General features: G+C 38.7%; 1 protein-coding gene and 1 long non-coding RNA gene across 5 annotated transcripts; both read left to right on the forward strand.

Annotated features, from left to right (window-relative positions):
- The first annotated feature begins 21921 nt into the window (after nucleotides 1–21921).
- Nucleotides 21922–41616, forward strand: AADAT (aminoadipate aminotransferase). 4 transcript variants are annotated; one of them, XM_018070867.2, is made up of 15 exons: nucleotides 21923–21960; nucleotides 23055–23123; nucleotides 23674–23756; nucleotides 24783–24951; nucleotides 25898–26030; nucleotides 26701–26775; nucleotides 28091–28300; nucleotides 28839–28904; nucleotides 30057–30139; nucleotides 32624–32720; nucleotides 33547–33608; nucleotides 36024–36088; nucleotides 37484–37590; nucleotides 38690–38791; nucleotides 39587–41616. In XM_018070867.2, exons 3-15 carry the CDS (start codon nucleotides 23714–23716, stop codon nucleotides 39626–39628), a joined length of 1254 nt encoding a protein of 417 aa, XP_017926356.1. In that variant the 5' UTR covers nucleotides 21923–21960; nucleotides 23055–23123; nucleotides 23674–23713; the 3' UTR covers nucleotides 39629–41616. The 4 variants fall into 4 exon arrangements, with proteins under 4 accessions (XP_017926345.1, XP_017926364.1, XP_017926356.1 ...); XM_018070856.2 differs by lacking the exon at nucleotides 23674–23756 and having other exon boundaries at nucleotides 21922–21960; XM_018070860.2 differs by lacking the exons at nucleotides 21923–21960; nucleotides 23674–23756 and adding an exon at nucleotides 22083–22105.
- A 7366-nt stretch (nucleotides 41617–48982) lies between these two features.
- On the forward strand, nucleotides 48983–49801 carry LOC108641425. Its single transcript, XR_001922004.1, has 2 exons — nucleotides 48983–49053; nucleotides 49467–49801. It is a non-coding gene; the product is annotated as an uncharacterized LOC108641425 (long non-coding RNA).
- The last annotated feature ends 19787 nt before the right edge of the window (nucleotides 49802–69588 follow it).

Raw genomic sequence — 69588 nt, forward strand, 5'->3', positions numbered from 1 at the left:
TCACTCTCAAAGGTCAATTTTAAGCCCTTCAGTTTAAACTACTGAAAACAGAGCAGCAAACCACATCATTCAGAGTCGCCAGTGTGGATCTCCAAAAAGAGACTGCATAATGGATAAGAAATGAAGTTCCCAAAGGCACCATGCCTATTTGATATGGTCTAGATACCAAAACTGGCATATTTCTAAACAGAGTTCTTGTAGTTATGAAGGGGTTTACTCTAGAAAATACTTTCTTTTTAAATTTTTCACTATATGGTACCCATAAGGCTTGAATACCAAGCAAAACCCTAGTCTTCTCACTCCATTAAATAATTCCCTCAAAGAGTTCTTCCCAATACTAAGCAATTGTACTGTGACAGTTCCAACAATTTCTAGAGCACTGTTTATAATGTAGCAGCACTCTGCATTCTACATCACTATGGCTTTTCTTTGAGTATTTTATCTTTTCTTAGTGGCATGCTATCTTTGCTAATACACACATGATTTATGACATTTCTGAAAAGGAATAGCTTTCCTTCCTGAAAACAAGGTCTGCAGAAAGACATGCATTTTATTTCAACAGTAATTCATCTTATATACCTCCTCCTTAACCAAATAACCATTCTCTTGCACCCTACTTTTCAGTAGAGATTTTTTTTACCTGTTCATGCCAGAGAAAAGATTCACTCTTTGTCCTAATGTTTTACTTCTTATTCTTATTAAAATCTGGGCATTACCGATAAACATACCAAAATACCTACAGAAAGGTAAAAATTACTACCAACACAAGTTTTTGTGCACTGCACAAAGAAAACAAAGAAATGACAAGAAACTTGTTGAGCATTACAAATGAAAGGAAGTATGTAAAGAGGTGGATGTATCTTAGCTGACTTATTTCATGCCAGAGAGGGCCTGTGAATATGGTCTGGAATTCTATCCATTGCAATGTCAAGGTTAAAAGCACAATGAGCTGCAAAATGCATACTAAGCAAATTGACAATTCATTTTGAATGGATTCATTCTTTACTTGCTCTGAAATGCTACTCAGGCAGAAATTGCTATTTTTAAGATTTATATCTGCAAATACCAGTATTTGTTCAAACCAAAAATGGGAATGATAGAAGGATGGTTCCATGAGCATAATGCCATATAAAATTATCACAGTCACAACATGACTGTGGACCACATGACACCTGGATCACATCAAAATTATCAGTGAAGTGGCTGTCATCTTTGGTATACAAATAACAGAAAAAAGAAATAGACTGCTTATTTCTCCATATTTTCAGATACAGATTTATAAAAATAGGGCCATTATGGAGTCCAAGATTAAAAACATTTTAATGGTAAGCTTTAAAGGAGGAAAATAACCAATTTGAAACAAAGAGAAGAAACAAAGTTAAAGGCAGCACACTAAAAGCCTAAGTGAGTTTCTTCTAACCATAAATCACACCAATTCATGATTATAATAAAATGGACAAGCAATAATAAAGCATTTTTCATTCATAAGGTGCAAATTCTACAGGAAAGCTTTATCAGTTAATAAAAATAGCATTGTCTCGAAAATATATATGAAATACTTTGATTTGAGGGTATTTAATGCCATTTTTAACATTAAAAGTGATAGCTCTTTGTTGCTCTAAGGAACACATTGGGATCTTGCAGTCATTGTGTCACCTCAGAGCCGTAAGCTGGGGATCACTACCAGCTAAATCACTTACGCATCTCGCTACGATGCAAGGGGTTAAACTTAGGTGAAATAGAAACAAACCTGAATAATCCAACTTGACAAAGAAGGAAGAAACACCCGAGGATGTACTACTAGTGGTTTATATAGCCTTCCTGGTGACTACAGCACATGAAAACACACTGCAGAAAAGCAGTAATTATTATTTCTATTAGCTGTGATCCCCTTTGAAAGGCTGTGTGCAGCTCTGGTAATATTCACTACTAGTAACATGAATGATAACACTGAGAAACTGATTTATGGGGAAAGATTAGGAGTTAAACACATGGATTTTTGCTAACAGTGAAGAGCAAGTATGAATATCCATGAATATTTGATAGATGCAACTTCTAAGGAGAAGATCTATCCAGATCTTCAAGATCTTCTAATTCTTCGAGAATTAGAAGTAGAATGATGAAGATCAGCAAAGAGAAATTTTTGTAAGAGTTTCCTTATTGAGGTCTTCCCTCAGTTAAATAATTATATTGTGAAACCATTTCAGGCTATCATAGATAAGTTTCAAAAGTGTGCTGCAGTGAACATTTTCACTTTGTCAGGGATACAGGCTGGCTAATATGGCCATTTCTCCTAGGCCCCCAGATAACTCTGCTTAAGTTTGAAGGGATAAGAAATAGCTGATGGTTCAAGGGTAATTGTGCCATGACCTATTCTGCTGTCTTCTTGCCTTTCCCTTCACATATGTCCAACAACCTCAGTTCCTGTTCTTGCCTAGTCCCTTTACATGCACATAACACAGCTGCTTCTACCCCTGATCTACAAACAATGGACAGAGACACTGGTACTAATATGTAGAACAACAGCACGTGTGTGTCCACCCGCAAACAAATAAATGCACACTTGTTAAATCACTTAGTAGCAGTGATAAAGGCTTGTAAATTGAGAAGGAGCAGAAAAAAAAATCTACATACAATGACTGTGAGCCATAAGCACATCAACAGGACTAGCAGTGCCACATTAATGCACCTTTACTAGGCTTTTGATGCTTCCATGTGCATTTCTGCATGTTTGAATTCCAAATGCGGAACAGAACTTGCATGGCTCTTGATACTTGTATCCCTAATGGGGGATGTCATTGGTAGTACTGGGTATGTCACAAGGCAAGTACAGGTAAGTAGCAGATACTACAGCTGGTGTTCATAGATATACCCATATAGCATCATAGACTTTTTATCCCAGTTGTGACCATCAGAACCCTCATAATTACACTGAAATCTTTCTTGGGAAAACAAAGCTCTTGAGAAAGATAGAAGTTCACTGTCAAATAAGATTATTTGTTCAAACAACATTGCTGGACTTGTCACTCCGGATTTGTACAATGTCAGGATAATGATATATAGTAAGGCTTCTAAAAACATCCTGGTTGCACAGAGACTCTTAAGAAAAACGTCTTTCAATTTCTGTTCCACATCAGTCCAAGTGATTGCTATTAATGAACAGAAAAATAAGGGATAATCTATAATCAATATTGAAGTATGCCTGCTTTTTCCCAAAAAAACCCATATGACTTATCCAAAATTGCCCTCTTAAATGCCTGTCTTCCCTAATCTATGTACAAAATATTCGTTTGTTTTTTTCCCCACTCCCAACAAATGTTACCTAAGTGAGTGGTCAGACAGCTAAAAAATGAACCATTTAAAAGGCAATTAGAGCAACTAGAGATATGACACAGCTGTTGAACTCAACTCTGGTTGGTGACTATTTCCTCAAAACCAACATTTTAAACCCAATGTGTGTTTTCCCTCACGTAGCTATCTTCATATACACTGATACGTAAACCTTGATAAAACTACAGAAATACTGGAATACACTAATTTTATTATATTGAGATTTATATTATATTTATTATATATTTATTATATTTATTGTATTGAGATGTAAGTCTCTGAAATCAAGACAATTCCCTAAGTGTGTTGTGGGGTTTTCTAGTTTAATCTTATCACTCCTCATGCACATATCAAGTAGATATCATGGTGTTTCCAGCTCTGTAAACTTACAAAATAGACAAAAAAATTGTGTTAGGATTTTTTTTACTGTGTGATTAATGTGTATTATCTTAGTATATATTTCAGTAACATGCACAGATTACCTATGAAGATTTATGGAATACAGGTATTTTAGAAAATAGCTCTAAGAAAACAAACCAACAAAAACACACACACAAAAGAAACCATGTTACAATATAAAATTTTGGCCTACCAAAGGGGAAAAAACCCAAACTTAATTCTGAAGAGATGTGTCTACTTCAAAATTTTTAAGCTCCATAGTGATGCCAAAAAACGACTCTACAACTACAACAGACAGAAAATACTTGTAAACTTACTGCCCCCACTGTATAAAGGGTGTTGTACAAACTCAACTAGTGAAACAAATTACGATATATATTAGATTTATAAAAGGGACTGTATTTTTATGTAAATAAATTCATGAGACTTACTGTCACAGTAGTTCAGTGAAGTAAATAATTCCATAAACATCAAGAAAAATGGATATGAATATGATTCAATGTGTACAGAAAGCCCCTATAAAACTTCTGAAAGGATAACATTTTTGGCCCAAGAATAACAATCTCTAATCATGCTTTATAGAAATTACAAGAAATATTAGATAAGATGCTTTAAGTTTCAGATCAAAAACTTCTTAGGAAATCCATACCTTTTTCCTTATGAACTGTATTATAAGAACCACACAACTAAATTAATTACTACTGGTAAAGACGCTTTCCTCAAAACTTCCTATAATAAGCAACTATAAAGAACAGTCCATGAAAAATGTGTGTTACTTTCTTTCCTGATGGGCTTTTTCTTCATGGTTGCTTTACATTGAAAGAACACTGAAAGGCAAAACACAGACACTGTCTTCCCCAGTGTTAATGTGGTATGGGAAGAAGGAGACCATAATCCTTTCATTATTTAACTTCTTCAGAAATGAAAATGGGAGAGAAAACAGGTGTCACTGGAAGAGAACTGTTTGGTTTTCAGTGGTTTATAATGCTTGAATTGTTCTCCTAATAGAATTTCTTCATACATTTTTCCCTAGGGGTATATAAAAATTATAGGGAGCATCTCAGTATCTGATTTGCCCCAGGGAAGAAAGTGAAGAGCAAAGCAGGTCTCTATTTTTATTTCTGCATGGCTGGGGTTATTCATACATTGTGCCAATCTGTTCATGCAGGAGACAAAGAAGAATAGCAGTAGAAGCATGCCCTTGGGTAAATCTAATGGTTAGAGAGCAGCAGGTCAGAAGGTTTATTGAAACATAGCAGACAAGCTTTAAAATCTACCTTGAATGTCAAGTATCTGACAACTAAATAACATTCACATGTAATTCAACATTAAGCATAAACAGTTATGCTATGTCACAACAGCCGAAACAGAGTTTTCCAAGATTATACTGAGGATCTTCCACACTCCTTGCCAAACAGACTTTTCCTTCCAGGGCCATAGTTACCAATACATGGGAGATAAGCAATAAATCAAATAATGGATATACACACTTTCCCCATATAAGGTACAGCGCTTTTCACATCATAGTCAAAAGTTCAGTGAACATTTGTGTTAAGAGCACTACTCAAAAATACCTAGGCAATCACTAGTGTCACAGTGTCATCACTGAACTCATAGTCATAACAGGAACAGCATTTTTAATGTCATCTAATAAACTTTTTTAAAAGCACAGCTCTTCTACCCAGTTTCACTACAAGTAAGATTCATCTGCTAAGTGAGACCTACTTACATGAGTAATTAATGTTATTGAACAGAACCACTTACCCAAGGGTCTTTCACTGATGGCTTCTTTTTTGGTTAAAACTTCTTCGCAACTAGATGAGTCAATTATACCAATGCAATAGAACATAATTTTTTTTTTCCCAGCATCTCTTTTACTCATTCACCTAAAGTCAGGAAAGTGTTAATAAGTCCAAGGTGAAGAACCAAATACATCTCCCACTGGTATTTCAGCCAATTGCAATTCTTGTTTCAAGAATTTTGCTTAATCTGTTCAACTACTTTCCCTTGAGATTATCGCTATTATTTCTTGTAACTGGAAATAAACTGCAGATTTCACTAACACTTAACTGCTGAAACTCCTTAATGTTAAGAAATAAAATTAAATGACAAACCATTTTTGCTGCAAGTCTTTGACTGCAAGTCACATGATAGATTTCTGGTTTAAAGCACAAAATACAGAATTTCCTGAGTAGTCACTCTGAGGGATAACAAATGTCAGCTGCTCATTAAGCTGCTCAAAACCACAAAACTTTCATGTGGTCACCTAAAATAGGTAAGTCCTTCTTGGAGCATCAGTATTTCAAAGAACATAGTCACTGCATATAAACATGTCTTTCAGTCCTGTCTTCACACAGTGATGTGAATTTTGTCACAAATTTTATAACCATTTACCTAATTTTATCTTTTAAAGTGTGTGTATATATATGTAGAATATTTTAATATATATAAAATACACCTGAGAAACATCTGGCATCAAAATAATATCCTTAAACTTCATGTTAATTAAACACTGAAGTCAACTTCACACAGTAATTTGTTTCCATTCTGACTTACTCAAACTGTGGGGTAAAATTTCCAACTTTATCAGAACCCTAAAACCCAATTATTCACCTAGTTATACTGTATTGGTGTTATTCCCCTGTTCTCAGCACTAAGCTAATGAGCCTTAAGGGTCCAAAATCCACTTATGGAACATTTACAAATGCTCACATGCTTCTGTATATGGAGAGACAGTGTCCTTCCATAGGAGTCAATTCAAAACAAAATTTGCATTTAAGCACATTAACTCATCATCAGAAGGAGCTTGCTGCTTTTATAGCAATTGAGACTTAACCAAGTCAGGCCACCTCAGATTCAATCTGACCAAAGTAAACCTCTCTTTTGCAGCATCTAAAAATCAACTGGAAGTGTTATGTTATTGTCCTTTAAAACAAAAAAAGAAGACAATTGCTAAATCATTATCCTCACAAACCACAACACAACTGTAGTTCTGAGCAGGCCAGGTGTCATTTTTGTGAAACTATTACGCTCGTGATTCTCATAATAATTTATTGACTTGTCCCTGACTTCTCTTTAATTCCATTATCTGTGGGAAAATGTTTTCTTACAATTTAATGGTAAAATGAGTTTTTGAATAATGAAGGCTAGTGAAGACATAAGGGAGGAAGTCACAGGGATTAATTGAAGAGTCTCAGTATAGGCAGGTTTTTCCCCTGAAATACTACTTGCTGAATATACTGCCGCCTTCTGTGCTGGTAAAAATAAATAAAGCCCCTCTGCATAGTATTGTAATATTGTGACTCCTGTAAGTAGCTGAGCAGCTGCTACCCTCATTAAATTAAAGACAGTAGCAAAAAGTAATCGATCTTAATTTGTACAGTGATGAGCTCTGAATAGATTGTTAATTGTCCTACTGGATGTTGATTTTATGTTTCTCCCGTGATTCTTCATTCCTTCCTTAATCTTTTGACAGACGTGAAGCACAGGAGACCAGGAAACTGATCCTAAGATACGGTGAGACAAGTCTGACTAAATTCAGACTGGTTTATTTTATGTTATAGAAAGCAATCCCTGAAGGAGGAGAAGCATTTCCGTTGTTTTCTTGACAATACCATATTTACACCTCTACAGTGCAAATTCCTTTAACCCGTACTATGCCTCAAAGTATTGCTTACATTAAGTTTTTTTGTTTTGTTATTTCACATTACAACTTAGTCTAACTTATCACAGGTGACCAATTTAGACATTTAATATAATGAGACTGAGCATCTTGGCTTCAAATGAGGTGAAAAAATGTGGAAAATGTGACTGGCATGTAAACAGGTCTTCCTACATGAGATGCATATTCTTCTAAAGGTAACAGATATTATTCAGGACATATCCAGGATTAAATGGGACGTCTGAAGCCAATTCCTATCAGTTTCATTGGGGTAGGTATTTTATCATCATGATGCCTGACTCAAAAATGGGCAAGCTACATGTACATCATGTATTTATCAATAAGCAGAAGATGGAGAAGTAAAAGACAGTGACCATTTATCAGTGTTTGTAGCAATGAACTTCCATCCACGTGCAACATGAAAATGGTAGAGTCACTGGGATTCAAAGAGAAGCAAGAGCACTCAACTGTTCAATGTCCTCATGTAAAACTCACATCAATGTCATAAAACCTTTGCCACACTGACTTGCAGCCATCTCCAAGGAATACAATGACAATCACACTGAGCACGTCTGTGCACAGAACAGATAATGGGAGAGGGATGAATGGTTTAGCCCTTTAGAAGTAGAAAAAAATCTTCAGGCTTAAGAGGCACAGGTGCATCAGATCAAATATTAATTGAATTTAGGTACTTTGGTCTTTTCAAAGGACCTAGACATAGCAATGCTTACAACTGTGGTACTCAATTTTTAAGCATCTTGAAACTGCAATAAATCACACAAGCCCCGAGGGCTTTTTATGTTCCTCCCTTAATAGCACAGGTGGCAATTACAAATATATAGGAAGGATTAACAAATCTCCTCACACAGACCAGATTGTCGAAAAAGCAAAATAGATGCCTGTACCCTAAACCCACTTAGTAATGCAATTCAGGCATCTTGTTTTCACATTGCTAAAAAAAAAAAAAAGTGGCCTCCCTCACTTGAAATCCACAATCATTAATTGTGAATTATGCTTTGAGAAAGTTCAAACAAAAAAACCATGCAACTCTCTTAATTTGAAGCACAGTTGGCAGGTGGTCTAGCCACTCAACTGCTACAACAACACAGCTTGCAGGGATCTTTCTTACCCACCAATTGCTACAAAATGCAAAACTCTTCAGTTGAAGCTGTCTCAGTTCAGAAGGAAATAACAGCTTCTGCAAGACTGAACCTAGAAGTACACACCTGAGTACCAGTGATCAAGACAGCAAGCTGCATTCCAGTCCCTGCTTCAGTGCATGCTTGTGTTTCACTAACAAGGATCTATATAACCCTCCATCCACAAACAAAAACAAATATCCAGTCTGTGCACAACAAACTATATTATTTAGAGAGGAACAGCTTCAAACTGGGAAATAAACACAAACAAACACCGTCAAGTCACAAAACATCTGTAACATTGCAGTCAGGAACTTTCACCGAGAAAGGGAATGGTCTTCTGTCCTCCAGTATTCCAGAAAGTGGTCTAACCACTGCTTGCTAGGAAGCTTTACAGTGAGAAGGGTGAGTTCTGAACAACAGCCAAAAAACCCTGTAGGCAGCCCTACAATAGGTAATAATACAAGAAGTACTATTTTTTTTCAATATTTTAGAAATGCCCAAACATTACTAAGTAATCAAGAACAAGCCTCATGGTGTTGCTTTCCTCAAATGACTCAGTAATAGCAGAAAAAAATAAAACTTCATCAATAATCAAATGTCTGGAGTTTAGAAAGTTTGGACTGCATATCCCACAGTACCTATAACAAGTAAAGTAATGCATTTGGTGGAAAAAACACAGTTTTGACAGAAATTACAATGTTGAATGAGATCAGTATAAAGTAGTTGTAAATAAGTTGTATAACCCACGAATCCCGAATACAGTGCAGCTTACCATCTCTGGCTCCAAATTAGGAAGATCTAGTTTTAAACTGACCATCAGGATACAAGAAAATGTATGACTTCACCAGAAATCAGATAAAACCAGATTTTTCTAGTCAATTCATTGCAACAGTCTTCTATAAAGCATCAAGAGCTTTTCTATCACTGTGAATGAGCCATTGTTTTGACAACCTTTTTAGACATGCTGAGAAGCATTTTTTTAAATAGCAAGGACATTTTAATTGTGGATGACATGAATCAACTCTGTGAAAGAACAGCTGCATCTTCAGATGACATGAAGAAAAGCGTGATCTGGATGCAAACTACAATAAAAGAGTGTTTGATCCTCCATTTATTATTTTTCTTCAAGCTCTACCTCCAAAACTAAAAAAAAAACAAAAAAAAAAACCAACTAACCAACCAAAAAAACCCAAACAAACAAAAAAAACCACCTCACAAAAGATAGAAGGTAAAATAAAGTGCTAGGGAGGATGCTTTTCTGTGCATCTAAAGCCTATGTTAACCTGTTTCAAAGATTACCTAAAAAATGAGTTGTTTTCCATTCACCAAACCACACTGCTTCACTGAAGTCAAGGATGAGAGAACTCAATGTTAAATTACTATGATTTCATGAGTTTAAAAACTGAGCCTTCTCATTTTATTCTTTATATTTGGAAGCAAACATTGAAGTTCAAACAGCTATGAAATTCAGCCTTTGCAACTTAGGCATATTCTAATTATTCTCATACAATTATTACTCGTGTCTTATACAAAAGATCTCAAATGCAGGAGGAGACCTCAAGAATTTAGACAGAAAATGAACTACAAAGCATACCTTGAATGCAAGAACTGATATCTAGCCTCTGGCATGCTGCCATCGATATTAATTAGTGCTTGGTACTTCACATACCATGACAAATGCAAACCAAGAAGTTAATGTATGCAGTCCAACTACAGTTTTGTACTGTGTACACTGTTGTCCCAGCCACTGCAGACACTGTTCTCTCCTAGGCAGAGAAGTGACATAGGGCCACCATCTTCCATCTTTGACAAGTCATGAAGATACAGGAAAGGGTACAATTTCTGAAGCTTACAGGATCTTTAAAAGCTATTCCTTCATGTACTACAGTACAATTATAAAACAGTGAGAGCATTTCAAACCTGAAAACTCAGCATTTCCAGTTCAGTCTAGTCTGGGAGCTGACAAATATGTCTATGATCACAGTACAGCCAACAACTGTCTGGTGAGTGAAAGAAACAAACAAGTTCAGAGATATGAAATGTTACATAAGCTGTGTTAAAGTTTGTATAAGCTTAAAAAAAGGAGGAAAAACTGTTCAGAAAATTAAAAAATGTCACCACAATAGAAGCTTCTTAGGTGACTTTTCCTAAACCAAGACATTGCTAGGAAAGTCAATACACAAAATTGACAAATGCAATAGAGATAAATGGCAAAATTTTGAAAGCATCTTGGTCAGGAGAGGCAGTTATATCAAAGCCAAAGATTCAAGAAGAAACATCAGTTTTGTGAATGGTGCATTTTTGAGTGGAGAAGTATGAAATAGCTCCAGAGCAGCAGGAGAAGAGTCTGCAAAACAGCACTTCAATTAGGATGAGGGAGTTTATCCTCTTTTCATTTGGAAGTTTTCAAAATAATCTTATACTTCACTAAAATCTCAAATTCTTTGATATAATATTGGATTCTCCACATAGAAACAGACATTAAGTAAGCCAGCATTTTAACAATTATATTTATTGAAATCTTACTGCCATTTTTCCAGGAACTTGTAAAACCAAGATTATACCTGGATAGAGAAAAGTCAATTGACAATCAGGCAAAGGGGAATTTCTCTGTGGAAAGCAGAGAGGCTAACATGGCTGATAATATATATGACTATAGTTGGCCCATCTTCTAGGGACGCTGAAAACTAGAGAATTATCAACAGATAGGGTAAGAGTGGAAAAACACTTTCTGTACTGTTGTACAAGTCTCGTCTAAAATGCTCAATATACAGTCAGCTTCTAAATTCATTCAGCCTGACGCAAGTGCCTTCACAGATCTGTAAAGAGTTTACAAGTGATTCTCAAACCCAGAAAAACATATTATTACCAGGCTGTACGCATACTACTTAACAACCAAAAATCTTCATGAGCTATCAGACCAAATTTTCAAAGCAGCTTCTTCCAGTAACATTTGATTTTTTTACTTGAAATTTGGTTTCCAATGCAAATCTCAGCACCCTTTTCAATCTATGCACTCATATGAAAAAATACGGTTAGGTAAGGGGCTTGAATTTGCATTTTCTGCAATTTTTTCTCATGGATGAAACACAAAAATTACAGGGAGAAAATTAGTAGATTAGGCCTCAGGTCTCTGAATGTTTAGCACTATGATGTTCTCTGCCTTGAAACTATTATTTGCAGGTTGGAGAAAGAAGCTCTTCTGCCTTAAGAAGATTCCCTTAAGTAAGGGCAGCTGTGTCTAAAAAAACTGCTTCCCTATCAGTTCCTTAGAGCAGGAATGAAAATCCTATTAGTTGGCTTATGACTTTCAGATCTTCAAAAGGTATCCTTTGAAGCTGAAGAAAAACTTTTTAAGTGACCAGTTATGCGAAAAAGCTTTTAAAAGAAGAAATTATTACGTAATACTGCATTCATCCAGATATTTCGTAAATTGGGAAATAACCAAAGATGCAAGGGGATTGAGGAATACGCCAGTGAAGTTAAGACTTGTCCCACTTCTGCTTCAATATAATAGCTTTTGCTAAGTAAGCAGGTGCACTCAGCTGGACTGCTTCCCTTTGAACCGTCCAGCACTCCACAGAACACTTTCAGGCTTTAAAATCTCTCATTAAGCCCATACCGGCTTTGATACCCCATGAATTTCAAGGCCTTTCTGCTACTTTCTGCAAGATTCATTTAATATTCAGTCCCAGAATTACACAGTATGCTCACTGCTCCTGGAAGAGACAAAGAATAATTAGGAGAACTAGTCAGGCTTTCAGGTTGCCTCAATGATACCCAAGCATATCTATAAATGTCATGGTGAATCATGCTGAAATATTATGTGACAAAATCCCTCCCTTTCATTTATCTATTAAGAACAAGTAAACCCAAAATATATCAAAATCTGTAGCCATTTAATACTAGACAAAATAAAAACCAGATAACCACCAAACCACAAGGTGGGATTTGGTAGCTGAAGTGGAGGATGTTAAAATTGTAAGTTTCATATGAAGCTAAGTTCAAAATCTTCATGCAGCTTTATCCAAATCAAAGACTTCATTTGACGTGGTACTGCCAGACTACAGAGAGGGTTTGGTAAAAATTATGTTTCATGTACGTAATTTAAAAAACCTTTAGAAGACTAAATAAAGGGTATAGGATGTATTATCATAAACAGATCAACATATAGAGGATCACTGGATGGTGGAATAGGCTCCCCAAGGAAGTGGTCACAGCACCAAGCCTGACAGAGCTCAAAAAGCATTTGCTCTCAGGTACATGGTGTGACTCTAGGGGATGGTCCTGTGGAGAGACAGGAGTTGGACTCAATGATCCTTGTTGGTCTCTTCCAATTTGGCATATTCTGTGATTCTGTGATATTTCTCTTTTGAAACTGTTGTTAATTTTCATTTTGAGTGTGACAAACGTTTCAAAGCATTTAACAGCGGAACTCATTTAAGAAACAAATGTAAAAATATCTCACATATATTCCTCTCACCTCCAGCACTCACATTTATTTCCACTCACTGTTGCCCACAACCCAGATGTCTAAAAGGAGATGTTTACAGCTCCTCACCTACAACTGTCTCAGTCTGCCATTTTAGCCTCAATCTTTCCACTCTTAACAGGCCCACAGCCTGGCATACACAGTATTCATCTTTGCCCTCAAAGTGAAGCTCAGGTACAGAATTTTGTCAAGAGTATTTCCCCACCTCTAGATGCTTTAGTGTCAAAAGACTCACATCATAGAAGTCAGAAGGTGACTAACAGCTGGAGAAGCTAAAGCATGCCATCTGATAGAAATCCTCAAAACACACCACAGCCCTCATAGCCTCAGAAGCTCCAACACCATCCATCAAAACAATGAAGAGATTAAAAATCCTGATATCTTAGCAAGATTGACAAGTCTAAGATCCAACAGCAAATATCCAGCACAGCACCTCAACAGTCTTTCACAAACAGGGAGCCAGGAACTGGACACATACTTCCCTCCTGGAATCATGGGGGTTTTGCAGCATGAAATAGAGAAAATTTCAAAGTTCTGTCAGTATGGCAGTTTAGTTTTCTAGTGACTTGAAAAAAAAACATAAATCCCTAAGACTCATGGATACTACACTATTATGTAGAACATGACAGAAGTCAAGAACACACGGGCAAATTCCAAGAACGCTCAATAGTGTGATGAGTTTTCTAAATAATACTTTTATATATTTGTATCATCCCTACCTCTCTGCCTATGGTAGGTGTAGCCAGAGCAGAACTGGTATCTGCTGAAGTTAGGCAGAAGGCAAGCAGGTTAATACAAGTACAGTTTCAGCTGGAACTACCTGCATGGGCAATATGCAGCCATCCTAAAAGCAAAAGCACATCCATTCAGATCCCGATCCCAGCTACTTCAGGGAAGCACAGAACATGCATCAATCTTTTCAAACAGCTACAAGTGTCATGCTCATGCGATAATCACTCCCAAGAACTCCTGTACTAATGGGTAATAGTGCACTACAAGATCTTCTACATACAAGCATGGGCAACAGACTATTAACCCTGCCTTTCTCCCCAGCTCGTGACACAACCAGCCTGAATTACTCTAAAATCATGGTCTAGTTGTATAAACAGTTACTTATTTCCAGTGCTTCAGAGAAATTAAGGAAATTCAGACATATTCTACAGATGAAGTTAAACTGTATTATTATGCCATCTATTGAATTCATCTTTTGAATATTCTTGTTTTCTACATTTAATTCCATTACTCTAGAGTTTGTCTTACTTGTACCAGTCTCTGCTTCACTTTTAGTAATTAATCAGACTAATTTATATAACTTAATAATTCCTGTGGAGTTAACTTTCACAGTTTAATTGCTGAGTTGACAGCTTTAGAAAAGCACTTCCTAAACCCATTTTAAAAGTAGTGATTTATAGCATGAATGCAAACAGGGAGCAAAACAAAAGCAATCACAGAGCTAAGAGCTTTTGATGAATGCTAAAAGGCCATTAAAATGCTGTTCATAGTCTATATGATACAGTCAATTTTATCATTCTTTCTCTGAATGCAATTGCTTCCTCTGAATATGCTGACAAAGAGGTACAAGTCCATGGATTGTTGGTGCTTGCAGAACTGTTTATCATTTTTAAATTTAGTGGTGTATGAAAAAACACAGAAAGCTAGTGTGCTTTACAAATCAAGGTCCTAAAAATGAACTTGGCTGAGGCTGTCTTTTTGAGGATTTTGAATCATGCTCCATATAAGCCAGAAGAAAAAAGGATGAGGAACTTGCCTGGGACACCAAGGCTGAACTACAAAATACATTAAACAAAGATAGCAATCAAGACTCACTTGACACGGGAATAAAGATGTTTTACGAAGTGAAAGTGAAGAGCTGAACATCAGAAGAGACTGGTTGTACTATTTAAAAACGATATAAAACTATCCCTCTTAGAACTTTTGTTATTTCATGATAAATTAATATAACCTTATTCAATTGTAATCTGTTATCATTAAAGGAGCATTTCCAAGATTACCAAATCTGTAGAACTCTTGATTTTGTTTTCATCCGTCCTGTTATTCCAACAGATAATACATCATCCTGATAGTCCTATGGAAGTTACATTTTGCATTACAGCATTAGACATAACTGCAGCAAAACACTGTCTAAAACTGCCTAACAGTTCAGTTTAAAAAAAAAAACCTCACTCATGAAATTTGGTACCAAGTCACATGTACATAACAAAAATATACCCTGGTTATAACCCAAATAGTTTGGTTAAGGATCTCCTCTGAAATGAGAGGAAAAATTGGATTCCCTTTAACTAGTGGGCTGTTCCATGTAATATGAAAGAATACAACACAAAGGGAAGCAAAATGAGACATAAGTTCAAGGAACTAATGACAGAGCTTAAGGCATGAGAGGAAAGCAGGATAGAGAAACAAGGGACTGAGGAACAAAGAGTCTGAAAGGGAAGGAAGAAAAAAATTGATATTATGCCCAAAGATTCTGCAGCTCTTTAGAATTCAGGCAGATATGAATATACTTCATGAAGAAGGATCACCTTGACCACCTGCAAGGACAGAAGCCAAGGAATGAGAGTAACAATGCATATTTTTCACCCTTCAAATTGCAGGGCTCAGCATTTATTTGAATAAGGATTACGGTGTAGAAAAAGGTGCATAATTAAAACAGACTTTACTTCAACCTGAATTAACAGATGAGCATTATTAGAACAGGAGCGCATTTAGAAATTTCATTAGGAAAGAGCAGCCACATGTAGCAATTGTCCACATAAGGGAAACCCAGTGCTTTGAGCATCTTCTGACATTCTCATTTAGGAGAGGGAAAAGGAGGAAATAATGAGAGATGGTCTGAGGAAAAAATTAATAATACACAGAGCACCCCATAAATGGGTGACACTCATGTTGTCAGTTCTCCTCATTCCTGCCTAGTCAGGGGTTTTTCTTTCTTCGAGTACGTTGCAGAACATTAAACCTTTGTTACAGATTAACTTGTTCACAACACTACAATCTCTTTACATCAAAGAACAGACTCCACAGTTTCTGGAGCTTCCCATCTATTTTAGGCTGGAATCCCAAAGGCATTGGCCAACAACAAGGTAAGTAGGATATGCCAAATACAACAATACAATATGTCAGGACAAACACACTAGAACAGTAGTCACTAGTGAAATTAGGTAGGAGATGGAGTCAGTCCATTTAATAAGTCTCTACAAACATAAAATGTGTTTTTTCACAAGTTTTCCTAAATTTTTAGAGTCCTAGTTACATGCAACAATTGTTAAGTATAACAAGCTGAGACTGGATATTATGGGACACATAACACAGGAGAGAATTTTCACGCTTCAAAGGCAAAGGATACATCACACAATTTCCCCAGATGCCCTGTCTATTCCAAGTGACAGAAGCACCTTCAGGCTGCTTTAGGAATTCTGTATCATCTCTGGAGCCATGTAATGACTGCAGGCAGATAAGCACTGTAAGACTGATTGATATCAGGATCTTGCTTATCCACACCTGCTCTGATAATACATGCAGACAACAGTTCTCAGAAGTGGCATAATTTTTCTTTTACTACAGATGCGATTTGAACATGAAGAAATCTAGTTCTTGAGAAGAAAAAACCTAATGGAAAAGAAGCATAATTATATTGCAAGTGTTGGAGGCTTACAGTAGGATACAGAAGAATTGTCTGAATTATTTCTTATGTTTACAGAAGCAAGGCACAGAAATTAAAATTTAATAGAAAAATGCCCAACTTACTGTCACAACAAAAACCCAAATTCTAACCAAGAATTAACAACAAAAAAGTATATTGATCAGTTTGAAGACAACTAGATGCAAACCCAGTAAATTCTTTCATGTTGAATAGAAAAAAAATTCAAAATACACAAAGAAAGACAACACATCTCTAGTACAAGTTGTCACCACACCTGAGAAGCATATTTTCTCCAGGTGATGACAAGAATGAAGCAACAATTTCACTTTTTCATTATCTCATTCTGCCTTTAGGATTATTCCTTTTTCCAGGCCACTCTTGCACCAGACAAACATGTGACCTTGCTAGGAACAAAGGAACATGCAAGGCCAGGGGAGAAAAACTCTTTTGTCTGCACTAAATGAAAATGGATAACAAAGGCTGAGCCCAGGGAATAACATATGTTGCAAATAATAGTGAGTACCCACTTCCTGGGAGATTTACACCATAGAGTTCACACGTCAGCAACTGTTTGCCTATAATATAAATTCAAATTGACAAGAGTGAGGTACTATGGAACAGTATTTATCTTGAGATTGTCAGGAGAAGTCATTTCATTTCTTATGATTCATTTCATTTATACGTTAGTGTATTAACTGGATACATTATTGATCTTTGCTCCATCCAATTTCAGCTTCTATGGCATGGACAAAGTGATCTGAAAAATATCACTCCTGGTTTTTGTTTTTTGGTTTGTTTTTTTTTTTAGGCACAGGAGTGTCTGATGCATGTTTGAGGAAAACATCTCACAGTATTAGACACTATCAAAGGAACACATTTTGGAACAAGAAACTGCTATTCGGAAATATGTCACTGTGAAAGTCAGCTTTTCTAGAGGTTTCTAATAGAATCTAGAAAACCATGTTTTTCTAGATACTGCGCTCTCCCCTCTGCTTGATCACATAAAAAGGCAAAGATGGAAGCAATGATGACAGTCCTGGTACATAAAAAAAAGGGGGGGGGAGAAAGGTTGCCAATCAGAGTGAGACTGCTACAAGTCTGAGTAAAACCACCATTCAAGCAGAGAGCTGCTTCAAACATACAAACCACAGCTGTCACTCTGCAGAACTGCAGGTCTTCCACTCTAAGACAGTATCATTTGACAGCTGCTACAAATATTATGAATATCATGGATGTCCTGTTACTTTCATCTGACAGTCTCTGAATCATAATACAGAACCAGCTATTACAGAGAAAAAGAATTAAAAATAAAACAGAAAGGATGGGGGATGTAATAACATGAGCAGCAGCAGAAAGCACAACATCAGGATGTCCTCCTAAATCTGAGATGGTCAACAGGCATGAAAAGCATATAGATGAGACTAGGTTGCTGTTTAATTTTATTTGGATAAGCAGCAGGATTTGTAATTGCATGAGAATCAATCTTCACTGTTCCCTAAGCCCTCCCCCCTTTTTGGAATCCATCAAGTTTTAAAACCCTGGACAAAGATACTATAAACAGGTTTTACTATGCAATCGTCTCAAAAGACAGGGAGAGGAGTAAATGGCAAGATTCCACTTGTTTCATCTGATTAGGGTCCAGCAAGATCAGGGTCCCACTGAAAAAAGCATTACATAAAGGAAGAATAGAAATGTTACTTTCCCAAGAGCTTACAATGAAGAGAGACAAAACGTCAGGAAATCACTCAAGTAATCCACAAGCCAAAGGACAACTAACATCACATCTCTTCCACTAATTCTCTCCAGAGCCAACACTCTCCTAGCAGTTTTAGCTTCCCACAGGAAAACGAGATACCTCTGATCTCTGCAGTAACTGTGTCAGTGGATGTTCATATCCTAGATTCAAACTGTTCTGCACTGCTGAGATCTTTCTGATCTCGGTGGCTGCTGCACGCCAGTGGTGGCTTGCTGCATACAGGGGGTGTTCTGCAAACAGAAAGGTACTGCCAAAGTCAGCATTTTTCCTGCGGAAAGCAGACTTTGGCAGAAACAATTTGCTTCTGATGGTTAAAATGGCTGATTTCACACTTCTCCATTTTCCGGTCTTATGCGATTTTCTCATGGGCAGCCATGCCAATTCGTCATGTTAAAATTCCCACCTTCACACCGTAAGGTTATTTTGACAGCTCCACTTTCCAATTCTGTTGTCCCCAACCAGCAAGAAGCATTACTGGCCGAAATTTAACCCATTCACTGGAAAGCAGGTAGCCAGCCTGTTCAGGCAGGACTGTTTAATTTCTAGTTTCAGAAGCTGCCTGCAATGAAGCAATTACAGTCAAATACAACAAGGCAGTATGATTTTACCTGGAGTTCTTATTCATGCCGAGCTCGCTGCCCGGACTCGCGGTGCGTACGCGCCATCCTGCGGCCACCGAGCGCCGGTGCGAGTCCGGCTTTGCCAAGGCAGCCGAGGACCACTTGGACCACCACCGCCGAGCTTTCAACCCTTCGAGAGCAGCTTTGCTCCCCACTAGGTCCTCTGCAGACAGTACCATATTTTTCATACACTCACATTTAATTGATGTGAAATGAGCCCTTCAAATAGGACACTCAAATCTTACAGAATAAACATGCTATAAAACTAAAAAAAAAATTATAGTGTCCCAGGCTTTAGCACAGCTTCTTAGAGAGATTTACACTTCAGACTGGAGTTGATACAGTTGCAAAAACAGCAACTTGGTTAAATTTTGGTGTTTACTGTCTCAACTCCTTGTCCAACTCTTCTTCCTCTTAAAAAAACAAATACCATTTAGGTATTTCTGAAGTCCTTATGGGAGAAGGAAACAGTGCAGTAATAATTTTTACCTAATCTCCTTATTCTTCTTAAATCAAATTGCTTTAGACTTTTTTGTTCTGTTTGTTGGCTTTTTAACACACAACTGGACATAGTTTAGCCTCAGTGTGTAGAGATTTTAGAAAGTGGTAGTATGGTTTCACATGACAGGAGACATTTCTCATTAAGAACAACCATATGTAGGCCTTACTGATGCTTCATGAATCACGCAAGACTTGCAGCAAATCATCATTGTTCTCAGTTTGCATGTAATAAACAAAGATAACAAAGGTATACCTTCTTACATAGTGGGAAAACAGAGCATTCAACTTGTGGTTGCTATGGCGTATAAACAGTGATGCAGATATCTGCCATATGAATACAGCTGGGATATGCATCCAAACAATTGCATACTATTTTTTTTTTCAATAGGGTGACACCATAATTGGCTAAGGAACCAGATCAAGCCCATGAAAATAAATGGAAAACCTTCTTTTGACTTCTCCAGGCATTGATCAGTGCCACACTGACAACCTGGAAGTGAAAAAACAATTACATGAAAAGCAGCTGATATTCAATCAATCTTTCACAGCCAGAACCCCATAGAAGTTCAGTATCTCTCCACGTGTTATTTCACATTTATATACCCATCTTTTACTCAGTCTGTACATCACACTATTAGAAGGCAATTACCTAAATTAGAAATTCTTCAGGTCATTAAAGCTAATAAAATTCGATTTTCAGTGTAAGAGCATTCACATGCCAACTAAGCAAACAATCCTTCCTCACTACACCACAAACAGGGTAGGAACTCCACTTCTATTTCAATCTACTATATCTAATTATTGAGCCTTTCAGCAGATCCAAACACTGCATAAAGTCATCCAAATTAAAGAGGAAAAAAGGTGATTTTTTAAGGCACCTCATCTTTTTTCTCATACCTCAGCTTTGCCTTCAGCAAGTTTTGGAATGTGGCAGTTAAAAAGTGCTTTGAGCACTGGCCACCTTAAAGCCTCATGATTTACTAATTTAAAGCCCAGAAATGCTCCTGCCTCCAAGCTATCTACTAAGACTTCAAATCACGCCTGATTTTGCATGTCCTTGCACTGTTTTTTCAGACTGCTTTACACCTAGATCTTTCTCTCCCAACTTGCCCTCAGGAGCAAGGGCCATGACAGCCCCAAAATGCTGAAGTCTAGCCATGACTAGAAAATGACATTGTCTCTCATGTTTTTCTAAGTAGCACCAGCTAAGCCACATGTTAAACAAACAACAGCATGTGACACCCAGCAAGGAGGGGACAAATTACACCACATCCTGCTTTTGTTTGCACTGATCCTACTCATTTGGGGGCAAAAAAATTACTTTCAGATGTCCCACTTCAAATTTTAATTTTAATACTGTTTCCTTCTATGAGCAGAAACTTTTGTGGAAACATGATAAAATGGATTAGAGGATAAGTGACCAGAAGATTGAGGGAGGTGATTTTGCCCCTCTACTTCCCTGTTGTGAGATCCCACCTGGAGTGCTGCATCCAGCTCTGGGGTCCCTGGCATAGCAAGAACATCAACCTGTTGGAGCAAGTGCAGAGGAGGCCACGAGGCTGATCAGAGAGCTGGAGCACCTCACCTATGGAGACAGGCTGAGAGATTTAGGGTTGTTCAGCCTAGAAAAAAGAAGGCTCTGGGGAGACCTTAGAGCAGCTTTCCAGTAGCTAAAAGGACCCTACAAGAGAGTTTGACACAGACTTTTTACAAGTGCATATAGTGATAGAACAAGGGGGAATGGCTTCAAACTTAGAGAGGGTAGGTTTAGACTGGATATTAGGAAGAAATTCTTTACTGTGAGGGTGATGATACACTACCACAGGTTTCCCAGAGAAATTGTGGATGCCCCATCCCTGTTAGTATTCAAGACAAGGCTGGATGGGACTCTAAGCAACCTGGTCTAGTGGAAGGTGTCCCTGCCCACGGCAGGGGGGTTGGAAACAGATCGTTAAGGTCCCTTCCAACCCAAACCATTCTGTGATTCTCCTTTCCCTCATGGCCAGCCCCTGCTTCGCCCCGGCGCTGGTGCCCGACCCTGGCCGCACTCCGCGGCCGTGCCAAAGCTCGGCACCCGCCTCTCCCTGCACCACCGGGCTCCAGCCCTCGCTTCGCGGGCACTGCGCAGAAGGAACCGGCGGGGGAGCCGCGTGTTTTACGGCTTTCGCACGGATCCACAGGGCATCTGCGTTCGGACCGGTCCGCCACTCGCCGCCGAGCCGCTCTGCGGCCGCACGCCCGCGGGCCCCGCTCCGCCTGCGGCGCTCGGGCGGCTGCGCCGGACGGGGCCCAGTCCCGCTCCCCGCCCGGGGCCGGCCCAGCGACCGCCCGGGCGGGCCCGCACATTGCCACCGCGGGGCCGCCGCCGCTCACGGCCCGGCCGCTCCGCGCCCTCCCGCCGGTAGGTGCCTGCGGCCGCCACCGTCCCCTCGGGACAGCGGGTCTGAGCTCGGGGTGGCCCTGGGGGCTCCATCCTCGCTCCGGGGAGGGGCTGGGCAGCACTTGGGTATCCGGAGTGTCTCGGCAACCACCTCGGGGTTACCGAGGTTAGTTATCCCTTAAAACACAGCCGGAGCCAGCCCGTGTGTACAATCAGCACCGCGCCTCTGCGGGGGGGACGGGCTAGGGGGTGAGCGAAGTTGACATATTTTTTGAAAGCATTAGGTGTTTGTTTTTTTTAAAGCGGCCTTGCTCGGTAGATCACTTCTAGTAAGTACCAGCACATGCGTGTTGCTGTGGTTGCTGTTTGCCTGTCCATTTCATTCCTGTGCTTCCGTTCCCTTCGGAGATGTTTTCCCGTGGCCTTTCCAGGCCTTTAGAGTTCCCGCTGGACTTTAGTTCACTATCCACTGAATCTCTGTGGGCACCAGCGTAAAGGGGGGGAAACACTCATCAGATACATTTGAAAGATATTCTGAATGAACCTGTCTAAAAAAAAAAAAAAAAAAACACCTCTAACTTGACAAATGTGACTTATAACGATGGCTTGCAATTGTAAAAGCATTTCAAATGCAATGCTTAATACAGCTAAGTAAAGCTGGATCCTCATTAAATAAAAGAAGAGCTGATGGTTGTTTAAGATCCGTCAAATCTTCAAATTTGTCATCTGTCTTTAAAACTCCACAGCTGGCAGTAAAGGGAGGGGGAGGGTGTTTTTTTGCTGTTCACTGGCATACCAACAAATTCCTCAGGTCAAAGCTATACTGCTATTTGTGTTTATCAAAACAGGAGCATATTTCTGACCTAATCTCTCTGCACAGTTGTCATTGGGAGGCTGTGACAAAAGCTGAGAGTATGAAGTTGAAACCTTTTCCTTCAATTGATTCCAGCGCTAATTCTAACCTGATTACGTCCACATTTAGTTTATAATGGCGCACATCTATGGAGATGAGGAATTGGAAGCATTACTTATGGGAAACACACATACCAAAGGCACACTGCAGTTCCTATTCACTTTTCTAGCTTCATGTCCATCTAATTACTCTTTCCATATAGCTATGAATTATTCTCGGTTCATGACTGCTGTGAGTGCAGCAAGAAAAGCATCTCCGATAAGAGTCCTGAGTGAGTACATGTCCATTCTCAGTTTCTCAGAAAGAGTATCATTCTACATACTGGTCTTTGCTGGGGTATCATGGCTTAAAGACTTCAAAAGGCTTAAAAGAAAACCATGCTGTAAGCAGACAAGCAAGGCCAGATTACTGCTTTGACTTTGTTTTTCTTTATACCTGTTTGTTGTCTCAACTTGACAAAGTGAATAGCCTTGAACCATTTCAGAAACCCATCCAGAGAGATGAATTGGTATTATCATTTCAACAAGTGTCTGAAAAATCTCTGCTACTGTCTCTGAACCAGGGCTTTGGCCACAATTTGCTACTGAGTTTACACTAGTTGTCCAGAAACAAGCAACTCCTAATGACTTGAAATTCAGTCCCAGCGTATTTCTTTCCACCTAGCTTTCATGTATCCTGTTTATGTCCATAAATTCCTCATGACTATCTTTCTCTCAGTATTACTACAATTTCCTTTTCCATATTACACTATCTTGAGGCTACCACATTACAGTCTTCTGTGTGACAGATAGAAAAGGTTAACTGCCTACTTGTTTACTCAGTTGAAACCTATGGAGACCTACCAGAACTGGAGCATGAGACATGCATCAGCAGTTAAGCCTTCAGGGGTCAATTTCCTCTCTTGGTAAGGGGCTGGCATTTGTTGTACTGCTTAAAATGCTTCATATAGGTACAACTAAGTCAAGTAATTCACTCTAGATAGTCTCTTTTTCAAGTGATACATTGATACACATCATAGCGCAAATTATAAGTAGCACAGTTCCTGCAGAAAGACACATTCAGACTGTAGTTTTGATGACAAAGTAAATCTCTCTTTACCAGACCAAATGTTACAGGCATAACCCATATTGTTGTACTAACTGATAAGAATTAATTCCCCATGTTCTAGTTTGCTAATAAGTAGTGGAAAATAAATTTGAGAACAGGAGGCTTTAAGCCAGATCTGGTGTCATCTCTCCTCTCATGTCCGACGTAAAACTGTCAAGCCAGCATGAATGCCATCTTGTGAGCTCTTAGATTTAATGTAGTCAAGTGCCCTTGCTGGATTAAAGTCCAGTCTGCACTGCATAGATTGGATCTGAGTGATTGTGAAACTCTGACTTTAAAGCAAGAGTTAAGATTTTCTTCATGGTTAATTATTTATACGGTGGCATTATTTAGTGGCCTCTGCCACTAAAACAAGGCTGACAGAAGTGTTTCCACTCCCCTATAGAAAAGCTATAATCATGTCAGCATAGCTGCACTACTGCCATGTCAGCTGAAGTGAAACTGAACAAAAAACAAAGTCAGTCATTTCAAATCAGTCTAAACAGAAGATCATTAAGATTTTAAATTCTCGAAGCTCAGAAGATCAGTCACAGAAGTTTTAATAATAGAATAGTCCAGATTGTTTTAAAATATAGTGGTTTTAACTTCAGATAATTTTTTCTCTTAGTCTGTCCTGCCAGTATCTCCCTCCCTGCCTCCCCAAACACCTTTTTAATCCAAACAGAAAGACGAGTTTAAGAAGAATTGTCCTTTTTAATTCAAGATAGTTAAAAAAGTGAAATATGGAACAAATTCCTCTGGACTATTATTATATATTGACTAAAGGGTAGGATCAGCGTTGCAATAATCAAATTGTAACCACGGTATTTTCCTTTTAATCTAGCTGAATTGATGCAGAAATCTCCTCCATCTCTCATCTCTCTGGCTGGAGGGGCACCAAATCCTAACCTTTTTCCATTTAAGAGGGCAATTGTTGACATTGGACATGGAACTCCTATTGAGATTGGGGAAGATCTGATGAAGAGAGCTCTTCAGTACTCAGCCTCAGCAGGGTATCTGTCACAGCTACTTGCACTTCAAGATGCCAGAATCAAAGGATCATAATATCATTTGTTATTGCATTAATTCACCTGTGTTTTTAAAACCTGTTCTTAAACCCCTTTTTTCCAAAAACAGGTTCTTTCAAAAAACAGGCATCTTTCAATTTACCTTACTCTAAAACCCTAATTCTAGTAATTCGCAAGCCAGAGCATTTCCTGGCTGTTATTATTTGAGAATCCAGACTGCCAAATCAGATATTAATTAAAAGATACTGCATTACAATATGTAGTTTCCACATTCTGGAATATTTATGTTCTTTTCATTTGGCACCAAATATTAAAGTCAGTAAACTTGTGGTAGTGAAGTGGAGGTATTTGTAGTTGTGTCATTTTTGGTACAAAACTTTGGTAAAAAAATTGCATATTGCTACATTACTTAGTGCTCACATGAACTCCCCAGCACTCAGCACTAAGTCAGGCTTGGGACAGGTTTGAAAAAAATACTTAGGTACCTACAGAGTCACACAGGACATTAATCAGTTAAGACTTTTCTTAATATTTAAATGAACCCAACCATTTGTGAACATCCTACGGGTTTTAAGACTTTTTTAAAAAAATCTGTTTCAGAAATCCTTTTAATCTGCAGCATTGAGAGCTTTGTCACATTACTAAATTTGAATACAGAATGATCACTTCTAGGAGTGGATACTGTTCAGCCTCCACCCTGTTTCATCCTTGGCAAATAATTTCTGCCTAGACTTCAGTATGATAATTTGGTGTATGGACCACAGATGCCCATCTCATTTGCATAATTTGATAAAGCAGTCATAAAAATCACATCTAAGTGTATCTGTGTGGCAGACTCGGGACTGTGTGCTAGATTTGGCAGTGATTTAGAGAAGCAGCGTAGCTTTGGCTTGTATAAGATGTTAGATGCACCTTCTTATTCATGTTTCAGGATTCCAGAGCTGTTGTCTTGGCTAAAAGATTTCCAGCGGAGCCTACATGATCCCCCCACAGCCAATTACAGTCCTGAGCAAGGACAAATGGAAGTGTGTGTCACAACCGGCAGCCAGGAAGGCTTGTGTAAAGTAAGACCAAAAGCTTCATATATTAAAAGTATTTCATTCAGAGAGATGTTTATTCCCACGTCAGTTCATTTGTATCAGCATTAAGTGCCACTCTATAACTATATGCAGGATACTTTGTTAAATGAATGCCTGACAGTATTATCAATACAAGATAACGGAACTGAAACAAAATTGGTGTGGCATTCAAGTCTGTTGAGACCCCATGAATGTTCCAGTAACCAAAGAGCCTGTCAGAAAATATGTAACATTCCATGTTATTCAAGTGGTGCAATAATAAGCACGCACATGCATTATTTGCTTTACCTTAATTCTGTTCTAAATAAGTTTCTTCTTTTTACTTCCAGGGTTTTTTTAACTTCATGAAATAATTACCCTTTAAAGTCCACTCTCACTGTTTATTTGATCCTTTCTGTAACTTATACAATAGAAACAGTGCTTCAGAGCACTGTCTTTCCGTGTCAAATCGGTATTCTCTAGTTGATTACCTAGCTTAATTTGGCTGTAAAGCAGATTTCTCATCTGTTCATTGCTTTTCTCACAGACAGGATAATTAAATGGTTAGAGAATTACTAATATCTAATCAAGATTTTTAGTCCCACTAAGTAGTCAGAAGTATAAGCACATGTACAAGAATGTAGCAATATTTTTAAAATAGACTTTTCTTTTACAGGTGTTCGAAATGCTCATTAATCCTGGAGACAACATCCTTTTGGATGCACCCACATACCCTGGGACACTAGCAGCTGTAAGTATTCATTAGCTACAAAACACTGTAAATGTTACATTTGAACTAAACAGCAATTTACTACCTGATCTGCAGTCTTATACAGATTGTTTGCATTTACCATAAAAACGTATCTAAGAATCAAGATTTTAGAGTTCAACTCTAAATATTTATAAATATTAATTCATAGAGGGTTTTCTACTGGAAGTTCTATAAAAACTATTCCAAATTCCTCTTCCAAATCCCAGTTCATTCAAGGGCTAAGGTCACATTTGATTGGGTTGGAAAGAAATGACATCAGGACCTAGTTGAATTGAAGCAAATTTGTAACAAGTGGGTGTTTTAACATGTTAGCACAGTCACCTGAAGTATTTCATCGTCAGATTATACCATAACTATAAATAGTGTAAGATTGGAATAGGCCTGAAACATCCATATATGAGTATGAAGAAGTGAATTAGTCAGAACTATACAAAAGTAACACAGTTTCCTTCTGACAAGTAACTTAATCAGTATAAAATTAAGTGTCAGCTCAAAACGTTTAAAAGCTGTAAGAAGGCTTAGAATAAATAATACACCACAATTTCAGTGTAGTCTCCCCTTGCATTAAAAGAAATTCTGTTATTGTTTGCTGTGCTAAATTTAAATATGTTGCTTAATCAGCTGTACTTTTTTAGAAATGTATTTTAACAATGCAGCAGCTTGCATTTTTACTTAAAAATGCAGAGCACTACATGGTACAAATTGAAATTCCACAGAGGATAGACAGCAAGCTTCTTCATTGGTATTTTACCTATATTTTTTCGTACTGCTGTCAACATGTCATTGCAGTAGCATCATTTCATTCTCCTTTGTATTGCTGAATATATCTATTGAGAACATATTGTTTGCCCTTTGTCAGTGAAGAATAGCTTATAGGTCTGGCACTTCCACTGAAGTAGAGTGTAAATTGTCAGTAGGAAGCGAAGATACTATGAACTTAACTGTCTGCAGTGAGAACATGAGGAATCCCAAGAGAACACAGTTCAAATTCACAAAATCCCTTTCTGCTTGCAAAACCACATGTGATTTCTAGAAAAAAGCTGCAATTGAACATAGGAGTTACCCATTTCTTCTCAGTTTGCTTAATAGGGCAAATAAAGAGTAATGTGGAAAGTTTGACAAGCTTTATAGCAAATTCAGGCAAACTTGCTTTTGACTCATGAGCAAATGGAGTTTGAGGTAGCTCTAAAATCAGAAAGACAGTCTTTGTATTGATGATATTTTACAACACCAATGACAAAAGGAAGACCTTTGAATTACATGATTGTGACAGTTTTGTTCCTTCTATCAACAGCTGAGACCCTTGGGTTGTAATATAATTAATGTTCCTAGTGACCAACATGGCATTATTCCAGAAGCTTTAAAAGAAATTCTGTCTACTTGGAGCTCAGAAGATGTAAAAAATCATAGCCATCACCTTCCCAAATTCTTGTACACTATTCCAAATGGGTGCAACCCAACCGGCAACTCTCTGAGCACAGAGCGCAAGAAGGAGATTTACCAGGTATGTAGCTGGGGCCTTGTGAACCTTGTAGGTAGAAATAAATAAATGTCAGTCTCGTTTCAGTTGAGGATACTCATGTGGTATTTGGGCCCATTATTGGTCCACTAGACATTCCTCCTAGAACTTGTTTCTAGCAGAATCTCTTTCATGACAACTCTCCAAAGGTGGACTACGCATTAGATAAATTGTTTTTCAATAGTAGCCCATTGATGGCTGGTACCTTTTTGCTGTGGGCTTCTAATCTGATTTACTGCAAGCTGCCTGTGCAGTTTGCTACATGGAACAGAGCTCCAGTTACATATACGGGTCCTTGTACTACGGATACTGTGTTTACTCTTATAATTGCTTCGTGCCTAAAATGGGCACTTGAAAGCTTCTCATGATGGGGCCTTGTATATAATGAATGACCAATCAATAGGAGCATAATATGGTCCTGGTAAGAAAAAAAAAAAAGAACAAAAAAACAAACCAAAACCAGAATGAATTTACAGTGTCTTTATCTTATAACAGATCTTTACTTTTTTATTTGTTTCTGTAGCTTGCAAGAAAATATGATTTCCTCATAATAGAAGATGACCCTTACTACTTTCTTCAGTTTGAAAAGGTAATTTGTCTTCCATAATCCTTAGTAACACCTTATTTTCTGGTCCAGGAGAGAACTAAGGTTTGAGCCATGGATGCTCCTTCTTCATGTCCTACCAAGGCAGTTGTAGGCCTCACAGTCATTTCCCCTTTCAGTCATTGTCCCCTTTGTGACATTTTATGTTCTGTTAATCAGCAGTTCAAATTCCTCAAGCCTCATACAGGATAGAATTTCCTTCAGAAGTCAGAAAAAAAGCAAGTGTGTCACTGAAGCAGCACTTGAAAATTGCAGCCTCTTAGTGGTCCTTTCAGACCAGTCTCTTCTTTCATTCAGCAGAAGACTTCCAACTCCCCATCTACTGTACCCCCTTTGCCTTTTGGAAAGCCCAAGAGAGTTCTCCCAGGTACCACAGAAAGTGGTACTGGATAGGTAGCTTCCCTTCTTCATGTAAATTTTCCCCAGATTTCACATGTGAATCTACAGTTGCACAGTCTGAAAAAGTACCTAACATCTGAAATGAAAATTGGTCTTATAAAGCAGTAAAACATGGATAGAAGCTAAAGTTCAGTATTTTCTATTTTGAAACACATTTTTATGGGAGGAGGCAATAAAATAGTTTCACTGAATAGTATTGAATACTATTGGGTAGCTTTGTTAGAAAGTGTAGGGGAGAAGGTGTAAAAGCAGAATTCTTGATAAGTAAAAAGTATGCTGAACTCAGATCATTTCACTTTGGTCACATCTTCTGATTTCATTTTTTAATAAAGCAAAGCAAAAAGCTACAGGACTCCATTTTAGAAGTCACAGTACCTGTTTACTCCACAAAGAAATCTTGGCAGAAAAATCATTATTTCTCACTCCTTCTTATGGCATCATACCAAAACTTGAACTGAGCACTTGTATGATGAACAGTGGGCTAAGTAAGCATCAAAAAATAACAAGGCTGATTTCTTGAAGACTTTCATAGAATATTGAAATCACATCTCAGACAGCTAGCCTAAACAATCACTTGTCAGCAAGTAACTGTAATATTTTCCTTAGAAGACACATCTGTAAAATATTTATTATCAAAATATTTCTTTTAGAAATGAACTGTGTCTTCATGGTAAGGAAAATAATTCCATCTTAGTCCTTACTAGCACCTTGAATTTTATTTTTTATTTTTATTCCAAGCCATGGGCTCCAACTTTCCTCTCAATGGATGTGGATGGCCGAGTTATCAGGACCGACTCTTTCTCTAAAATTCTCTCATCTGGGTAAGGCCAACTGCAGACTGCTTAGCATTGCCTATTCAGTTAAGGCACAAGTCTTTATACAAGATTATCAGACATGTCATAGTGGTTTTTCATCTAATAACTATCCACTTGTGGAATGAACTTCTAAATCCACGGCTTTTCACAGTCTGCTCACTTTTCATGTCATCTCTTGGCAGTCATTTAACTCCAGGTTCTGTTTCTCTTCTGATACTAATACTTAAGCCCCTGTCCCCAGGCAACCCATTCTTGCAGACACCATGTAGGCAGAAAGACAGATGCTGTATTCTAGCTATGTTCCTGGAACTCCTAGAAGCTTTTCTCTCTTCTTTTTCCATTTCTCTTTCTATCTCTTACCATTCCTGTAGACTCACTGAACTTGTAATAGGAAAAAGAAACGATGGCATCATTCTTCACAAGCTGTTCATAGGGTTATACTTATATCTAGCCCTACAGTTCTTTCAGGTTGTTTCCACCTGCCTGAAAAAACTAAGCTGGCTGTTTTCCATTTCACGCTAGTTGAAATACTTGATTTTTAACTTTCTTTTGTTTATAACCTCATCCTTGAGAATGTAAGGAGACAACATGATGCTAAGTGTGATTACACTTCCAGAAGTGACACTATAAAATGGCATGATGCAATTTTATCTTTACCAAAGACACATATGAGTTTACTGGTTCTATTTCTCCTCAAAGAAAAATTTCAGCCAATCTGTAAAGATGGGTAGTAAGAATTGAAGCGTAAATAACAATCAAGTTTATCAATCTAAATTCCATTTCTTCTGCAGTACTGAAAGGGAGTGAAAGAGTAAAGCCATTTGCCACTTCTCATCTGTTGTCATAAAGCCTGAGCATTCATGATTTTTCATTGTGTGAGAACCTCTTCCCTGTGGTTTATGTAATCTTTATGGTTGCAGAGGAAAGCTTACAAACACAGAATATGTCCAGAAGACTCATATTTAAGAATCCACTGTAAGCATTAAAGCCCGTTATTTGTTATTATTTCATAACTTTGACACTCAGCTTCTAAATTGCATAAGCCTGGGGCTTAGGGCAGTATTAAGATACAGAGAAATGCATAAGAGATCCTTACACTATCAACGAAATGGTTACATGTTTTCCTACATACAACTCTGTCATAGTTTGACCTGCCCTCCCCCGGGGGGGGGCTGGAAGTGGTTGGTCCCAGGTGAGTTTCTGATGAGGGGCCATCAGAAAAAAAAAACAGTCGGAGCTGTTTTTCACCCCTGTGAAATAAGCATATTACAACAGCTGGGAGGAAGTTGTTGGCAGAGAGAGAGAGAATGCAAACCATGAGGTGAGGCAGAGGAGAGAGGCCTGCGGGTCCCTTGCAGGGGGCCAGGCCCTCTTTTCCCCCCCAGCCAGGCTGTGAGGGAGCCCAGAACAGTATTATAACTGGACTGGGTGCCTGTAGCCAAAGGCTAGGGGGTTTTTCCCCCCCCCACTGCCCAGGAGAGGCGGTGGCATGGACTTGAGAGGCCAACCAGGGGGTTAGAGCCAGCTCCCCTTGGCAGACAGGCACAGCATTGGAGCCGAACCAGAGATGGGTTGAGGGGTGGCCCAGAGCTGAAGAAGCAGCTGTGATCATGCAGAGCTGGAAGAATTCCAGGGAGGGGAGAGAGACTGAAGCAGTCTCACTGCCACCTTTCCTCCCCCCCATGGCAGGGGAGGAGGCAACCCTAAGCTGAGACTGAAATAAAAACAGAGAGACAGGCCGAGGGGCTCGGAGGTGCCCTATGTTAGGTTTGAACGAGGGCAGCCGAAACCGAAGGACGAGGAAAGCGGGGGATGCCCCCCTTGCTATGTGGCAAGTCAAGCTGATGCTGCAGCTGAAACAGAGAGAAGTCAAACCAAGCAGGCTTTTTCTGGATAAGGACTTTGGTGAAACTATTTGGGGTATAAAAGACTGAGCAAAAACCCAGAAACCCTGCAACCCGGGGAGGAAGAGTGGACTCAAAGTGGAGAAGTCCCTGAATCTTACTTCCTGGGAGGAACCTTCACAAACCAGGGGAAAAGGACTCAAAAGCTGACTCCCTGTAACTTGTGATGAAGACCTGGTACAGCAAGTGTTCCCTTGCACTCCAGATGGAGACCTTAGCAGAGGCCAAGGAGCTGGTGGGAGTGCAAAAGACACCTTCCCCAATACTCCAGTGAGAGAGACTTTAGCTATTGCCCTGAAGGTTTTTCTTCTGAACTGATGTGTGAGGGCCCTCAGGGGTGGTAGGAATTGTATTAATATTGTGTATTTACTTGCTTTTAGTTTCTGTAGTTTTTATTCTATTAGTAATAAATTGTAATATAATTCCCCATGCTGAGTTGTGCCTGTCTGAAAACTCTTTCACGTTGAGGCAAATTGTGGGAGAGCTTGGAAATTGGATTTTTGGAGGCTTTCAAACCATGGCAAACTCACACAAAGTATTAGCACATTGCATTTCTGTAGTAACTTTTTTCTATTTTGTTTTCTAGGTTAAGAATAGGTTTTCTGACAGGTCCCAAGCCTCTTATTGACAGAGTTGTTCTACATATTCAGGTTTCAACAATGCACACCAGCACTTTCACACAGGCAAGTACCAAACTGCCATCTGCATTGTATTTAGAAAAGACAGTACATTCCAAGTTATAAGTATACATTCCATTAGCGAATACCTTTGCACTTTCACAGTTGCTCTGCACTTTTGCAGTTTTCTTTATGCACATTCATTGTCAATTCTGCTAAAGGAAGAGAGACCACCATAGAACTTAGAACCAGAGGCAGAAGGTTGTCTCAGTGCATGGATAGCACAGCTAATATCCCTTAACCCTCAGATTGCAAGAATCGAGATTTGAAATACTTTATATCTCTTCCCAGTAGGTTCATTTGGAAAACCTCAATGTAAAGCATACCTTGGAAGAAGCACTCATTTTTTTTTTTTCATTCTGCTTTACAATTAGAACAATACTGGCAGCCCAAAAGACATTACAAAGCAGGCTGCCAACTACAGCCCCTTTATGGTTAGTGATAAGGAAAGGAGACATTGAACACAACTAAATATGGCTTCCATCTTCCAGCTCTATTAGTTCATCACAGAGGCACTATTAAAGTGAAGAGGCTGATATGGACAGGAAGGTAAAGCAATATACATTGCCTTCCTCTTTCTCCCTGAATACCATAATTAGCTTTCCATCCATTTTTCCCTCCTCCCACCCCAACCTCCAAATGCTACCATGATCCTTGGATACTGTAATGGCCTGTTGCTGTTGGCACCTCTGTCTATAAAGGGCTCCAAGAGACAATGCATGCAATTTCATGCCTGAGGAATTTTGAATAGTGCATCTGGCTACATATTTTTTGATTATTTGGAAGAGTTCTGTTTAAAACATGGTATTGATGATGTGTTTTATTTCTTTAGATTATGATATCACAGCTGCTTCATCAGTGGGGACAAAAGGGTTTCTTGGAGCATGTTGACAGGTAGGGTCATGTCATATGCTGAGTCCCATAATCTGTTATTCTGCTACTTGTTACCTACATCAAACATTCTTTGCAGTAAACAAGTCAAAGGACATATATCAGTATTAGGCCAAATAGATAAGGCAAGTCACCAAGACTGTCAAGTTCACACTAGAGCCTGAAGGAACTCAGTATGAAGTTGCAGACATGCAGGTCAGGGCATGTCTCCTCCCACTACAGGCAAACAAACGATCTGCCAGTCCACTGGCACAAGCATTATGCAGCTCCCATCTGAAGAGAACTTGAGAGGATCCTGGAAGCTTCAAGTCAATGAATAAAGTTTTCATCCCTGCTAAAGTGATAGGGTCTAAAGCAAATGCTAAGATCACTGAGCACAGAATTTACTTAGAAAGAATCAGCTTCTATAAAGGGAGCTCTTGCCTCACTACAGCAGCAGGGATTCACCTTCTAACATCCTTGATCTCATGATTGTGGATACTGATTGAAAAACCTCTAGAGAGCAATGAAGTTCATCTACACACACCAAACATTGCCTTTTTCACCACTCTTGGAGACAGAGCGCTGGACTACAGTTTAACTTAGTAAGGCATTTCCTAAATACTGACTGATACACCTTTTTCATTTATTTTGCAGAAGGAGCATAGTTTCTTTTGAATATCAGTACCTCATTTTAGATGCTGTACTTAGATATCATTAGAGCCCCAACCTTCCTACTTCAGTGGGAGTGTGCTATACTCTGTAAAGGCCTGTAACAGGAATGTGACCAAAGCATGCAGAAAGTTCTTATATATCACTGTAACAGCCACTTCTGTCCTCTGAGCACCTGCCTGATGTTCATACTGTAAACACCAGTACTTAAAAAAAAAAAAAAACACCAAAACCAAAAGCTGGCACGCCAGCCCTAGCATTGCCTTGTTTTAAGAATTAGGAACATAAAGATAAGTTTCACAGAGAAACTTAAATCACACTTTAGCTCAACTTGCAGCAGTTCTAAAAAAAAATAAATCCCAAATACATCTCTGCACTTACCTTCTTGTGGGCCAAAAGGCAGCCTTTCTCAGGCCAGAAGGCTTGAAGTTCTTCCTCTTGAACTAAGAAAAATAGGATTGCAGTAAGGTAGCTGCAATGCTTTAAACCTTTTAAAGGCAGTTGTCAGGTGATATGGATGAGGCCTGACAGCTGACTGGAGTCTCCTCCAGGTGATTTCATTAGTACAAAGTTAAGTTGTTAGATCATGCTTTTGAGTAGGAGCTGGCCTGTTGTATGGAGCAGCTACATTTTTGGGGCAGCATTGTCTTACTAATTCTTATCATTTCATTCCAACATGGAAGTAAAATTGTAACACAAAGGTACAAAGCTTGCAATAGAATTTGCAATTTTGGTAAAAACTGCACAAGTGAGATTTACCATTTCATACATAATGTAGCAATAGGTATAGTTGAGTTCCAAAGCTATTGGTGTTGGAGTTTGTCTTTCAGGTGTAATAAAATACAGCCAGAAATCAAAGCTATTGGTTCAGAGAAAAATTTGTATTTTATCTAAAAAAAAAATATGTAAAATTATGAAAATAAAATTTGTATTTTATTTAAAAATACAAATGTGGAATTATGCAAATTACTAAGGATGTTTTCAGAGATGGGAACACATTTGCATCTGATTTATGAACTCCATATCAGGCATTTCTCTTGTGTCTTCCATTGCACAGCTGCATTATTTTATATCAACAAAAGCCACTGCACATGACTTATCCATGTTGAAATTTGGGTTAAGGTCATTTTCTCCAGTAAATGATTGAATTACTTGAAAGTTGTACTTAAAGTGTAAAGGACATAGGTTCAAAGGTCTAGAATAGGGGAAGCTGTCAAATAGGTTCAAAAGTTTAGAAATGGGAAAGTTGTCAAATAATTATGGCACGTTTATCATATGATTTGCTTTTTACCTTGTCAAATGCCATTTCCACGGGTACCTGTTACACAAATTCAACACAAATGCACAGACACTGAGACTGTGCTTATGCATATGTTTAAGTCCTTAATTTTCTTCAATATCTGTGTTTTGTGCAGTAAATATTGCTAGCAGGACTTGTATCTACTGTTATAACAGACAGAATAGTATAATATATAACACCTTTCCATGATATATATGTAAAGCTTAAGAAGCAGCCACATAGGGCTGCTTCTGTCTGGTTGATCAGTTCTTTGTTGGAGGTGTGCTGTAGCATTGAAGACTTCTCTGATACATATACAAAGTTGTATATACACAGTATACTGTGTTGTGCCCATCTAAGATATGCTTATATTTCTATTAAATGTGCACTTAGGTTGTTCAAGTAGAAAAGTTTTGGTTTTGCCTTTGGAAACAAATGGACTCTGAAACACTATGTGTTCTGACTTTCAATTGATAATTTGCTTTCAGAGTGGTGGATTTCTACAGGACCCAGCGGGATGCAATGCTCGTTGCTGCTGACAAGTGGTTAAAAGGTCAGAGTGCAACAGAGATAATTCCTTAAATTTTTTTCCAACTATATATCATCTTTGTGCTCAAGAAAAATCACTTAAGTTCATCTCTTGACTGAAGTGACAGATAAGCACTATAAGCAAATCAACAACATTAAATATTAAGCTTAGGACAAATTATTTATTGCTGTTGTTTTTATGCTTTTCTAGTGCAACAAGGAGATGGGGAAAAAGCTCACCACATTACAGTGTAAAGCAGTTTTTAAAAGAGCATGTATTTCACTTCATTATGTTCTTATACTTTTTCTATTTAAAATCTCTGTCTTTAAAAAATCACTGAAATAGTGACCTTAATTTAAAAGAAGATACAAACAATCACTATAGCAGCAGTGATGATATTTAACGTCAGTCAATTGCAGGTGTTCCCTTTTGTGGTTAACCATAGAGCACAGAAAGAATTTAATCAACAACAATGCAGTCCCAGTTAGTCACTCACTGCCTTTAGTCAGTCTAAGTGGAATCAGCAATAACTGCTTAAGAACTGCCCACCTACCCTAGGTGGTACTTCCATGGGACATGGGTTCTTGGGCACCACACAGTCATTAATGTATTTACTCCTGCTAATTCCAGGTGATTTATATATTTTTCTATATTGCTCTGAACAACCATGGGTTGTTGGCCTACATAGGCCCCCTTTGTCTCAATTCCCCAAGTTCCAAAACTTGGGTAATAGCACAGGATGCTGTAAAGTATATTGTGAGAATACACTCTTGTAAAAGACTGCAGGGTCTTCATGTTTTCTAGTAAAAGAAGCTGTAATATTATAGAAGACAGACGTTTATTTTGTAGATATGTAATGGTAAAATACATTGAGGAAGAACTGGAGAAGAAGATGTTAAGTCAAATAAATAGTTCTTTAAAAATATGTCCAAAACCATATAAAGCATTCTAAGTAAACGAAAGGTATACAGTAAGTCTGCAGATAATCCTTTCAAAGCCTCCCATCTCCTTGTAACTCCTAGGCTCTCCTTTTCTTTGGGACAAAATCAATATTAATTGCAACTTAAAACACTTTTGTGCCATATTAAGAGAAACTGCAACAGAAAAATTATTTTAGATTGTTTACTTGATCTGAAAGTAATCAACAAATATAGTTTGCTAATGTTTGGGATATCTATAATTCAGAGGAAACACTTTCACAAAACGTATTGAGGTTACCAGCACAAGTGCAGTAGGCCCTTACAGGTATGAGTACTTTAAATTTGGAAAGTGGCAGCCTGGCTTGGTGGCCTGCATTCCCTTTCAGTTCATTGGAACAAAAAATCCACAATATCACTGAAACTATGTATCTGTTAAAGTTGGGGCATAAGTTTCTTCCTTGATTCCATTTTCTCTCTCTCTCTCTCTTTCTCTCTCCAGGCTTGGCTGAATGGTACCCTCCTGCTGCTGGCATGTTCTTATGGATCAAAATTAAGGGTATTTCTGATACACAGCAGCTGATAATGGAAAAAGCTTTGCAGAAAGAAGTATGACCTATGATTTAATGGCTTATGATCTTAAAAGTGGGAAAGATAAAATATCTATGTCTATCCACACATATATGTACACATAAAAAAGCAGGAGAACTTGTCATGCATCATTATTGAGTCTGCAAGTCAGGCATTGTGGCATAGTTACTTATTAACAAAATCCATTCATGTCTGTTTTCAGATGTTGATATTTAATCCATTTACTTAAATTTAAACTGTTATAACATTTAGTACAATATGTCCTGTATACAACAGATATATATATAATATTAATGACAGAATCATAGAATATTCTGAGTTGGAAGAGTCCCACAAGGATCATTGAGTCCAACTCTTGGCCCTGCACACGACCATCCCCAAGAGTCACACCATGTGCCTGAGAATATTGTCCAAATGCTTCTTAATCTCTGTGAGGCTTGGTGCTGTGACCACTTCCTTGGGGAGCCTGTTCCAGTACCCAGCCACCTTCTGGGTGAAGACCCTTTTCCTAATATCCAACTTAAACCTCCCCTGACACAACTTCAGGCCATTCCCTTGGGTCCTTTCACTGGTCACCACAGAGAAGAGATCAGTGCCTGCCCTTCCTCTTCCCCTCACAAGAAGCTGTAACTGCAGTGAGGGCTCCCCTCAGTCTCCTCTTCTCCAGGCTGAACAGACCAAGTGACCTCAGCCACTCGTCATACGGCTTCCCCTCAAGGCCCTTCGCCGTCTTTGTTGCCCGTATATACGTAGCTACATCTATGATGGCTGTTTACTAAAACGTTTTAATAAGAGAAATTAATTATGGTTTTATTTCTACAATTTATAAGCACTGTGTACTGAGTAAACTACCCCCTACCTCACTGGTGCTTCTAAACATTGTGATGATATGTCTGACCCAGTAACCCACCAGCCTAGGTAACCAAAACCCAAGACCCTTTGATTTTGTTGTGAAAAGTCTGATCACTGTCTCCTCATTTTGAAGAGAAGAAATATATTATGCCATGATCTGATATGAGTGTTTAAGCACTGAGCCTTCTCAAATTTAATTTAATATAGTGTTTTTTTTAAAAATGCAGAAGTGGTAATAACTGTGTGGCTAATGAATTTTTCTTAGGTATTACTGGTTCCTGGAGGAGCATTTAATATCAATAGTTCAGAGCCGAGTTCTTATGTCAGAGCCTCCTTCTCTCTGTCTTCTCCTACTCAGATGGATCTGGTAAGTGAGATTTTTTTTTTTTTTACATTCTTAGCAAGACAGTTTCTCACACAATAATGCTCCCTTATTTTTACATACTTCTTATATGTTTTCTTGAATGTTACTGTAGGTTTTTAGTCCTTAGGTGATTAAGCAGTACTTCTGAAGCAGTATTAGCTGTTTCTTAAGCAAGATACTCATCCAGATGACATGAAAGCTACGAAATTTTTAGGACCACTTAAAATTTCTCTGTGTATCTCATACATGCAGAGTCTCACACTTAAATGTCCCAGACATTATTTATAAATGCTTTACTGAAGTCAGAGTAAGTTCTGCTGTTTCCTTAAGCATTAGTAGGCATCGCGTATCTTTTATTTTCCAGACTGTCCTTGGATTCTAAGACTGAATTATCTGTTTTCTTTTATGTGGGTGTAGTCAATCTTTTGTAAGAAAGAATATTGTTTTTCTTTCATACAATTTACATATATGTTTTATTTTATTTCTCAATAATTACTCTTGTATGTGTTTTAGGAGCATTTTTTATGTTATTGGCTCTATCTGTAAAATCAGTGGGAAGAAAGATAGGAGACATCTGTTTGTGCAGATTTAATACTCCTTTGATTCAGATGCTTGAAACAGTTCAATATTTGTAGTTATAATTTCATTCAGTTGTGAAGTTTTGTAAAGATAAGCACTTCTATTGCCTTTTTATTGTTTGCGTGTGGTTAGGACAGTTTTAGTAGTTTAACAGGTTTGATGTGTTGTCTGTTTATGTAATGCTAAATATAAATGTGAAACACATTTTTGTCATTGCAGGCCTTCAAGAGACTGGCTGACCTTATAAAAGAATCTTTGTGAAAAAGCTAAATAGAGCTCTTGCAGCAATTAAAATCATCTCCAGAAATATTTACTAACATTTAGATTTCATCAGAACACTTTATAAGCAAGCACAATACAGTAAATGTTTCCTTAGATATTTTCAGCTAAAAAAAAGACAAAAAATGGAAGTGAAAAACAATTTGCCTAATTTATTTTGACAGGGCATTTAATTACTAAATATATTACAATTCAGAAAAATTTAAACTACTAAAACTCAAATTGTTCTATTTCCTGTCAAATCTATGGTTTTGTTAGCTTTGAATAAATTTTTGTTCTAACTTTTATTTTCCATTTGGGTTGGGAAACAGAGAAATCAGTTACTTAGGAAGTTGCACTTGAGGTGGTCTTAGCCACTGTTACTTAATCTCAACTGATACATTCCTCCAACATCTTTCATTGGAATTGTTTGTGTGTCACTTTCCTTCTTGTCCCACTGTATGGCATCTGGTTTTGAGGATTTGAAAATCAGTATTTAATTTTACTAAAGTTTTGACAGATAAAACTGATATAATGATGTTAAAAAAAAAGAAACTGATCCAGCAAAATTAGGCTATGATTACAAATAAAACTGTATGGCCTGAGGTCCCTTGCAGTTTGCATGGGCTTTGCAGCTCATTCTCTATTTTGTAAAAGGTTTTCTGATTGCTGGCTTTTACCTCAGTCTGTGAATAATTACTCTGTACCCGTGTTAGAAAATCTCTTATTTGCAAAGGCATGTAGATGTGCTAATAGAACAGTTCTTGGTTAATCAGTCAGATGTGTTTCTAAACAGAGAGCATAAGTAACTGAACAGGGGGCATAGAAATTCCAGCATACAATAAACATGACCCAAAATCCTGGGACAGGCCAATGGTGTTTTACCTCTGAAAATGCTTGATTTTTTGGATGAAACTGCAAGAAAGTATTTTAAGTTCATTATTAACCAAATACAGAGAAAGTTTGAAGTTCTATGTAAATCAAGGAACAGAAATACCTTCATGTTAATTTTTTCCAGAACCTTTCACAGTATATTCACTTGTTATATCAATCCAGATCTGATTTAATATAAGTTGAAAATAAAAAGAAAATATCATTTTGAAGGTATTCTCCAAATTCTGTTCAGCTATAGGGAATCTTCTAGCTGTAGTCAGATTTGTTAATGTATTTCTGGGATATTCATTCATGAAACGAGTCAGCAAGACCGTTATTCTTCTCCCATGTAACATCTGAGCTTTGCAGGGTTACACAATAGCTTCCATAATCACTATGAGAAAAGTGACGTACAGCATGGTATTCCTGGGAGCAGTGTTAGAAGAATGAAAATGTATCCTTTGCATTTTTCATTCAGAATTATTACAGTTCGAACACTGCAACTGTTCTGTTCCTGTGTAACACACACACAGCCTAGAGTGGGCCGTTCAAAACTGTTATTGAATAATAAAGAAAACAAGATGGATTAGGGCATGCACTAGTACAGCTCAGTGGAGTTCTTTTACATATTTGCCCCAGTGGATCACAATCCAGATTGCAACAGCAGGACTGAAAGTACTGTGGATCTGTAGGTTACAAGATTTTAAAATACAAGGTTCCATACAGAAACAATTTTTAAAGGATGAAGCTTAAAATGGAACTTGCATTCATAATTTAGGGGACAATGCCCCAAAACTAAACCAATTGTTTTCAACAATAACTCTACAAATTCTTAGACACCACCACTGATGCTCAGGGACTGACATTCAGTTAGATGAAATAATTCTCTACATGCTCACAGTTCAACATAAAAACTGTCTGTTTATATACACACATACATTCTCTCTTCTAGTGAATTCCCCTTAAAAATCTTTTTTCCCTCAATTATTCACTAATCACAGCTGTGCTGAAGGGCTCTTGTTTGAAAGTAAGGGGGATATTTTCCTTCAGATCATTGACCTGTGTGAACTTAGAATTTTTAAATGTGTTTTATGCATAATAAATGGAATTATGTTGAAGTTGTTACCATTAATAATTCCATAAACCTATGGAAAAACTGTTCCCCCTTGATGCATCTGTAAAATTCACAAAGCAGAAGTGTTGTGTGAGTCTCAGTGTGTGGAACAACACTTGTGCATGATGTGCGTAGCATGGGTTGAGATTTATGTCCCTTGTACAGCAGAATTGTTTGGGTCATGTACAGTGGCTATTCGCCCAGAATTTCTACGTGTTTTTTGTCTGCCAAAAGCATGAAAATCCCGTGTAACCAAAGTGTAGGTACAAGCAAGAGGCAGCTAAATGACAACTCAGAAATAAGTCTGGAGACCCAGCCTGCGGGAAGCTGCCCATGTCAGGCAGCTCTAGAGCACTGCTGCAGCCTCTTCCACAACTGCCCATTACTGGGACATCAGGGGGTGTGCTTACTGCACCAAGCCCTTTCACTGCTCTGTATCCTCTCTTCCCCAAAGGTAAATGGTGTCACTTGCATCAGATGGCTTAAACCCAGCTATGAATGAGAGAGATTTCTTGCTCTTGGATGGATGAAACAGAAAGGGAAAGCCAAAACTTTCATTTGCCACATCATTTCTTTGTATCTGAACCTGTTGCCCACTCTTCCTTTTGTCTCTGAATGGCATCCTCCTGGAACATTTAATCACAGTGAATTCTCTCTCCCAGGAGACCAAGGTGCATTAAAAGGTTCAGGGAAACAGCATGTGCATATAGGATTTCACTGCCATTGTTCGATTTGCATTGTTCAGGATATTAATTTAATTGTAGATGCTTCATCACAATCAGGGGAAAAACCAAACTCTGTCTAAATTAGCTGATAGCAAAACTAAAATCAGTCTTAAATGATGTTTACATTTTTCCTCTGTAGAAATATATTATTTTAACTAAACAGACACATCAATTAATTGTATAAAATGGTTTTCTAAATTGAGCCCAAGATAAAAATTGCCTTACTGATAGCAACATCAGAGCTTTCAAAATTTCTACACGATTAAGAAATTGAGTTGAGATGTGAAAACTTCCTGTTAAACAGCACTGCACAAGAGGCATTGCACGTTAGCACCATCAAATAGTGTAAAATGGGAAAAGTTTGTCTGCAAAGACAGTGTTGGCACGCTCAGAGCAGATTTGGGACTGTGGGCTCTCCCCACACTTTGTCATTCCATGGGTCCTGGCTGCCCAAACCCAGCCTGACTCCGTGGAGGGGCCAAGCTCATCCACTGAAACACCTTGTCTGCCTGTGGCAGTCCTTCTCCTGTGGATTTGCCTAAAACCTGCAGTAATCTGGGAAGTAAGCAAAGAATTGATCCTAGATATGCTGCTTAAGAGGCTGCAAAGTGCAGAGATGGCTTGGATGTGTGACTAAATTAAAAGGCAGATCCAGCTTGAGAGGCCAGACATAAAATCCTCCTGGTGTCCTGATGTGCTAGCAAAGAGGAAATTCAATCTTTTCTGTGCACATCACCAACAGCCTGTCACCAGTGGAGTGTCTGCGTGGCTCAGTAGAGATCAGTGTCTGCCCCTCTTCTTTCCCTCACAAGGAAATTGTACACTGCAACGAGGTCTCCACTCAGTCTCCTCCAGGCTGAACAGACCAAGGGAAAAAACATGTTGTCTCTTTCTGCTTCCTAACTGGCATAATAATTTTTCCTGTTATTCTACTTATAAAGATCATATAAATTAGGAACTAGTCGTATTTATCGGAAAACTGACTAATTTGTGTTATTCTGTTTAAACTTTCCTTTTGGATACCTTTAGGAACTCCTTACTTTTACTCTCAAGATGAATTAGGTTACTCAGCAATGGTACTTTTATCAAGCATATTATAATAGCAATCTTTTACGGCGACATTTATTTTCCTCTCTAGCGATTCCGCAATAACCCGCAGATGTTAGTTCCCACACAATAGATGTGCAGAGAGGGCTTTTAGAAAGCAACATGCACAGATGACTCAGGGATTGAACTCTCTGAATATCAGTCATGTTTGCAAGTGCTGTTTACTATGAACAAGAATCCTAGGGACTCATGAGTTTCAAAGCCAGAGGAAATAATCATCAGCTTTATAAGGAAGGACATAAATTTTCATTACCTCTGAGAAAGATATCCTATCTTGGTTTTAAGGCTTGCAATGATGAAAAACCCACTAGAATAATCTATTGATTAAAGAGCCCTTCATTACATGGCATTCTCTCCAGTTATGTCACTTGTATTAATTCAGCTATTTCCCTAAAGCCAAAAAGTAAGGGATAAAAAGGATATGTTTCAAAAGTCTGGAGCTGCACTCCTAATTAATGAGTTTTCACAAGACTCTGTAAGTCTCCTCAAAACCTATCCTAATCAAGGAAAAGACATTTCCCTTTTAGACAAGAAGGTTTTGTAAAGTAGGTAAAATAGTGTGTGGGAATAGCTTCTGTACTGGCACATCAACCTTTGCTGTCTGGTGTCAAAAATAAGGAGCTCACATTTTAGCTTTTTTTGATTATCATATTATCATAAACAACATAGACATCTGATCAGGAGCATCAGGAGCATTTTATTTAAAAAGGCCATTGGATCCATCTGTTTTGCATCCTGACAGTTTAGGCCTTGGGCTGTTTTGTAAAAGTTGCATTCAGAAAACTGATTTGGAATTCCTTAGCTGTAGTACCAAAGCCATGACCGTGGGATGGAGTAAAAAGTTTGTTCAATCCCCTAACTCGTTCTAAAAGTAAAACTGATTTTCAGAGTGAGTAAAGCATTTAGGAAGGTGAAGTCCTACTGATTATTTTTGTATATTAGACTCCTGAGTGACCAAGTTAGTTTTTAAAATGGAACTAAAATTCCTAACAGGATTACATGGTGTTGGTAAATCCCATATAAAATGTTTCATGATTTAGAATTATAAGGACAAGAGAAAATGTTTGCGATGTTCTTGTGAGCTTCCTAAACAAAATGTTGCAATGCACATATACACCCTCAGTTGCCTCTGAGGTCTAATAACAGTGGAAAAGATATTTACAGACAGTTTAATAGCTAGCTCTGATTTCCACTGTTTAAAGTATTGGTGATACTCAATACAAATGAAGTGAGGATAACACTGGAGCAAAGTCCTACAGCAGAGAAGGAGAGTAGGACAAAGCATATAAGAAAAGTCTAGTTACAACAGACAAGAAGAAATCTTCCCCAAAGCCACACAAATTGTTGAGAGAGACTTGCTCTGTTAGACGTGGTTCTAGTACTCATTCACAGTTCTAACCACATTTTCTGATTGTGAAATGGGCTTCTTTATCAAGGGACAAAAATATTTTACTTCTCTAAAATTTGTATAAAATTGTATATTAATTGTATATTAAGAATAAACATCAGGCTAAAACAATCATATTTTACTATGTAGCTACTGACACTTTGAAGAATCTCATAGAAAATACTGCTTATTCTGTTTGTTACCCAGGCTATAATACAATTCTTCTAATAGATTCGCTAACATCTCTGCCTCCAAACTTGGCATTTAATAGTTGTCACAGCTTGCTACCAGTAACAGCTTCGCAGACCACAGAAGATACAATGCACTGTGATGAATGAGCTGCACAACCTGCAACAAAACCTGTTCTCTTGCTCCTACACAGCACTCTTAATTCAGAAAATCAGAACTCTTTCATATATGCACCCCACATCACAGCATTCAAAAGCATACAAGGATATGAAACAGTTTCCCTAAAGGATGTACAAAAAGGACCGGGTGCTGCAGCTTGAAAAGAGGTTAAAGGTATGCAAGACGGATTTATAAAACCAGCAACAGCACAGGCAAAACTCACAGGGAGTAGTTGTGCACTGTTCTCATAGCAGAAAAAGTAGTGGGGATTTAACAAGCAGATGCTGATGGAACAGGAAAACTGTTCCATGCACCATAACATTACACAGGACTTTGTGTGGGCAAAATATACAATTGGATCTGAAAAAGGGATTAAACACAATGATTGGAAACAGATCCATAAAAGACTATTAAACACAATGATCTGTGTGGTCCATACCAGGAGTTCCTAATCCAGTGATTGCCTGAATGGGAAAGGAGCTCAAAGAATCACTAAATATTTCCCCATTTTTTATGCTCTTGCCTTGGCCATTGGCAGAGACACTATACTGGACAAAAAATATTGTTCTAAACTAATATGGCAATATTAGTTGTTTATGTTAGCTTGTCTCTGTTTTTAGCAAGGCCTGTTCAGTTAAGACGTATTATTGCATAGGAAGTTAATGACAGTGAGAATTAAAATCTAAGGCCAAAGTGTAGAGCAATCCTCAATTCATACAGAGGTACTGAGTCAGTTTACTGCTAGGTAAGTTCAAGCTTTTCTTTAGGTCACAAGTCTTTCTTTAGGCTCCATTGCTCTGAGTCACTCTAGCTACACTGAAGGCAATTGCCCCATCTCCTTCCACCAAGGACACAGAGGCCTGGGAAGACAGTCTCCTGAACAGCCTCCCTTGCTGCACAATTATGAATGCAGAAAGTGAGATGCATTTGAGATCATCCTGTGTTAAATAAGGCAGCTGGATACTACATGCCTTCTAATTTACCACAGTGGTTCTCATGTTCTTATGCAGACTGATTTTGAAGTGGCATTTGCTCTAAAATCCTTGCCATGGCAGAGCATCAGCATTGTCACTGAATCACAGTGCCTGTCATTTGTAGATCTCCTCATAAGCACCTCCTAAAAAACCTTCCCTTTTCTACTTAGCTGATATTTATTAAAAATAAATCAGGCCTTTTAACTGATCCCAATGCTCTGATTATTAGCACAGTTCCATGAATGCAGATCTCAGAGTATGTCTTGGCACTTTCACACAGATGAGTATCAACGTGCTTTTCCTTTTCATGCGTTCCAGCTCTGCTTTCTTGCATGAGATTAAACAGGAGTAGGGTTACAGTACTATCAAAAGCAGGGCATGTGGAAACAATATTTTACCAGTAAAGGCAAATTTTAATGGAACTTTTTATGTTGTCTTATCAGCATTAAGAATATGGTCCACAATACCTGTGTTAGAAGAGCGTGAATATGTAGAACCTTAGAATGTTCATATAAAAAGATAAAATGGGGTAGAAAGCAATAAGTGGTCTCAAACTAGGGTGTCATTCATCAGTGCAGTGAAGAAGCAGAAAGATATGACATTTTAGCAAGTCTCCAGGTGATAATATTTATGTAGAGCTTAGCCCATAGAACTACAGTCCTGCCTCTCAAAATGTAGACAAGATCACTAACTGAGAAAGAGCATTCAAATTATTAAGCAGTAATAATGATGCTGCTTTGTTGGGTACCATTATCCCAAATCTTCAGACACAAAATTGAGGCTTCCTGAAGCATGCACATAAATGATGGGTTTGTATTTCTATATAGAATTTTGATTTTCCATTGCTGAACCCAGCATAGGTACATAAAAGACAAAGTAAGAATAAATATGGCATAGTGCTGCTGAATATGATCTGCCCTGAGTGAACTGGTGCATCTGATAATGTTTTTCAGTAGAAGGTGTTTATATTTATTTTGTGTTCTGGGGCCCTATTTTTCCACTCAATCTTATCAGCAAAATAAGATTTATTTTCTCCACCAGACAGTACCAAACCAGGTCTGGTTTGCTTTGGTTTGAGCAATAAGCCAATTGCTGCAACACCTATGACTTCAGGAAGGTTGTTTTGCACATGTGTATTAACTGCTTTTATTATTCACTGAAATTATGCACTGACCTACTTGAAGGACCACTTTATTTCATGGGATTGTCAAGTGAAATTACAAGAGGGTGCTGTTTTTTTTAATTCTTATCTTTGTCTGATTTTTGATGGCAAGTATCATCTGTCAATATCTAACAGCACGGTTTTTAACCACAATGCATTTCAGGACCCAAGTTCAATATTTACAAAATAAGTCGTCCTTTATCAGCATATATCACTGTTGCCAGCCCAAGGATTATGTTGCTATCTCATATATACAGACAGGTGAAGCAACCAGAAAAAATGATTGAGATAAGAGTGAAGGTAATCAGGGAAAAAGAAAACATAATTAAATTCTTTATGGGAAAGGTTCCAAAACACAGAGCAGAACACTAGCACCCATAGACCAGAAACACTAGCAGTGTTTCTACAGCAGAAACAGATATGATGTTTTTTGCCAATTGATTTGTGAGCAATGTATCAGGTTTATTAAAAACAAAGGAGTAATCATCTTATTAACAAGAGAGGAATCATCCTGTTGAGAAAGAAAAAGAACAGAACAGTGAGAGCACAGAGCATCCAGGTGGTGGGAAGCTTTGGAAACCTCATCAGTGAGCCAGTCAATGACATAAAGCCCAAAGTGAGGCCATGCAGGGTCTGTTTCATTAGACTGTTGAAGTGAAAAGATATATACTCTCTAAGCTGTGTAACAAATGAATATGAATTTAAATTCCAGTTTTAATTCTCCAAAATATTTTCAGAAAATTTAGCAAATGACTTCATGAACTTAAGGACTGGGCCCATAATAAAGTAATGGAACTTATTCCATTAGTTAGAAAGCAATTTACAGGATGTCCAGAAAAATAAGCCAGATTTCTGCCCCCTAAAGCTTTTTCTTACTTCCTCAGCAGAAATGAAAATTATCCCTTTTTGCAGTTCTTATGGAAAGCTGTTGCCTTGCATTTCTTGATAAAGCAAGATGGAGAGACCAATTCAGTACACGGTGGTTTTATAATGTATAATCTAGTTTAAATTGCACCATATCATAAGACATGAAAATCCATGGTTTTCCTCCTGTACAAAAAGTAGTCTAGATACAAGCCAGAGTGAAGACTCATTCTCTGAACAATAAGAGACTGTAGCTGGCACTGCTGAATGTACAACTTTCTACAGCAAGGTCATGACCAGGCTGGAAAATTCTGCTTCTATAAATTTTATTGACTTTCAGTTTCTGATAATACAAAGTGAAAGCACACTGAACTCTGGCATTGTGCCACAGGAGACTAATTCTGAGAGCCAAACCCTGCAGTTTGCTGAGTCACAGAAAACTTACAGTGACAAGTTTGTGTAAATGAAAGGCACCTTTTGTCAATGACAAATTTGTAATGTACTTTTGACCAGACTTCAGTTTATTTTCTGTCCCTCCCACAGGGGAATATAATCTGAATATAACTCAGAGAGAAAAATATTGCTTCTGCATGTAAAGCTATTTGAAAACCTTCCAGTTTGCCTGGCTCATAACCCTTCCTCAGTTTCCCTAGTGACTGTGTGGTAAGAGGACCAAAACAGCTCCAGGAGAAATATAATTTAATTCCACTGGTTCTTGTTCCACTGTTACAATCAGACACTGTCAGTATGCTTCAGTGAAATAAAGAAAATGTAGAATATAGATACTTTTTAAATACATTTTCTTTTTTGCTTGTAAGGCTTTGATTTCCTTATGACAGAGGGTGACCCAAATTATATTCTTCAGTAGGAACAGGTAAGTACTTGTATTCTTTTAGTATTCTTGTCATGAACTATTTTTCTTCCACAATGAACAGTGTATTTTCATCTGCCCCAGTTAAGCATGCAAAGAGCAATATATATTGACAGAATCCTTTGCTTTAAATATATTTTGGCACTTAGAGGCCACCCAGGCTGTCATTCAGCACTGGTCAAATTTTGCCCACAAAACCCACTTATGCCAATGCAAGAGTGAAACATATAAAATCATATATATTGTTGCCTTAGAGTTTTTGATTTTTTAATTTTTATAGATTTTTAAAGTAGCTGCATTATATCCCTCACCCTTTAGCACAGTAGTTTACACATTTACCCAACACTGTTTCCCATTCCCTATCACTCCCTCAAAATTCCATTAAGTCCAGTTGTTTAGTCTTCTTTTCAATGCAGATTTGTAAAAAGCACCTTAACGCCTGCCCCAAGGATTGTAAATAAGGACAACAGCCTTCAGACCCGGAACTTTGGAAGGCCTCCAAGGGCTGCACGTGCTTTGATGAAGAGGAAGATGATGAAAGAGGGGTCCCAAACTCCCCCAGACTCAATTCCCGAAGGGGTGTGCCAGGGTGCAGAATGGGGCAGAGCCAGGAGGTGGACGAACAGGGACTGGATGGACATCATTATAAAATTGTAACACCTGAGTCGAAACCGCACACACAACTGTTGTATTCCCGGAGCCCAGTGGCTCATTAAAGCTTTCTGCTTTCTTATCTTATCTTATACCCTAATTTGGCCCGGAGTCTCTTTTTCAGTGGTCTCTTAAGGCAATAATATCATTGAATGGTTTGGGTTTGAGGAGATCCTCAAGACTATCTAGTTCCACCCCATGCCACGGGCAGGAACACGGTCCACTAGACCAGGTTACTTAGAGCCCCATCCAACCTGGCCTTCAACATTTCCTGGGATGGGGCAGCCACAACATCTCTGAGCAACCTGTGCCAGTGACTCACCACCCTTACAGTAAAGAATTTCTTCCTAATATCTAATATAAATCTACTCTCTTTCAATTTAAAGCTGTTGTCCCTTGGCTTATCGCTCCATGTCCTTGTAAAAAGTCCCTCTTCATCTCTCCTCAGGAGCTGCTATAGCAGCTGGAAGGCTGCTATAGGTTCTCTCCAGAGCTCTCTCTTCTCCTGTTTTGAACAGCCAAAACTCTCTCAACTTGTCTCCATAGGAGAGGTGCTCCAACCTCTGATCAGCTTTGTGGCCCTCCTCTGGACTTGCTCCATCCTGTCCACATCCTTCTTATGTCGTGGGCCCTAGACCTGGATGCAACAGTCCCTCTGGATGACATCCCTTCCCTCCACTGTGTCAACTGCACCACTCAGCTTGGTGTCATCATCAAACTTTCCAAGGGTGCACTCAATCCAACTGTCCATGTCACTGACAAAGATGTAAACACTTGCAATACCAACCCTTGAGGAACACCACTTGACACTGGTGTTCAAACTCAAGAGCTGATTAAACTCAGTGTTGCTCATGTCTGGAAAGTACAACTGCTGCATGGACCTGTGCAGAGAAAAGTAGTGGGTGTTGATTATCAGGCCTTAAAACTCATTTTCCCTGGAGCTCTGTTCCCACAAACATTAGCTCAGCATAGTGAGGTTCTTCAATGCTTCACCTGACCCTCCACAAAGATGCAAAGTCAAAAAGGTTGTCTCCTTAAACTATCCCAGAAAAGCCATTCAAGCCATTTTTGTGCCATGTAGGCAATTTTGAAAAGAATATTAAAAGCCCAAGAAACTTTCTTTTCTCTGTATGAACACTGATGGTAAGTGGTCACATTTAATTTTTTTTCAAAATCATCTCTGCAGGACAAGTACAAATTAAAAATGTATTCTCATAGTACCAACTTCCAGAACATATTCATGGTTTCTGTACTATTCAAACAAGCAAAGAGTCTCAAGTCTTCAGTAGTCTTTGCTGAAAATTTTTTTTAAAGCCAGAATCTCATGTGCTGTATAAACCAAGCCTCTGGTTACATAATTGAGATAGTGGAGAAGCAGGACTTCATCACACAGATCTGAGAACACCTTCCTTCTCTCCCTGAGCATTATGCTCTTTGCAGTGCTTCACAGTAGTGTGGCTGATTTTGATAGTTCTTCTCCTTTACAAGTCCTTGAGGAATCAAGTGTTGTTCTTTGTCGATTCACCTACAAGTGACCACAGAGTGGCCTCTGACTGATTACGCTTTAAAAAAACAAATCTGTAGATTTGTGATTCCTTTGGAGCTTGTCCTTGGCAAGCTGGCTTTATGCTACTTAGCAAAGGCAAACATTTAACAGGCACCATCCCGCAGTCTATCAATAAAGCCTTACACTCCATGTGCATGATAAATCCTCCTTAACTTCTTCCTCAATTTTTACTTGTAATGATTAATGACAAAGCAAGTTAAGGCAGAGCTCCTTCACATGACATGCATGTGACATAATAGGAGACAATAATTTAATGCACAAATATCCACTCATCACAAGTGCAGTGACTCATTGACTTCCCAAAACATGATGAAATCTATCTAATAGATTCTAATGACACAAAACTACAGCAGGTTATAAACTGCTGCAGACTATACATATTGGGTTTTGATGCTTTTTCCTTATATTTCTGCACAACATTAGGGCAAAAGTAGAGAAAAGTACCTGCTTTCTGGTAAGAAAGTGAACTATCCCATGCCAGGGCTCACAAGCCCAGATGAACGTTGGTAGAGTCAGGAAAAGCATTTTATTCTAAGGTCCTCTTTACAAAAAATAATAAATTTATCTCAAATTGTCAATATTTTTACTCTATAGTTTGGAACATTGAGACACAAAAATAACAACTTGTCCAAAGTTCCTGAGCAAGTCTGTGGTAAAAGTGGAAACCTAGACCTTTTGACTTTCAGTTCTCTGATTCAGCCATGAGACCCTCCTTTGCCATGTAATCAGAGTGGTGTTTACAGAGTAAAGTCTACCATAACTTACACTTATAAAACACATGTATTTTACAACAGAATTTTACATGGTCTTTCCTTTTAATTTTAGATAACACTATTAGAAACAGCTATTGCCCACGGGTTGTGCAGCTCCATCACCAGATGCCAGCAGGCTGGACAGTTTCTCCAGGGACTGGGCAATAGTTAGCTGCATTTTTTTGCTTCCCCCCAATACCAGGCATTCAATTAACTCATCAGTAACCACTAGTCAGCCACCAACTTTGTTCTTTTTTTAAAGCTTTTATGAAAAAAAAACAAAGGACTTTGGAAAAACATAGTCAGAAGAAGCCCCATCTGGGACAGTACTTAAAATCGATTTCCAATTAAATTACAGCTGAACATGACAGGGAGGGTAGTAAGGAATGACGTCTCTATGACTGACTTATGTCTCTGCTGTTCTTTGAATTCAAGAGCATTGATTTTTTTTTTACTTTTACTTGGATTTGCTTCCAGTGTCCTGGGATTCCCTGTGGCCCAGAAGGATACAATGCTTGACATAAAGACAAATTGCTGAAAGGTCAGTGTGTTCAGTGTACATTGGTAGTATCTGTGCTGTTGTTATGTTTGCCAAGATCCAAGCAAATTCAAAGAAGAAAATTATATTTGAAGAGCATTTTACCTGAAATTTTTCAGCCTCCTGAAAAATACCCATAATTGCTAACTTTAAATTATACGTTTGTGCAGAGACACTTCACATGAGTTAAAACAGGCTTGCATCTGAGTTTTTCCACACTTGGTTTTGCAAACTCTAATTCTAAGCACAAGCCTAGAATAAGCTTCCCCTAACCTAGTGACACTAATCAGATCCACATGTACAAACATCACGGTAACACAAACTGGCACTGACACCCAGCATAGTCTGGCCAGCTCTGTATAACCAACTTGTCAGCAAGACTTACTGGCCCTAGTGAAGGCAAATCCCAGCTTGTGTTGCAACACTAAGACCGATCTTTTCCCTAGCCTTGCAATTAAGCACCAGAGCAAAAGGTGGCTCAGAAACAAAGTTTGGCATAATTTCTTAAGTCAATCTGAAACAAGTCATCACTTTAGCATTAATTCAACATATATCACAATATAACCTGTGTCCTTTAACACTGCCCCCAACTTGCCAGCCAAAACACAGGCCAGCAGTCCTCTTTCCCCTTGCAGACACTCTCCTTTCCCCTGGAGCTCTGTGAATTCAAGCCCCCAACTCGAGGTCCAGCCATTGCACCCCACTTCTTTTCCTCAAATATGGTTTTGCCCCATATCTTTTCTAGGCCAGATAGAAATTACAAGTAGGATTATGGTGGAGTTCAGGTAACTTTTTAGATTTGCATAAATCAGTTTTACTGAGTCTAACTCCTAACCTTCATCCCAGCCAAAGATAATCATAACCTAAAAACTGCTTTAGGATCCCAAAATAAACACAGCTCAGTGCTTTATGCCTGAACTCTGAAAAGCTTCTCCAGTAACCTGCTATGAATTCAAGTTTTGCTTTTTTTCTTGTATCACTGGAGGTCAAACCCTTTACCTACCATGTTACCCACCCTCCCATCTCGGAGCTCATCTCCCAGTGACAATGGCTTACACCAACTCTCAGTTTAGTTTAACAGGACCTGTTAGTTATTATATGACTTTATAAATTTACATAAACAAAACTCTAATTCCATGCAAAATATGTTTACTGTCAGAAGGACACATAACTCTAATTTGGAAGCAAATATAGAGCTATGAGTACCAGCCTTACATATCTGCCTATCTTGCAGAAAACTGTGTCTTTTATTCAGGCAGAAGCAGTGACAAGAGAACTTCAAAAATGTTAAAATGCTCAGAGCTTGACAAGAATTAGAGTTTTTCTTTGAATTTCTATGAAAATTAACATTTTTCTTGCAGTAGGGATACAGTAATTTTTTAGAGATGAGACAATGTCTGCTGTGCACATGTACTGTCTCATATTACTCTGGATGCCACATTTCCACTTACATTAAAGCATCAGAACACATTATTGACTAACTTAACAGTAATAATCAGAAAGGTTTTTATGTGGCAAGAGTATTATGATTTGATAACAAATTGCCTTTTGTTTTATTTTCCTTCTCTATCTAACAAGACTAAATTATATCTAAGAGCAATTCGTAATAGCTGCAAATGTAATCCATTACCAACAGCAGCAAGCCACATAATCAAATGAGGGAAAGAGGTGATACAGCCTCTGCCTGTCTTTGGAAATGAGAATCTGCATGTGTACACTTTCATACACACGAAGCCAAACCGCGTAGAAAAGGTTTAAATTAGTATAATCATCTCTGGATTTAAACTTGCTGGTCACACTCACTGTAACACCTCATCAGACTACCAGAAGTTAGCCTGGCAGAGAAGCCCCTCTTCACCTGGAGCACAAACTCACTCCCACGCAGAAGCACAGAGAGACACTGAGGAAGAGGCAGACACTAAGGGTTACACACGGGTGAACTCCAGGACACTTTTCACACCTTTCTGAACATGGGAGTTAGGGAGATTTCAGCTGGGAGCCCATCCTGAAAGGGACACCCTGACGTGCATCTTCAGTGAGCTCCTCACAGAAAAATGTGAGCTGGTGAGAGGCAAAGAGCAGAGAGCCTAAATCACCCAGGTTGTCAAAGATTGTAAGTGATACCTGCAGTTTAACCAGAAGCTCTCAGAGCAATGTGCAGGCAAGAGCCAGGCATGGGAACCCATCAGTCTGCAGTGCTCACAAAGCTGGTGACTCATCTGCTGAAGGAACATCACGGGGATCTGAATGCAAATCACCCTCAGCTCTGCAAGGGTTGTCCTGCTGTCTGTCAGAGGCCAGCAACTGGAGGCAGTTCCAGTGAAATCTCTTGCTTAGTGAGGATGTAAAAGATATTCTAAGCACTGCCAAAAGTGAGAGCCTCCCAGAGAGAGTAGCAGTTGAAGGAACCAAACTTTGGAGTCACTGGTGATGGGAAGTGACTGCATTTTGCTGCATTCACCTCTACCTGGGTAAGTCTTGGCTTTCAGGTAAAGCATAAAACATAAAACAATTAGTTGTTTGGGGTTTTTTTTTAATCCAGTTTACTGTTTTGGGCAGAGAAAATCACCATTATCTCACAACTCCCTGCAGCTTGTGCAGGAAATAAGTTTTGTGCCTGTTCTGCTGCCTTGGAGCCAAGAGCTGCTTGCCTCAGAGTTGGATTGTGTGATAAGCAGTGCCTCAAACGCACAGCTAAGGTAATAGTCTTCTGGTTTGCAGCCTATAAGCTTTCATACAACCTGCACAGTAAAGACTACAGTAGGTTTGTTTCCTTTAGAGAAATATTTTTTCACCTGATAAACTGTAAAGGTAGCCTCTGACTGTGGGGTAAATAAGCTATGCAAGGCAAGTGTTGCTAAAACTGCTGGACTTTCTTTTTTAAGAACTATTATAAATATTAAAACACTTTAAAAATATTTCTAAGTGCATCAAACAACTCTGCAGTTCAGATTTACTTTCACAGCCTAATTTTGCCCAAAGGTAATTATATAAGACATGTATGTTCCCAGGAAGTCGTTTTGTTATGCTTTCTGTTTTATTTAAACAATAATCATCATGCAAAATTGACCTCTAATCTGGACTTTCCACAAAACACTTTATCTTCTTTGACAATGAGCAGAAAATGGACAAGAATGAGGGAGTAATTAGTATTCAAACAGCTGCATATGCTGATAATGAAAAAATTGACTCTGTCAATGAGCCTACAGCCCACCACTTGTGTAAAAACAGAGGAAAGCAAATGAAGCTAGCAGCCCTCCTACTGAAAGATGCTAGCTACAAATAGGCTGTCTGCAAGGAGCATTTTTTCAGGAGAACTACAGCTTTCACAGTGAAATACAAACTGGTACCATGATTTGCTGCAAATATAATGATTTAGCAGAAGGCGGGGATCATATAATGAAATGATGGAAAGAGGCAATGTACCACACTGCACTGAAAAGGATCAAATTAGCATGATCATTACCAGTGCAAATGAAGACAGCATTCCTGCATTTCTCTGCCTTTTCTGCCAGTATACATCTGGTTGTAATGGAGGATAATTAAGCTTTTAAAATTATTTTAAAATATTTTATTTAAAACAAGCATTGATTAAGTTATGCTGAACTGTGTACATCACTGATTTGAAAGTATGATTGACTGACAAGAGGATACCTAGCCCATGGCTCAGAAGAAGAGAGAATTGCTTGGTCATCACATAAAACATGGCTGTAAAAAAATATTGCAAACATAAGTAAATTGCCCACAGTATTGTAGATGAAATCTTGCCCATCTTGAAGCTACTTTGACAGTGTTAGAGAGTTGTAGGGTCAATAAAACATTGATTTTATATCTTTTCTTTTGCCAGGCTTGGCAGAGAAGAACTGCCCTTCCACTAGAATGGTTTTATGGATTACAATTAAGGAAACCTTCAAAATACAACAGCTGATCATGGAAGAAGCCATGGAGAGAGGGGTAAGTATAAACTATCCACTCGGGGGAAAAAATATTCTGCAAGTAGTTTTGCCTGTGTTGTGAATTTTTGATGGTTTGAATATGCTGTGAGTCAAGTGATGTTTTCTTTCAGAAGATAAATTTCAAGGGCTGTGAAGAGGAAATCACGGGGCTATTGTGATGATTTGGATCTGATCTATTATTTGCACACTGTTTCCTCTGAGAATGTAATATACAATTCTGTTAAATGAGATGGACACAGAAAATGTCCACAAAGAGAAACGCTTGTCTCCCCAGAATGTATAAATGCCTAGGATGGATGAACCTTTGTACCAATCTCAAGACTGGTACCAACTGCAAGATTAGCAAGACTAGGGTTTGAACTTTTAGGAGTTTTACAGTTTCTATACCAAAAAATGTAAAACACTAGAAGAAGCATGAATATAATATTATAAGAACACCATCAGCCAGGAAGATCTGAGTGACCATACTCTTGTATTCAAAAATGCTGTCTCCAGTCAGCATTTCCACCAGTTTCTTTGAGCCCCAGTGAAACCTGGCCTGCAGCTTAGGTATAAGTACGAAAAATGTATTTACACAGACTACAGAGAATTTTACATGGTGTGAGCTTCTTGGTTCTTGTAATCCCAACAATAATTTACTGAATTCTTTTTCTTTAAGACCACTTGTGTACAGTATGCAATTTACAAACATTGTGCCAAAAAAAACCAAAAGGAAACTAAAAAAAACAACCTCTCAGAGTGGAGAAAAACCCAGCTGTTCTAAAGTCTAAGAAATACCCTGGTAATGGTCTTAGTTTTCTTTCCATCTTCAATTTTTGTTCTAACATCAATTATACTCATTATCAAGCCATTGACTTACTTTTTTTCCAATACAAAACCAGACACATGTTCCCAATCCTACAGTCACTGTGGAACACTTTTCAATTAGCAGAAAGGACTTTGGAGTAGTTTTCTAGGTCTGCAGTACATCCTCCTTCACTAGAGTATTGGCAAGAGACATTTGATTAGTCATGCTAATCAAATGACTTGAGAGAATAAAGGCTCAAAGTCAAGTGGAACAGCATGGAGGGGAGCAAGATGGAATGTTTGCCTGGGGCTTTTAACATGTGACATGACACTATTGCCTAAAGTTTCTTACTAACACAGTATTCCAGCTTGATATTAGCATTCAGTATGTTAGTTGCTGGTATTTGAATTAAGTCAACTCCAGCTTCTCTTCTTTTAGGACACTTTATCTGCTTTTTCCTGTATTTTCAACATCAGGATTTTAGGACATTATCAGGAACTAAAAGATAAGTCGTATGAAGAGACCAAAACAAAACCCAGTTCGTGTGAACTGGAACTTTTAGAAACCTGCATTTATTGATGCATGGAAACTGTGGCTCTAATTTTACTTGGACATTGAAAAAAGGGTAACAATCTTACCTTCAGTAACTATCAAGAATTGCACGATAAGTCCAAATAAAAATACTTTGCACAGTACATGCAAGCAATAGAACCTACTCATGAATATACTACTCTCATGTTAGAGGTGTATAAACTGTAGCTCAGGGCAAAAAGTTCAAGCAATTTACTCAAGGATACACTGCACCTTACTGAGAGCCCAGGAGTTCAGAGCATCGAGCCCCTTGGACAAGTAAATTAAGACTATTTTTGGCTCTCTGAATGACAAAAGAGCACAATTATTTTGTTTCCTTTTTAATAAGTGCATTTATGTTCATCAACAAGCAGCCCAAGAACCCCAAGAAGAAACACAGGCTGCTCAGCAGTATCACTACCATGTCAGCCAAAAGATTTGCAACCACTTAAGTGGCTGCATAAACCCAGTAGCTTCATATCCATTTTCTAGCACTCTGAGATCTTGAAATAACAGAGTATACCCAAAATAATGAATTCTTATTCCCCATGTAAAATCTGAGAGCAGCCTGCAGTCACCCCGCAGTACCCCTACATACCTCCACAAAGGATCTAAGCAAGTCTGATGCATTGGCCTTACATTCCATAAAGAAGTGTCACCAAAGTTAAATCTCTTTCACAGCAAAGAACAGGCTTGAAAACAAAATGCTTAGTTTTGAAAATGTCTTCATAAACTATTTACAGATCAAACAAATAATAGGAAATCCCCACTTAGATGAACTGAGTTTGTTTTACCTTTATGAGAATGAATGATATTTGACTGAATAACCATTTAATTTTTATATTTTAAAAATCTCCATGGACTTTAAAATCAATAGATTTTACAGCTAATTCATTTTACCACCAATTTATATTTTCCAAATAAAATACCATTTATTTGTAATACATCTTGATTTCTTATCTATTTTTTAAATATCAGGTATAATATCAAATAATTCTCTCACTTTTTATGCTTAAATACTGTTTGATTCTATGAGCCATGTTGTATACAAGTTACTCTATAGACTCTGATATTTTACAGTGGTTTCATAAATTAGCCTTCTAAAGTGATTAAGCTGTTCTTTGGACTCCAGAAATAAACTCCTCAAGCAAAATGACATATTTTTCATCAAACAATAAACAAGAACAGTGGAAGCACTTTATTTTTCCAGAGCTGCAAATACTTTCAACAACTGCTTGTCATCAATTCATGAACTATATATATATCATGCAAAGAGAAACCAATTATCCACAAATCAAGTGCAGTAAAGAGAAAGACACATGCTCCTCTTGATGTTTCAATTATCTTGAATTACCTATGTCCTTGAAATGCACAGTTACATCTCCCACAGTTACATCTCCCACCAAGTACCTGATGTGGATTGCTTGAATATGTGTGCCCGACTGGACTTGTGAGGTGCCTGGCCACAGCTCACATCAGCTGGGTTTATCTAAGATGACTCCTGGCTTGTAAGTGCATGAAAGAGCACCTCAGGGTGTATTGCCCCTGCCTCTGCATTGCTTCCCTCCAGAGCATCTCCACGGTAAGTGAGAACTGACACCATTCTCCTCTTCAAAGTGGAGGGACAACTCACTCAGCACAAGTGCTGAAGGTGATGAGTATTTGGCAGGAATGAAATTAAAAGAATAAAATTCTGTAGAATGCATAAGAAACACTAAATACACCCTGTTTGTTCTGCCAGTTGGAATTGTTGTGGTTACCCTTTACCAAAAATACTCAGTGTATTCACAACAGCCATTCCCACCTTTGGAGCAGTAAGGGTTACTGGTGGAAGGCTGGGCAAATGGATACTCTGCTCTGTTCTTTCTGTTTTTCAAATACATTTCTTACATCTGTCTGTTCTGAAAAGTACATAGATAATTTTCCACAAACAAGAATTATCCTATTTAACTCTGCAAAAATTAATATTTTGGCAGTATATTGCAATTTCATTTATTCTAGTAGATGATACCACTTTCTCTCTCCCAGGCAATCTGTCAGTATCTGTTAAGATTTCTCCTGGACTGTCTCATTAAAGCAGGCTTGGGAACAATGAATGTAGGCAATAAAATCAACCTCTGTTGTAGACAAAACTTTTATAATGCATAAATATCCCAGCCCTGTGAAAAGGAAGAATCAGTTTTAATGAGCTCTTAAAAACCATCAGAAGAAAAAAGAAGGTATGTATGGAAAAAACCCAATATGTTCTGCAAAGGGTAGACAGTGGCTGCTCTTTTAGGAGGTGAAATGCAGGGGAGATGGAAGAGATTTTTCCTACTACTGCTGCATACACTACCACGACGTGACAGGAGAAGCTAAACCAGAATATTTTTGGTTCCCTTTAGGATCTAGCCACGACTGAAACTGTCATACTTTTGGTCAACAAATACTTCAGTGTAATATGCAGAGAATGTACCGTAGCTGAAGGAAAAAAATAACCCAACCCACATAATTTGGTTGATTGCATGTAAGAGACATGGTGTTCACAGGAGGGTAGAGCAACATCACAGTACCTTGTCCCACCCCATCCCACCCATCTTTTATCCTAAGGACAAGCAGTTCTAGTTCAGTACTGGACCAAAAAATTAGTACTTATTTCACTGGCAGCCACTCAAATTATGCTTTTTTCTTGGCTTCTGATCAGGAATAGCTGCAGCAGTTCCTGTGCCCTCTCCCTGTAAAAATACCTCTGTTTATACCTAGTGCAAAGATTCTTCTGCAAAACCTGGAGCCCGACCCCATCAGTCCCATCTGTGACGCAGTACTTTTTGCACCTCATCTCACTTCACTCCTAGATAAATGATATCCCATATCTGGGGCTTTAAAATCTTGCCATCTAAAACTGCCATCTATTAGAGTGTAGGAGACAATCCTCCATAAGACTAAATAACCTAAAATGGTTTTGAGATTAAAAGTATTACATAGAATCACAGTAAGCCTATGATTGTGCCAAATCTCCTCCTTTCTAATATATGGTGGGAGTAAATTATTTTTTCAACAAAGGTAAAACTGAAATATGATTAATATCCAGACAATATGTTGGTACCAATTACTTTTTTCTTTTGATATCTGGAAGTAACACCAACCCTATTCAAGGTCTTTCTGTGAGGAGGTGAGCTGTAAAATGACAATTTTAATGGAGAGTAGATAACAATTTTGGTCTTTTCTGCTATCAAAGAGAAAGTTACATAATTTCCTCCATAATAGAAAGGTCTCCTATCAAGAAATATCATCTCTTTTGAAAAATACTATGTGGAGGAAAGAGAGCCCTAATGAGACTTCTACTACATCTCTGCCATTATACAATAATCTTTAAAATTACTCATCTGTTGTATCTTGCTCTTTAATCTAGTCTTAAAAACAAAACTGAAGCAGATACTTAATATACTTCATTTTCTAAGCTGTTCCCACTGAAAAATTGTTCTGGAGAAACTTCTGCTTGCTAATGGGGAGCTGCCACAGTTGCTAGGCCAGTTGTCATTAGGTACAGCTGGCACATCTAACCTAGCTCCTTCTGCAGGGAGCTGCATCCAGTGACATAGACAGGATGTCTGTGAGTCTGACCAAGCACTGTGTCCTGCTCAGCGCAGCTGAAGTTGCTGTTGGGTTTATTTTCTGGGATTGAACATTGTGCAACACATATGGCTGTATCCAAGCTGGTGAAGTTGCTTGTATTGTGCTAAGGGGTACAGAGCCCTGTATGGACAGTTTTAGGTGTGAATATCTGCATTGCAGCTCACTAAACAGGGAAATAGCTTCCAGTCCTTACAAACCAATGCCAGATGATTTATGAATTCCTTCAACTCTTTTATGGGGCAAATTTTGCTTTACTGTTTTGCTTGGGGCTCTTTCTCTCTCTTCCAGGGGAGATAATTCCACCTGATCTTTAGGCTGACTTTTGCACAAGGCTATAGGTTTAATTCTGGGGGGGGGGAAGTCTTGCGGAACAACTAAAGAAAAACTCATCCACAAAGAGGGTATAGGAAGAAAGTGTATAGGAAGAGCACAACATGTAGTGGGTCTGTGATCATTAATGATATCAGCTCTGATATCATTATCAGAGGCAAGATGTTCCCAGAGGCACAGACATCAGCATATGCCTGACCAGGTTACAAGAACTCTTTGCACCTCTCAGCTACACAAACAAACAAGGCAAGAAAAACATGAGCCCTGAAAATCAAGAGGAGCTTTCATCTTTTACTAGACCCAGTATTTCCAGATGCCACCAGTCTACTAGTAACTTACAGAGAAGAGGACAAAATTGGACGCAGTAGCCCCAGAGCCTATTCCACAACATTACCTGCAAGCAGAGTTTGGAAAGACAGGAACAGGCACAGCTCCTCCAGTGTAGCTGGTCTATTACAGCTACTCTATCCAGATGCTTGCTTCCTTCTTCTTTCCAGATGAATATCTTGTGATCTTGAGGGTCCAGATACCTGCTTAACTAGAAATCAGATGCACACATGCAAAATCTCTGAGCCACCAAAGGAACTGTGCACTCCCTGACTGCCCCTTGAACTCCCAAGCTTTCCAGTCATGCAGGGAGCTGTGAGGCCAGGGGACTTCCCAACCATCCTCCCCAGTCCTGGGACACTACTCAAAAGATGAGAGATTTGAAAACCTTCGATGAAGAAAACATTGACTGTCTGAGAGGGAAAAGAAAAGCACACGTATACTATGTTTGATCCTTTTCCATGTATCTCATCATCTGTGCATTTCAGATCCACAAACAGAACAACAGGGAATCAGCCTGTGTGTTTCAGAGTAGAGGTGGTATTTTCTGTAGGTAAAATTTGTAGACATCCCCACCCCAATTTTACAGACAAAAATCATTACTAAATACTTTCCAGTAGATGGCAGGGTTACATTGTGGCAAAGCTGAAAGTCTGAATTGAAAAGGCTTCTGCATAAAGGTTCAAGTACTGTTTAAGTATATTTAATTAGCAGGATGAACTGAAATATCTGAAAAGGCAAAATACACGTTGGATTAACAGATCTAATGTGACCTCAGAAATGTAAATTTTAAGGTAGCGAAATCTTAAAGCTCAACATAGTATTAAAAATGAACTTTGTTAAAAATGAGCTTTATTGAGACAACACTTTATACCACAGAACTGACACAACAGAAAACACAATATTTAATGTGAGAATCCACTGGAGTTGCCAGCTGTAGAATATAGTCATGGGAAAAGCAAAAAAATCCCTTGCAAAGATTACTGAAAATGACCAAAAAAAGTGGCTTTCAGGACCAAAATCAATTTAGCTGGACAGCATAGTGTTTGCCTTTTTCCAGGGACTGAGCAAAAATAACCACCCCAAAGAGGGAATTCTGTACCACTTCTGTCAGTTTAAGAAATCAAGACCTCAGCAGGTGGAGAACAGCTTCTCAGATTGGGACCCCCCCCAGAAACAGCCAGGAGGAAAGCCCGGTGCACCTGGGGATCTCAGAAATGTTTTTTTACTTGCCAGGAACCAAAGTGCTCAGCCCAGTATGACTTAATAACAACAGGCTGTAAATGGATGAGGTTTCAGCTTAAAACTACAGTTCTCTGAATCTACTTTTCCAGCCAGAGCTGTAAGATGTGCCCCACTCTCTTTCAAACACTTACAGTGACTCAAGTCCCCTCCCTTGTAGGTGTCCCAAGGTTGTATGGGGTTGTATCCTCCTTGAAGCATAGTTGGATTTCCATGCAGTAGATATAAATGTGATCATTCTGTTTGTGTCAACACTGTCTGAGATCATCATGGACAACTGCTAATGTAAAACCTCTGTACACTGCAGGTAAACTGAAATGGCTGCAGGAAAAAATACCACTCTACATTTTATATGGTTTTCTTTAGCAGAAAATATTCAGACTTCAGACATCCAATACTTTTACTTCTTATTTGATGCGTGTCAGGTTTGGTTTGACTCACTGCAATTACTCACATACTTAATTTCACTGTTCTACTGTGGACTTTGAGCATTAGTTGAAGTAGTATATTTATTCATAAAAAAAGAGGTTACATGCTTTCTTTTATGAAAGCAAAATCTGTATCTAATAAGAAAATGCATGGGCTCACAACACACCAGGCTTCTGAAACCATAAAGGTCCAGCCTGGCACGCTTTCTGTGTAAGGACAAATTCTGCATTTATTGCACCAGCGCTGCTCAGCAATGCTGCTGAAGTGCAGACCATGCTGAAAAACAGAATTCTTACTCCTAGTGAGAATAAGCAATAAGCACTATCTTCAAAGTCACATTTCCTATTATCTCCTGCAATAACATACTCAGCTTCCTCTGATAAGTGTAGTGTCCCTAAAGAACATAGCTTCAGACCACATCACTGAAAACCATTTTGGGTTTTCTTTTTATTTTATAAAATACTTAATAGTTTGTTGTCTTTTTGTTTTAATTTATGTCTGTTGTTGTTTTCACATATTAGTGCATGATTAAATTATATTCTTTAAAAGCTTCTCCCATCCTATAGCCACCCTACTGATGATTCACACCTACTGATTCACCTTGTTTATGAAAGCATTTGCTTCATGAAAAATACAAAACCAAAAAAGAATAAACCCAGTATCGACTGATGCTCTAAAATCCTATTGTATTTTTGCAATTGGATAAAACACACAAAGCTTGACACATTTCTAAAATTCTGACTCTGGTGAGAGTGTAACATAAATGGTAATATTAACAAAATCATCTTGATTTTTCTCCCCAAGAATAACATAACTTTAACTGCTCCAAGATCACATGTCCTGTCTCCCCCTTGCAGCCTCATGAATAATTTGGCTCATCTTTCTCACTGACATAAACCCTGAATCTTGCTGAAGGTCATGCAACATTCCCAGTATCTTTTCATTCAGGTGCAATTCAGCACTGTATTCTGTGGCTCATACTATTTTACACTCACGACATGCAGTTGTAGATTGTTTCCACGGTGGTACAATGCTTGATAGTCAGTTCATGCAGCACACTGATATTTCAAAAGCTAATTAGTGGTGAAGATTTGTTTTTTATTGCCCTATCTCAGTTTATTCAGCTGGAGAGCTATGGGCCAGGCGAGGTCAGCAAAGGTGATTAGAGAAATGATCATTCTTTCATACAATAGAAAGTTGAAATAAGTAAGATTATTTGGTAAGAAAGGAAAAGAATTAAAGAGTCTGAGGCATTTTACATTATTAAGGTAACTGTTTTTAGGCCTTTGGCTCATCCAGTGTCCCCACTAATCCATTTGTCATCCAATATTTTTGTCTAAAGACAAAAACTCTCTTAGGTTTTGACAGAGAGCTGAAACTCTTCTATGCCTGGCTCAGCGACTCCATTTCCAGCCTTGAGCCTCATCTCATCAGTGTCCTCTGAAGCAATATTCTGTCTCCAGTTTTGTGTAGCTAGAAGGAAATATATAGGAAATCATGGGACAGGGAAGTGGTATGAGGTGCAGAAAAAGAAAGGAACCAAAACTCTTTTATCTGTAAGAAGTGTTCTCAGTTAGCCTCAGCTTACACATGGAAAGTTTTGTGCTGGGATGTGGGATGGGGACACCTGCCCTTTTATTCCTTCATGTCCTAAAGAGCTTGGCAGCTTTTCAACAATAGTGCCAAACCCTTTGAACCCCGTTTTCTGTGACTTCATTGTGGAATTTTCCCTTCAGATCACAAGAGGTGTGGATTTCACTCTCTCCTCAGCTGCCAGTAATTTATGCAGACATATCTGCCCTTGCCTTAGCTCATCAACAGCTAGACTTTCTGCAGCACACATCACTGAAGAGTTGGAACAACAAACTTTCAACACAATTACAAGTGCATGTAGAAACTGTCCACACACATGTAGGACATGGGAGAGACCTTTACAACAAAAGAATATACTGCAAAGCCAGGAGAACCTCAAAAAGGAAATGAAACCACAAAAGATATGCTGTTAATTTCAAGAAGAGTCATATATGCAGTCAAATAAGATAATGTTATAGTGACAACATAATTAGTGGTTTTTTTTCATTTATGGACTGTGCCTAGGACACAGTTCAGGAAGGAATTTCCCCCAGAAATGAATGACAAAAATGGATCACTGCAGAGAAAGTCGTCCTCAAACAAGCTGAGAATTTTTCCTCCTCTGAGAGGAGCAAAGAGAGGAGTCACAGTAAAGGTACAAAAACAAGTTACTTTTGTAGGCCCACGTCTTAAAAGATAAGGAGGAATAAAATTTAGTTGGTCATTCCTGTTCACCTGAGGGAATAAAAAAGGAAGCACCAAGAAAACTGGAAAGTAAAAAATTCGGAAATGCAGAAGTGAAATAGTTAGCACTACATGATATTATGAGGTACAAAAGTTCATGAGCTTCATGCCTAATGTTTTTTATATTATTTTGAGTTATTTCAAAAGGTAGGGAGGAGAAACAAGAACAAAACATAAGCCACAATGCTCTGGGACACAGTTCAGAGTAAGATATTTCTGAAAGGACTGATAAAAAGCAAGGTACCAAAATAAGTGTTTCCTTGCTGCAAGAATGTATGCTGGCTAAAGTAAATTAATAAACAAAGTACTTTGAACTAGATCCCAGCTGTCTGCTTCAAGGTAGGAACACCCATCCCCTTCTGTAACACTTCCTCCCACAGCAGTCTAGCACCTCTGGTGCAGGCCAGGAGTTCCCAGAACTATATGATTTCTCCATCTCCATCAAGATCAGCTGCAAGCCTTTCAGGTGTCCATATCTTTCCCAAAAAACGGGATGCTACTCAAAAAAGAAAGCAGTGCTGGTCTAGCCTGGAAATGCAGTCTTTCAGATGGGAATAATCTGATTACAGTGACTAAAGTAACAACTCAGGTAACATATACAGCTAAAACTAAAATACAGCTCCTATTTCAGAAAACGATTCAATTGAGTTAGTGTAGCATGCCAAAGATATGTATCCTAACAAAGAAAGTTAGTATTTTCTCATTAGTATTCAGGCAAGATCTAATTCTACTCAAGTCTAGAAATTTTAAAAAACAAAGAAAAGAGTAACATCACCATACTGAAACAAGATACTTCTTGTAATCAAAATTTCCTTTCTACTTCATGAGAAATATGGCAAGCTAATTTCTAAATGGAATATCTCCTCATGTATCTGTGTTGATTGGTATATTAATACAGCTGGTTTGCTCAATACTATTTAAAAAACTTTCTTTTTTCTTTTATTTCTCTTCTGTTACTTTACATTGTGTGGCACAAAAAGCTTGTCTCAGCCATTCCCATATCATGCTCCACCTAGCGGATGGAGGGATTGTAATTACACAAAATGTACCATTTAATCTTATCTTAGACTTCTAACAGTGTGATTACAAGGCCTCATTGATTATGCTGTTCAGATAAGACTATTAGCAATACCAAAGTTCTGTTAGCTCTAAGATAAAAGAACGTATCTTATTAAAAGATGCTATGGTTTTATAGGAGTAGAACCTGCTCATTGTAGCACAAAGTTTAGAATCTCAGGGTTTATCTACAGCAGGCATTATCAAAGAAAATAACAACATCCCTAATTTTATAATTTACACCCTTTCACCTGTATATAACAATTTAATCTCAGGTAAATGAGGGAGGATTTTATAGCTTAACTAGAGCTAGACTGCACATCCAGAAGACCTGTGTTTTAGTCCCTGCTCAAAGACATCAAGATTAGCCACCAGGGTGCAGGCAGTTCAGAAAGTTCGCCAAACTCACAGTGTTTAAGCACAAATTACATATACCATGGAGATATCTAATGCTGGAAGCAAGGTCCAGGATCAACCATTGCAAGCTCTAGGCAAGGCAGCCTGATCTGCTGGAAGGTAGTTTCTTTTCAGGAGTTTATGGTCAGCTAGAGGCTGTGTGTCACGGGTGTTAGAACAGGCAATTTGCCCTTCCAGTTCAGCTGTCTTCCTCAGGCAACACGTTGATTGCAAGAGTGGGAGAAGGGGAAGGAAAAAAGGGACATCAAGGAAACACTGAAATGAAGGAAGTTGTGCAGGATAACCAGTGCTTTAATTGCTTACTTCCTACCTACTGCAGTCCACAAAGAAATGGCTACATCTCCCAGCTGAGTTACCCCCTAGAACAGCTACAGTGAGTGGGAGGACAAGCATGGGCCACGCTAAACACAGGAGACAGTGATCTCCCAGAAATGGACATAGAGGAAATAATGTGGTGGCTGCCTCCAGCAATACAAGCTTATGTTCACCGAAAGCTAAGGAGACCAAAAGGGTAGGCCCTTTCAGAAGGAAAGATATGTGACTTTTCCAAATACAAAAATTCAACCTCATCTCACATACAGATCTGACAGGCACTCAGAGTAGCAGAATGCTATCTGGCTTAAAGGAGTTTGTAAGACTGGGGGACTCAGCTATCTAACTGCTTCATCATTAACTGATAAACAAATGCCACTCGATTGTGTTCAAAACCAGTGCTTCAAGATGGTTAAAAGGAAAAACCAGTACATAGTAAGTGGAGCCAAGCTAGCACAAATCACAAGTCAGTGGCAAATAAGAACCTATGACCTAAACAACTCCTCCCATCAAGAAAATGTTTTGCTGGAAGAGTGGATGAGTAAGAAGCACACTCCTTGACCTATTCCCTCAGTTGGCTCTGCTCAACCTGGCTCTACCCAAGTTTGACAACATCAGATGCATCTCACCCAACGTCTTCCAATTTCTCCAAACTGGAAACATTGAACACAAGAACCCCTGGCTGTCAGAAGCCTGGTCTCACCAGTGCCTGCACCACTCCCAAGCACTGGATACATCTGTGTCCAACTGCTGCAACCAGCTCTGCACTTCTTACATGCAAGGTAGTGGGACCAGACACCCAGGCCCTCCTAACTAGCCCAGCTCCGTGGAGTGGGTCTGCCTCTATGCTATTCCTCCTCAGTTTTCCCTGGGCAGGCTGGAGACCTGCTTTGATGTGCATCACAATGTGCCTCTGGTACACCTCCCCCTGTGATGACATACAGTCCTAACCCATGTTTTCCTGGCTGTTTCAGCAAGTGCTCTCATCACTTCTCCCATTAGCAGAAGACCTTCAGTTACTACTCCCTGGAAGCAATCAGAAGAGGCTAGGAAGACCAAGGTCTGGCTATAATAAAACTACAAACATCTGGAAACACAGACCTCCATGGTTTATCCTATTCGCCTTGCCACTCAGCTGAAGGTCACCCTACATCCTCCTTTTCTGACGCCACAAGGTCAGGGAGGAAGCACGGGAGGCTGGTGCAGGACAGCACCAGCACACACTGCATCCCTGCCAGACTCCTGCCTGTGGCTGTCCACATACATCCTAATCCCTATTTTGGCATCTGTACAGCCTGCACAGGTAGCACCAACCACAGTTTTGCTCAAGCTATACGGCAGCTTTACCCTCTGGTGACAGAGCACTTAGACACCTACAGAGTCAGTGTCAGCTTCCCACGGGCTGGGACCTCCTCAGACTCAGCTTAAACTGGAGATGGGTGCTGCAATCCCGTTAGGAATAAAGCCTTGCGGGAAACCCACGTGTTCTATTTCTCTGAAGCGCGGCATTTTGGTTCTCGAAATTACCTAGGCAGGCTGGGGTGTTACCCTTTCCTGCAGCACTTGCTCCCGCCAGCGTCTCTGATAAAGGCTGCGATGACCGGAGCGCGCATCCCGCCGGACCGCAGGCTTTCCTCAGGCACAAGGGACTCGCACCCCCCGGCACCTCCCCG

Source organism: Manacus vitellinus, unplaced genomic scaffold, assembly GCF_001715985.3.
Source record: "Manacus vitellinus isolate BGI_N305 unplaced genomic scaffold, ASM171598v3 scaffold_0_pilon, whole genome shotgun sequence".
Taxonomy (NCBI): Eukaryota; Metazoa; Chordata; class Aves; order Passeriformes; family Pipridae; genus Manacus; species Manacus vitellinus.

Coding starts and splice junctions, on each gene's coding strand:
- AADAT (XM_018070856.2), top strand. CDS start 23,057: ATGAATTATTCTCGGTTCATGACTGCTGTGAGTGCAGCAAGAAAAGCA. Junction 32,721..33,546: donor ACACCAGCACTTTCACACAG/GCAAGTACCAAA, acceptor TTATTTCTTTAG/ATTATGATATCACAGCTGCT. Junction 38,792..39,586: donor CTCCTACTCAGATGGATCTG/GTAAGTGAGATT, acceptor TTGTCATTGCAG/GCCTTCAAGAGACTGGCTGA.